The sequence below is a fragment of the Tachyglossus aculeatus genome, unplaced genomic scaffold (assembly GCF_015852505.1).
Source record: "Tachyglossus aculeatus isolate mTacAcu1 unplaced genomic scaffold, mTacAcu1.pri scaffold_1_arrow_ctg1, whole genome shotgun sequence".
In the NCBI taxonomy this organism is placed as follows: Eukaryota; Metazoa; Chordata; class Mammalia; order Monotremata; family Tachyglossidae; genus Tachyglossus; species Tachyglossus aculeatus.
The window spans coordinates 4,486,625-4,558,713 of record NW_024044915.1 but is presented as its reverse complement, the minus strand read 5'-3'; the positions used below and the strand labels follow the sequence as shown (position 1 = coordinate 4,558,713).

General features: G+C 47.2%; 1 protein-coding gene and 1 pseudogene across 1 annotated transcript; one reads left to right on the top strand and one right to left on the bottom strand.

The window, feature by feature from the left end:
* Positions 1–49,947: 49,947 nt before the first annotated feature.
* Positions 49,948–50,877, top strand: LOC119923494 (olfactory receptor 1361-like). The gene has a single exon (XM_038742869.1). The coding sequence runs from the start codon at positions 49,948–49,950 to the stop codon at positions 50,875–50,877; it is 930 nt and encodes a 309-aa protein (XP_038598797.1).
* Positions 50,878–54,012: 3,135 nt separating this feature from the next.
* Positions 54,013–58,734, bottom strand: LOC119923493 (annotated as a pseudogene).
* Between the last annotated feature and the right edge of the window lie 13,355 nt (positions 58,735–72,089).

Sequence of the window (72,089 nt, the reverse complement as noted above, 5' to 3'; positions counted from 1 at the left end):
GAGTAGTACAAGACCCACAGTTCCAGGCACATTGTACACACCAAAAGGTTGTCCTTTGTTGTCTTGTCCAGCTTAATTTTTGTATGTCCCTGTGGCTATTATCTCTTTTGCCTCTTGTTCCTTACAAAGGTTATGCTCTGAGAGAACCACTCCTTTCTTAAAAGCAGTGCTCTATGCTTGTTTATCTTCAGCAACTTAGTTCCAATTTTCAGCCAGGATTGCAGCCTGTCTGAGACTTTAAACCGTCTTTAAATTTAAATTTACAGTGTCTTTAAATAGTTTCCTTTGCCCTCCTTGCTTTCACTGCCCACCACCTAGCAAGGTACAGTGCTCACTGAGAACTGTACATGATATAAAGAGTCAGGGCCCCAGAGTGTTCCTAGCCCTGTTAGAGATAGATTGCTTATACTTTATTCATTTTTCTCTTTTGCTGGACTTTCAGATCAGATGCTTATTATTCTTGCCCACTATTTGGTTACTCAAACCATTAAAAAAAATCACGGGTTGCAAATACAATGTAGAGGGCTTTTGTGTGGTTACTGTTGCTAAGGATACTACTTTTTTGTTTCCGGGTATGGGACATCTGTGTCACTCCGAGGCTGCCTGCAAAGATAACTCCACAGCAGGGAATCGAGGATGAGGAAGGGGAGGGAGAAAGAAGGGAGTTAATGACAGAGAGATGAGTACAGATAGAACTGGATGGTTATAAGATGGCTTCAAGTGCAATTTGATCTTTGACTTCTGCTCTTTTATACTAGGGTCACTGGTACTGTGTGTGTGTGTGTGTGTGTGTGTGTGTGTGTGTGTGCGTGCGCGTACATGTGTGTGAATGAGAGAATCACTGTGCTATTTGTTAAGCACATACCATGTCCAAGGCACTTTTCATTCATTTATGTATTTATTGAGCACTTACTGTGTGCAGAGCACTGTACTAAGCGCTTGGGAAGTGCAAGTCGGCAACATATAGAGACAGTCCCTACCCAACAATGGGCTCACTTCACTTTTCTAAGCACTGGAGAAGCTTAATCGGATTGGATACAGTCCCTGTTCTGCATAGGATTTACAGTCTTAATCCCCATTTTACTGATGAGGGAACTGAAGTAGAGAGGTTAAGTGCCCAAGGTCACACCGCAGACAAGTGGCAGAGCTGGGATTAAAACCCAAGTCCTCCTGACTCCCAGGCCCGTGCTCTTTCCACTAGACCATTCTGCTTCTCCAGATACAGAAAGAGGGATAAATCTCACTGTGGGCAGGGAATGTGCCTGTTTGTTGTTTTATTGTACTCCCCCAAGTGCTTTGTTCAGCGCTTTGCACACAGTAAGTGCTCAATAAATACAATTGAATGAACGAATGAAGAGAGAGAAAGCAAGAAAGAGATCGAAAGAGTGAGTGTTTGGAAATATGTGTACATACACTTGGATCTGTATCCTTTAAGCACTTGATAGTCACTCTGTTCTCAGCCCCTCAGCACTTAGGTACACATTTGTCATTTGTTTATATTGAACTCTGTTATATGGGCAGGGAACATGTCTGATAATTCTGTTGGACAGTACTCTTCCAAGCACTTAGTACAGAACTCTGAACACAGTAAGCACTCAATAGCACTGATGGAATGATTTGCAAGGAGAACCGCATTTCTTTTACACTGAACGAATGAATAGTGATGAACGCTGGTGGCCCCATGGCCAGGGGTATAAGATGTCTCAACGGGCCGAAGCCTCACTCTCAGGTTAGGTGTGTCCATTTTTGTTGACTTGTCCCTCTTCTTTTCCTTCCCCTAAACCCTCCCCCCAAAGCAGATGGCAGAGATCCAGAGCTAGGAGGGAAGGAGACCATGACCAGATCCATGGGCCACAGTGCAAAGAACGTGGCTTTAATCAGAGAAGACAAAACGTTATGGCTTATTTAAGCATTTCCTGTTGTTTACGTTCTCTATCAGTCTCACTAAATGGAAAGCAGTCCTCTAGTTTTTTGGAGTATTGGGCACAGCCTAATGAAAAGAGTAAGAGATGGGGAGTCAGGTGATGTGGATTCTAACCCTGGCTTTAGTGCTGACCTGCTGTGTGACCTTGGACCGATCACTTAATTTCTCTGGGCCTCAGTCTCCACATCTGTAAAATTGGGAAAAGATATCTGCCCTCTCCATCTCTGAGAATTTTGTAGTATGTAGGAAAGGGGCCTGTTTCCAATCTGATTAGCGTTATCTTCTCCAGTGCTTAGCACATAGGAATACAATACAATAATAATGATGATAAAAGTAATGATGACAATAACTTGGAGCTTCTAGTGCAGGCCTAAGCTCTTTCTACAAAGCTCGTGTCTCCTTGACATGGTCCCTGAGGTGGCCTAGTGGAAAGAGCAGGGGCCTGGGCATCAGAGGACCTGGATTCAATTCCTAGCTCCCTCATTCATCTGCTGTGTTGCCTTGGGCAAGTCACTTAACTTCTCTGCACCTCAGTTTCCTCATCTGTAAAATGAGAATAAAATTCTACTCTCTCCCACTTAGACTGTGAGCTCCATATAGGATGGGGACCGTGTCCAACCTGATTATCTTCTATCTGTAGTACAGTTCTTAGCACAAAGTAACCGCTTAATGAATACCATTAAAAAAAAGGCTCAAGGATCTAAGATTCACATTCCCTAGGAATAGCTCAGCTTAGGAAGTGAAGAAATCCCAGTGAGAGCTGTATTGCTATTCCAGATGTTTCTGAAACTCACTTTAATTACCAGCTCTGGTATTGTGGGATGCTTCTTGGTTAAGGGGATAAATCCCAGGACTGGAATTCTCATTTCTGCTTCTGTTATTCGTTCTTCCTATGGAATAAGTCACCATCTCCATAACACATCAGTTTGCTCATCTTTCAATGCCCGTATTCATTCTGAGCTTCTCTAATCAGGAGCTACTGATGAAATCTCTCCTCAGAAATAACAGACAAATTATTACAAATATTTAAATAAATATGCTTCCCATAAAGAACATTACAAATATCATTGTGAAATGCTATTTCTTAGAGCATGGGAAGCATTAGCGTTTTATCCATTTTCTTGCTCGATTCTTGGATTCTATATACGTGTTCTTTAGGGGAACATAAAATCCATTTCAAAGTGCATCAGAGAACTCTAGTTAGCTGGGGTCTCCAGTAAGAGAACTCTACCTCCTCTACTGTTTCTGCTTCATCAGCAAAAGGTTGACTTGGGGAGATCACATTGGCTCTGTCTGAATGGGACTCACACATCCCCTTTAATTAGTTCTATTTCTTGCTGAACAGATGCCTAACATCCATCACCTGTGAGCACAGTATTCTGTGGTGACTATCTTCAATTGAGTGTCTTTCATCTATAATTTCAAAATTGATTGGAAAGAGAGGATGATAGCAATTTCAATAGATACCACAGAGCAAAATGAAAATGCAGCCACACAACAGGAAAAATTTTGCTTCTGAATATTAGTACTGATAATAATTGTGGTGTTAGTTAAACGCTTACTATGTGCCAGGCACTGTACTAAGCACTCGGGGAGATACAAGCTAATCTGGTTGGACACATTCCCTGTCCCACACAGGGCTCAGTCTTAATCCCTATTTTACAGATGAGGAAACTGAGGCCCAGAAAAGTTATGTGACTTGCCCAAAGTCACACACCAGAAAAGTGGTGGAGCTGGGATTAGAAACCGGGTCCTCTGGCCCTCAGGCCCATGTTGGTTCCACTAGGCCATGCTGCTTCTCAATGAATGACGGGAGCTATGTACCCTATACGGAATGGCTATGAAAAGGGAAATGAAGAGAAAGTCACACCTTATCTTAGTTTCTGGGTGTCAAAACTCAATTAGGTCCCCAATCATCTAATTTCCTTTAATTCACCTATAGGATTTTCCCATTGGAAAAAAAATCAACCTGCATTTTGATAGCTATAGCTAGCGTATAGACTCAGGAATGGAAAAACTACCAAAATGTTTGAATTATTGAACAGCCAAAGGAGAAGGAATGACATTGGTGTGAATTTGTTTTACATTTCAATCCCAGAATGCACTGAAGCAAGGGACCCTGCAAGAAGGTATATAACCCAGGGGCAACTTGAAGCATTGTGATGAGCTCTGTACCTTGCTTTCTTGAAAGTTTAAGTCAGAGGCATTCAGTATTTTGTTGAATCAGTAGAACTGGAAGAAAAATATAGAAGTTATATCTTGACAGATAAGGTGCTGGGGAACTGACTGTGCCTTTGAATAGTAACTACAAATAGATTTTAGTAGTGGTACAATGCCTGACTTTTAAATACCCTCCCTAAGGCAGTGGTTTGATAATAAGTGAAATATTTGAAATCTCAGAACTATGCAAGTTTTTCCTCTGAAAGAGTTCACCTCTTAAATATGTCATTCCCCCTAGCCCCCCAAGTTCTTCCCCAGGAAAGAAACACATTCTCAAACACCAGAAAAATAATTACAATCTAAATGTTGTTATGTTAAAGTTGAGGCTTAATGACTTGCGGGGGGGGGAGGGGGAACCCCTAAGGCGGAAGCCACCCCACAATGCCAAGGGCACCAAGGCAACTTCAGCAAGAGCTGTTGATTGATGGTGAGAAGCAGCCATGGCCTAGTGGATAGAGCATGGGCCTGGGAATCTGAGGAATTGGGTTCTAATTCCTCCTCCACCACTCTTCTACTCTGTGACCTCAGATAATAATAATAATAATAATAATAATAATAATAATAATAATAACAATAATAGCATTTATTAAGCGCTCACTATGTGCAAAGCACTGTTCTAAGCTCTGGGGAGGTTACAAGGTAATCAGGTTGTCCCTGTTTGAGGCTCACGGTCTTAATCCCCATTTTACAGATGAGGGAACTGAGGCACAGAGAAGTGAAGTGACTTGCCCAAAGTCACACAGCTAACAATTGGTGGAGCCGGGATTTGAACCCATGACCTCTGACTCCAAAGCCCGGGCTCTTTCACTGAGCCACACTGGACAAGTCACTTCACTTCTCTTTGCCTCTCCCTCATCTGTAAAATAGGGACTATGAGCCCCATGTGGGACATGGACTGTGCCCAACCTGATTTGCCTGTTACCATCCCAGTGCCTGGCACATAGCAAGCACTTAAATACCATTAAAAAACAACAACAACCCCAAAACCTCTAACATTCACCACAGGTGCTGCTTCTCCCAATCCATAAAGTTCCATCTTTCCTAGAGATGGGAACTGGGGAAGGAAGTCTTGATCCTAACTGGGTTGCCAAGTCGCTTGAGAGACTGGTTGCTTGAGAGGGTGTTGGGGAAAAGACCAAGAATTTCTTTGGGTGATTTGTAGGTTTTAAATCTGGGAATATGAAGATACTAAATGTTTACCCCAGAATAGTGATTCATCAACATCGTCATCTTCTTCCCTCTCTTTCTCCTTATCATGTACCTCTTCCTTCTCATCACCTTCATACTCATCACCATCATCAACCACAACAACAATAAACCAACAAAAAGAAAAACTTATTGTCCTCATCGATGGTATTTATTGCACACTTACTGTATGCAGAACACTGTACTAAGTGCTTGGGAGAGTACAGTACAACAGAGTTTCAACACGTTACCTGCTCACAGTGAGCTAACAATCCGGAGGAGCGGGCCTTACACCCAGCCCACTGGAAGGGAGTCTGGGCAGGAAATGTAATAATAATAATAATTATTATAGTACTCATTAAGCACTTACTATGTGCCGAGCACTGTTCTAAACACTGGGGTAGATACAAGTGAATCAGTCTGGACACAATCCCATATGGGTCTCACAGTCTGAATAAGAGGGAATAGGATTGACTCCCCATTGTACATACAGATGAGGTAACTGAGGCATAGAGAATTTAAGTAGCCCAAGGTCACACAGCAGACACATGGTAGAGCCAGGATTAGAACCCAAGTCCTCTGACCTCTAGGTCCATGCTCTATCCAATAGGCCAGGCTGCACCTGTAAACACACTACCATCTGAGGTACCAGTGCTCCTCACTCTTCCCTCCCCTCTCCCCCAACCTCGTGGTGTCTCTGTCCCTTCTAGTTTTTTTGATTTCCTCTCCCACCTCACCCCTATCCACCCACCACCTCGTTTCATGCTGGTGGGTGCTGCAGAAACACTTGATACATTGGAAAAGCTTTTATAGCCCCTGGATCTGGAGAGACCGGAGAGGCCTTGCAAACCAGTGTCAATCCAGATTCCCATTCGCCCTCCATCTCTGATGAAAGGCAGGGAAAGTGATGCCTCAAACACCAGCTAATTAATAATGCGACAGGAATATTGCCCAAGGGACTGAAGCTTGTCTCAGACAGACAGGAGACTGGCTGGCTCAAAACAGGAAAATATGAGATGAACTCTGGCAGACTGGCAGATGAGAGATTGCCACCATGCTGATCTGGCAGAGGGGCACGGTGCCACTCCTGTGTTTTGGCGCATCTCCAAGCCTATGCTTCCAAATCCCACGCTCCCAAATTTGAGACCCAGGTTTGCTCGGCTCTCCTAATGTCCCCCTCCTCTGGAGGTAATCAGAAGCAGAGTCAATCCCCAGGACAGTCTGTCCCCAAATCAATCAATCAATCAATCAATTGTATTTATTGAGCGCTTACTATGTGCAGAGCACTGTACTAAGCGCTTGGGAAGTACAAATTGGCAACATATAGAGACAGTCCCTACCCAACAGTGGGCTCACAGTCTAAAAGGGGGAGACAGAGAACAGAACCAAACATACCAACAAAATAAAATAAATAGGATAGAAATGTACAAGTAAAATAAATAAATAAATAAATAAATAGAGTAACAAATATGTACAACCATATATACATATATACAGGTGCTGTGGGGAAGGGAAGGAGGTAAGATGGGGGGATGGAGAGGGGGACGAGGGGGAGAGGAAGGAAGGGGCTCAGTCTGGGAAGGCCTCCTGGAGGAGGTGAGCTCTCAGCAGGGCCTTGAAGGGAGGAAGAGAGCTAGCTTGGGGGAGGGGCAGAGGGAGGGCATTCCAGGCCCGGGGGATGACGTGGGCCGGGGGTCGATGGTGGGACAGGCGAGAACGAGGTACAGTGAGGAAATTAGCAGTGGAGGAGCGGAGGGTGTGGACTGGGCAGTAGAAGGAGAGAAGGGAGGTGTCCCCAAAAGGGGACAGCCCCGGGACTAGCCCCTCTTGGGGGTTGTACAGAGAAGCAGTGTGGCTCAGTGGAAAGAGCCCAGGCTTTGGAGTCAGAGGTCATGAGTCAAATCCTGGCTCTGCCAATTGTCAGCTGTGTGACTTTGGGCAAGTCACTTAACTTCTCTGTGCCTCAGTTCCCTCATCTGTAAAATGGGGATTATTACTGTGAGCCCCACGTGGAACAACCTGATCACCTTGTATCCTCCTCAGCGCTTAGAACAGTGCTTTGCACATAGTAAGTGCTTAACAAATGCCATCATTATTATTATTATTTGGAGTCAGAGGTCACGAGTTCAAATCCTGGCTCTGCCAATTGTCAGCTGTGTGACTTTGGGCAAGTCACTTAACTTCTCTGTGCCTCAGTTACCTCATCTGTAAAATGGGGATTAAGACTGTGGGCCCCCTGTGGGACAACCTGATTGCCTTGTAACCTCCCCAGCGCTTAGAACAGTGCTCTGCACATAGTAAGCACTTAATAAATGTCATTATTATTATTATTATTATTACAGCTCAGAGCAGGTCCTGGGTCCTGTCCTTAGTGCAGGTGTCATGAGCTCACTGCATGTGTGTGGATGAAGGCTTTTAGAGTGGGGGCAGGTGGTGGGAGAGGGTAGTGAGTACAGGCTTCAAAGGGTGAATGGGTTAAGAAATATGAATTTTGGTCTGTTTCAGTCCAACTCAGAAGCTGCCGGGTTTTGACAAAGAGCTGGGAAAGAGTGACTGAGAGTCCAGCCCAGCCAGTTCTAAGTGTGAGAACAATGCCTTCTGCCCCACTGCCGGAAACCCAGGGGGAAATGATGCCCATTGCTCCTAGAGGGGCTACTTTGGTATCCATGGAAACCAGAACCCTTGTGGGGCAACCAAGGAACCCATAAAGCCTGTCGAGAGGACTCAGGGTAGGATACAAGGGAGATCTAACCTTGTGGATTGGGGTTACCCTATTGGTACTTACGGACTCTCCCACACTGGCTAACAAATCTACTGCCAAGGGATCCCTGAATATGGGAAAACAAAACGTTTGGTGAATTCTGGACATATGTGCCGGAGGAATATGTGGAAAGTCCAGTTGTATAATATTCGTATACCCTGATCCTTTCAGGGTAAGACATAAATCAAAGCGAAGGGTTCATCGACAATTGTAATTAAAGGGTGGGGATTAAGACTGTGAGCCCCATGTGGGACAATGACTGTCGAACCTGATTAACTTGTATCTACCCCAGGGCTTAGAATAGTGCTTGGCACATAATAAGCATTTAACAAATACCACAGTTATTATTAGTAGTAGTAGCAGTAAGCATGTAACAAATGCCATTATTATCATTACTATTATTCTTATTTCTTTTTTGACCTCCTGTGATAACAGAGAAACAGCATGGTTCAGTGGAAAGAGCACAGGCTTGGGAGTCAGAGGTCATGGGTTCTAATCCTGGCTCCGCCAATTGTCAGCTGTGTGACTTTGGGTAAGTCACAACTTCCCTGGGCCTCAGTTACTTCATCTTTAAAATGGGGATGAAGACTGTGAACCCCATGTGGGACAACCTGATCACCTTGTATCCCCCCCCCCCCAGCACTTAGAACAGTGCTTGGCACATAGTAAGCACTTAACAAATACCATAATAATAACAGCAGCTCCCAGAAAGATGAGTAGGAATGTCCTACATGCCCAACCAACACCTCTTCAAATGGGACAAACACAATAAGCCTTCTTCTTCCAACGGGATATGCCAAAAGAAATACAGGTTGAAATTACAAAAACAAACAAAAAACAAAACACTTCTCCCAAAAGGAATAAAATTGCGAAGCAGCATGGTCAAGTGGAAAGAGAACAGTCTGGAAGTCAGAAGAATCTGGGTTCTAATCCTGTCTCCTGCAGTTGTCTGCCATGTGGCATTGGGCAAATCACTTCACTTCTCTATGCCTCAGTTCCCTCATCTGTAAGGTGGAGATTAAGACTGTGAACCCCATGTGGGACAGGGGTTGTGTCCAAACTGATTGGTTTATATCTATCCCAGTGCTTAGTAAAACGCCTGACACATGGTAAGTGCTGAACAAATACCACTAAAGAAAAAAACGTTAGGTTGTTCTATCCTAATGAGGGAGGAAGAGTGCATCTTTATGTTTCTTTAGCAAAGAAGCGACCTCATGCACAGAAGCAGAGATCGCACAGTCAAGCCCAGAGCCACCTCACATGCTAAAAACAATAACATTTATTAAGTGTTTACTATGTGCCAAGCATCATATTAAATGCTGGGGTTGATAAAATACAATCAGATCAAACACAGTCCCTGTCTCACTTGGGGCTCACAGCCTAAGCAGGAGGGAGAACGGGTACTGAATCCTCATTTTACAGATAAGGAAACTGAAGCACAGAGAAATTCAGGGCCTTGCCTGGGATCATACTGCAGGCACATGGTGGAATGGAATTAGAACCTGGTCTTTTGAGTCCTGGGCCTGTGCTCTTTCCACTAGGCAACACTGCTTCATACTATGCACCATTGCAAGGTCCACGGTATATAGGGGGTAGGGTGTCACGACTGTGTGGATAGAGCGTGGACCTGGGAATCTGAAGGACAGGTTCTAATCCCTTCTCCACTATTTTTCTGCTGTGTGACCTTGGGCAAGCCATTTCACTTCTCTGTGCCTTAGTTATGTCATCTGTATAATGGGGATTAAGACTCTTAGCCCTATGTGAGACGGGACTGTGCCCAACCCTTAGTACAGTGCTCTGCACACAGTAAGTGCTCAATAAATACGACTGACTGAATGGACCCTGATCATTTACTGTGTGCAGATCACAGAGAAGTTTAGTGATTTGTCTGAAGTTGTGCAACAGGCAAATATGGCAAAACTGGGAATCTAACTCAGGTCCTCTGGCTCCCAGGCCCATATTCTTTCCACTAGACCATGAGTAAGGACTCTGAGAATTTGCCAACCTAACATCTTGGGAATGTCTGCTTGGTAGCAGCGTGGTTCAACCTCATTTTGGGAATAATCTGTTAATCTCGGGTGAGTCACAAGAGGCCTGAAAGCAGCTGTAACACTGATGCCGCCGTGTGGAAAATGCTTCTATTAAGAGATAGAATGGCTCTTGAGTAGAACTGTAATCTGCTCAGGAAGAATCCATTATGGGACAAGGAAGAGGCCATATGCCACTTCGTACCACCCCCTCCAGATTCTTGTAGCTGTCATCTACCGCCGCCCCCGCCCCCCCGGCCCCACCTCCAACTTCTTTAACGATTTTGACCCCTTCCTCACCTTCCTTCTCCCCTTTTCCATGCCCAATCTGATCCTCGGAGACTTAAACATCCACATGCGTATCCCTGGTGACTCCTCTGCCGCCCGCCTTCTATCTGTCCTTGATGCTGCCAACCTCTTGCTCCACCCCACCTCACCCACTCACCAACTTGGTCATACCCTCGACCTCATCATCTCCTACCACTGCACTGTGTCCACCCTCACCAACTCTGAAATCGCTCTCTCTGATCGTAATCTTCTCACCTGCCTTCTCACTCACACTCCTTTCCCCTGTAAATCCATATTACTCCATCACAGAGATCTCTGCTCTCTTGACCCCATCCATCTTTCTGAACGCCTCACACCCCACCTCGCCGCCCTCTCCTCTCTACCCAATCTTGATGATCAGATTACTGCTCTCAACTCTACCCTATCTACTCAACTAGACTCACTCGCTCCCCTTTCCCTTCACCGCTCTCATACCACTAACCCGCGGCCCTGGATCACTGCCACTGTCCGCTCCTATGCTCTTACGCTCGAGCTGCCGAACACTGCTGGTGAAAGTCTAAACACCATGCCAACCTTGTTCACTTCAAGTTTATCCTTTCCGGCCTTAACTCAGCCCTCTCCTGCCAGACAAAACTATTTCTCCTCCCTTATTGACACCCATGCCCATCATCCCCGTCAGCTCTTCTGTACATTCAACTCCCTTCTCAGGCCCCCGGTTCCTCCCCCTCCTCCTTCCCTCACCCCCAACGATCAGGCCTCCTACTTCATTAATGAAATTAAATCCATCAGGTCCGACCTCCCCAAAGTCACTCCCCGCACTTCTCCAACCCCCCGGCTCTCAACACTCTCTGCTACTCTCCCATCCTTCCCAGCAGTATCCTCAGAGGAGCTCTCCTCCCTCCTCTCAGGTGCTACTCCTGCCACCTGTGCTTCTGACCCCATTCTCTCTCATCTCATGAAATATCTCACTCCATCCCTTCTCCCCTCCTTAACTTCCATCTTCAACCCCTCACTCTCCATTGGTTCCTTCCCCTCTGCCTTCAAACATCCCCATGTCTCTCCCATCCTAAAAAAACCCTCTGTTGACCCCACCTCACCTTCTAGTTATTGCCCCACCTCCCTCCTACCATTCCTTTCCAAACTCCTTGAACGAGTTGTCTACACGTGCTGCCTCGAATTCCTCAACACCAACTCTCTCCTCGACCCCCTCCAGTCTGGCTTCTGTCCCCTACATTCCATGGAAACTGCCCTCTCAAAGGTCACCAATGACCTCCTGCTTGCCAAATCCAAGGGCTCATACTCTATCCTAATCCTCCTCGAACTCTCAGCTGTCTTTGACACTGTGGACCACCCCCTTCTCCTCAACACGCTATCCAACCTTGGCTTCACAGACTCCGTCCTGTTCTGGTTCTCCTCTTATCTCTCTGGCCGTTCATTCTCAGTCTCTTTTGCAGGCTCCTCCTCCCCCTCGCATCCCCTTACTGTGGGGGTTCCCCAAGGTTCAGTTCTCAGTCCCCTTCTGTTCTCGATCCACACTCACTCACTTGGTGACCTCATTCACTCCCGCAGCTTCAACTATCATCTCTACGCTGATGACACCCAGATCTACATCTCTGCCCCTGCTCTCTCCCCCTCCCTCCAGGCTCGCATCTCCTCCTGCCTTCAGGACATCTCTATCTGGATGTCTGCCCACCACCTAAAACTCAACATGTCCAAGACTGAACTCCTTGTCCTCCCTCTCAAACCCTGCCCTCTCCCAGACTTTTCCATCACTGTTGACGGCACTACCATCCTTCCCGTCTCACAAGCCCGCAACCTTGGTGTCATCCTCGACTCCGCTCTCTCATTCACCCTTCACATCTAAGCCATCACCAAAACCTGCCGGTCTCAGCTCCGCAACATTGCCAAGATCTGCCCTTTCCTCTCCATCTAAACCGCTACCCTGTTCGTTCAAGCTCTCATCCTGTCCCGTCTGGACTACTGCATCAGCCTTCTCTCTGATCTCCCATCCTCGTGTCTCTCCCCACTTCAATCCATACTTCATGCCGCTGCCCAGATTGTCTTTGTCCAGAAATGCTCTGGGCATGTTACTCCCCTCCTCAAAAATCTCCAGTGGCTACCAATCAATCTGCGCATCAAGCAGAAACTCCTCACCCTCGGCTTCAAGGCTCTCCATCACCTCGCCCCCTTCTACCTCACCTCCCTTCTCTCCTTCTACAGACCAGCCCGCACCCTCCGCTCTTCTGCTGCTAATCTCCTCAGCGTGCCTCGTTCTCGCCTGTCCCGCCGTCTACCCCTTGCCCACATCATCCCCCTGGCCTGGAATGCCCTCCCTCCCAACATCCGCCAAGCTAGCTCTCTTCCTCCCTTCAAGGCCCTACTGAGAGCTCACCCCCTCCAGGAGGCCTTCCCAGACTGAGCCCCCTCCTTCCTCTCCCCCTCATCCCCTTCTCCATCCCCCCGTCTTACCTCCTTCCCTTGCCCACAGCACCTGTATATATGTATATATGTTTGTACATATTAATTACTCTATTTATTTATTTTACTTGTACATATCTATTCTATTTATTTTATTTTGTTAATATTTTTTGTTTTGTTCTCTGTCTCCCCCTTCTAGACTGTGAGCCCACTGTTAGGTAGGGACTGCCTCTATATGTTGCCAACTTGTACTTCCCAAACGCTTAGTACAGTGCTCTGCACACAGTAAGTGCTCAATAAATACAATTGATTGATTGATTGATTAATTGATTGATACCATTAATAGACCACGACGCTGACTGCTAACCAGTTCATCAACTGTGAGCCCATTGGTGGGTAGGGACTGTCTCTATATGTTGCAATCTTGTTCTTCCCAAGCACTTTGTACAGTGCTCTGCACACAGTAAGCACTCAATAAATACAATTGAATGAATGAATAAGCATTTGACACCATCAATAGACCACGACGCTAACTGCTAACCAGTTCAACAACTGTGAGCCCGTTGGTGGGTAGGGACCGTCTCTATACATTGCCAACTTGTACTTCCAAAGTGCTTAGTACAGTGCTCTGGACACAGTAAATGCTCAATAAATAAGATTGAATGAATGAATGGTGGTAATGGAATCTTTCATTGAGAATCAGTGTTACCTAGTAGAAAGGGCATAAACCTGAGGGTCAGAGAATATGGGTTCTACTCCGGCTGTGCCATTTGCCTGCTGTGTGGCCTTAGGCAAGTCACTTTGCTTCTCTGTGCTTCAGTTACCTCATTTGTAGAATGAGGATTACGGCTGTGAGTCCCACAGAGCATAAAGACTGTGACTGTCAATCGATGGTATTTATTGAGCACTTACTATGTGCCCAGCTCTGTACTAAGTGCTTGCTTGTACCTACCCCGCCACTTGGTACAGTGCCTGGCACATAATAAGCACTTAATGAATAGCATTAAAAAAATAAAAGGAAGAACAGCTTGGGCCTCAGCCCTGAGATTCCAAGATAAGAGCCTGCAGATAGGAATAATGATAGTATTAATGGCTGTTGAGTTCCGCTCACTTGCTCTTGTTCCTGTCTGTTAAGTCCTCACTGGGGCAAGGAATGCAACAGCCAACTAGGCAGGAGGGGGTGCAGTACACTGCACAAAGTGCCCTGTAAATTTCACCCACTGTACCCAGCTCTGGGCAGAAGCAGGACTAGTTCTGATTCATAGACTTCTGCCCCATCTACTGGCTCAACAGCAAGAACTACCCTTAGCTTATTCTATCACCATATGGTTTGTAGGTTCGAGTTGAAAGATACTGGTTTGACCCTATATTCATCACTGCCGGAGTGAAGTAGGTTGTGGGGGAGAACCAGAGCTTCCAAATCTATTCTCTGTCACAGTGCTGGAAGAAGTGGGGAGGGATGGAGAAGCTGGGTTGGGGGTGGGGGAGATTATGCTTCCTATTTAACATGATATGAGGATCAGCACATGTTTTTGGAAAGGTCAAACAGAAGCTGTGAATATTGCGGGGGTGGTGTGTGTGTGTGTGTGTGTGTGTGTGTGTGTGTGTGTGTGTGTGTGTGTAAGAGAGATAGAGAACACATATAAACCCATACACAGAAGGGAATATAAAGGTCATCTACAAGCTGCTGAATATAGGTATGTGTGTGCAAACACACATACACAAGAAGGGAATATCAAGTATCTAATTCAGTGTTTTGCAAACTATAGTCTTTCACTAAATTTTTACTGTAATGATTTTGATGATGATGAAGTGCAGGTAATTAGGAATCAACCATTTATCAGGATCAGTGCAGAGCATTTGTCATGTGTCTCGTTGATCCTCAAAAGTTGATCCTCCCTCCATAACAACTACAAGCTCTTCACCATTGGCTTCAAGGCTCCTACCAGCTCTTTCATTCCTACACAGCTGACCCCACGCACACTCTTTACTCCCTGGGCTATACTCAATATCAACTCTCCTATTTCTGGGAATGACCCCACCCCCTCCGCCCCCGAAATGCCCCAGATGGCAACTGTCCCTATTGGCACAGCCTTCCTGAAAACCCAATTTCCCTAAAACACATTCGCCGGCTAATTTCCACCACTCCTGGTCAACTCAACAGCCACCCATAGCCCTTACATACATATTAATTAATCTAGGTCATTCATTTATTATTCACAATGATTGTGATATTTGTGAAGTGCTTACTCTGTGGCCAGCACTGTATTATGCTGGAAACAGCAGAATGAGAGGAAGAACAAGTATCAAATACTCATTTACAGGTGAGGAAACTGAGGTACAAAGAAGGAAAGTGATTTGCTCAAGGTCACCCAGCCAGGAAGTGGTAGAGCTGGAATTAGAACCCAGGTCCTCTGACTTCCAGGCCCGGGCTCTTTTCACTATGCTATACTGCTTAAAATTGTGTTAATGAGCTTCCTCTTGCTAGGACAGTGAATACAATTTGGGTCTTCTCTTCTCTGTAATTAGATTGTAAGATCCCCAAGGGCAGAGCAAGTGCCATTCATTTTTTTGTACCCTTCCAAAGACCTTGTACAACTGTTGAACTCACAAAAGGCAATCGATTACATATTACTGAATGAAAGAACATAGTCATTCTGCAGAAAGCCAAGGTTGTGTACCATGGTGTACCAAGGATGTGCTCAACAACTTTAAAATTTTAAATGTTAGCAATTAATTCTCTTACCTTATGTGTTCAACAAAGCATGGATAAGAATAGTAGGGAAACTAGCATATAAGAGTCTGAGTGTGGCAACAACAGGACATCAAGTTTCCTACTACACTGAAAGTGTTCACATCTATTCAGCCATCCAAACTTCGATCTGGTTATTAGACCTGGACCTGCCTCAAAAGATTCATATGGTATCTCAGAAAGTTCACCCACATTATCAACATTAACAACAACAGAGAAGCAGCGTGGCCTAAATGAAAGAGCATGGGCCCAGGAGTCAGAAAGAAGGTCATGGGTTCCAATCCCAGCTCCGCCACTTGTCTGCTGTGTGACCTTGGGCAAATCACTTGACTGTTCTGTGCCGCAGTTACCTTGTTTGTAAAGTGGGGATTAAGACGGTTAGTCCCACATGGGACATGGACTGTATCCAACCTGATTATCTTGTACCTGACCCGCTTCACTAGAGAAGATGGCTGTGGCATCACAGTGAAAAGGACAGATGGGAATTCGAGATTTTTCATGAATGATCACTTCACCTGAAGAAACAATAAGTAAAGTGGCTAAGGAAGAGAAGGAGAGGGAGGGAGAAATTGTAATTTCCAAGCGCTGGGGTAGGTACAAGTTAATCAGGTTGGACACAGTCCCTGTCTTACATTGGGCTCACATTTTTAATCCCAGTTTTACAGATGAGGTAACTGAGGCACAGAGGAGTTAAATGGCTTGCCCATGGTCACCAGCATACAAGTGACAGAGATGGAATTAGGACTCCGGTGCTTCTGACTCCCAGGGCCGTTCTCTATCTACTGAGCCACACCTCTTTCCCCTTTGGAAAAGGGACTATGTCTAATCTGATTAATTTGAATCTAATATCATTATTAATAATAATTGCATTTGTCAAGCACTTACTATGTGCCAGGTACTATACTAAGAGCTGGGGTGGATACAAGCAAATTGGTTTGGACACAGTCCCTGTCCATGCTGGGCTCACAGTCTTAACCCTCATTTTACAGATGAGGTTACTGAGGCACAGAGAAGTTTGATGACTCACCCAAGGTCCCACAGTAGACAAATTGTGGAGCTGGGATTACGACCCAGGTCCTCGGACTCCCAGGCCCGTGCTCTTTCCACAAGGCCAAGATGCTTCTCTAAGGAGGCGTAGACGTTCATGGAAATTTGCTGATTTAGTTGCCGGGGTGAACAGATGACAGTTGAAACGAACCCCGCGAGAGGGGCGAGAAGCATATGGGGAGAAAACGGGGGCAAAGTACACGGGGAACATCCTGGAAGGAAACAAGGTCACACAGAAGCGTCCTCCATGGCCTGGAAAAATGTGCCTTTTCTGCCACCTGGTGGTCATATGGAAAATTACCTGACCCATCTCCACAAGTATCTTCTCTTTGTCAAGGAGATTTTAGAAAAATGTATTTGTTAAATACTTACTATGTGCCAAGCACTGTACTGAATTCTGGGGTAGATAATAATTGTGATATTTGTTAAGTGCTTATTATGTGTCAAGTACTGCACTGAGTGCTGCTCCCTTGGCTTGATCCCTTTATGCTACCCCCCCCCCCACCCCCTACCTCCCAGCACTTTTGTATCTAGGTACAAAAAGTATAATTCTATTTATTTATATTAATACGTGTTTACTTGTTCTGATGTCCGTCTCCCCCTTCTAGACTGTAAGCCCGTTGTGGGCAGGGATTGTCTCTCCTTATTGCTGAATTGTACTTTCCAAGTGCCCACAGTAAGTACTCAATATGAAAAACAAACAAACAGTAAGCACTCAATAAACACGACTGAATGAATGAGTGTTAGATCCTAAATGCAGCTCATAGTCTAAATAAGAGGGAGAACATGTATGAATTCCCATTCTGTAGATGAGAGAACTGAAGTCCTGTTCTGTCTTCCTAGTCTCTTTCTTCCCATGTTTTCTGAACTTCCAGAGGCCATCCGTGGACACAGTGGGTATCCTCAGACACTGATGGGATCAGTCAGTCAATTCATGGAATTTGTTGAACACTGACTATATGCAGAGCACTGGACTAAGCACATGGGAGAGTACAATGGGTGGGTGGTGGGGGTGGAGGGAGTGGAGGGGAGTTTTACTCAGAAGGAGGAGGCTGGAGGATGCAGCAGATATTTCAAGGAAAACCCCGTAATCCCAGTAGCCATGTGGCTGAGTGGAAAGAGCACAGTCCTGGGAGTAAGAGGCCCTGGATTCTAATTTCAGCTCCACCACATACCTGCTGTGTGAATCTTGGGCAATTCACTTAACTTCTCTGTGCCTCCATTTCCTCATCTGTAAAATGGGGATTCAATACCTGTTCTCCTTCCTACAGGGAAGGTCAGCTCAATATAGGGCAGGGACTGTGTCTAACCTGATTATTGACCCTAATCCTTAATGCTGTTTTTGGCACAGATTAAGCACTTAACATATACCACTATTATTAGCAATCAGAAATTTAGTCTCCCAGGTGAAGTCAGACATGGAATACTGGGGCAGGCCCCACAGCCAACTCTGCTCCTGAGAGTTGGGGGAAATCACTGGGGATATTGTTAATAGAGTGGCTGAGGTTGGGGACAGAATGTGTGGGGATTGGACAGCTTAGTGTATGGGCCTTCTGGGATAATGCTTGTGTCAATGTCTAACTGTCCAAGAACTAGAAATTATCAGTGATCAGTGAGATTACCTATGCCACAACTAGAAAAAAACATGAGGGGATGTTGGAGTGATATCCTTGTAATGTTCAGGGGAAGCAAAATAAAAGATGAACAGGAAGGATTCGGGGGAGAGCTCCTGTCAGCAGCGAGGGAAGAAGAGGAGATTAGCTTCTGGGAAAAATAGAGTGTGAACCAAAGAAAGGCAGGGCAATCTAAACTGTCTCCAAGAAATTGAACTGGATCTCAGTCACAAAGGAGTCAGTGAGGAGCGACCTTTAAACAACGGAGATAAGTGACAGTAGTGACAGTGAAGAAACTGAAGGACAGGGAAATCCCTGACCCCATCCTGGTTGCTGAAGTAATAAGAGTCCCTGAGCACATGACAGCTGAACGAATGGCAAACTTCGGGAAGAACAGTGTACAATTTACCTGGATGGGGGCAGGTCAAGATGAATGAATGAATGATGAATAAATATAGAGGGGGTGGATATGAGGTCACATCCCCACCCCTTCTATATTCATTCATATATGAGAAGAAGCGTGACTCAGTGGAGAGAGGCTTTGGTGTCATTGGTCAGGGGTTCAAATCCTGGCTCCGCCAATTGTCAGCTGTGTGACTTTGGGCAAGTCAGTTCACTTCTCTGTGCCTCAGTTCCCTCATCTGTAAAATGTGGATTAAGACTGTGAGCCCCCATGGGACAACCTGATCACCTTTCATTCATTCAATTCAATCGTATTTATTGAGTGCTTACTGTGTGCAGAGCACTGTACTAAGCGCTTGGAAAGTACAATTCAGCAATAAGGAGACACAATCCCTGCCCACAATGGACTTGCAGTCTAGAAGGGGGAGACAGACATCAGAACAAGTAAACACGTATTAATATAAATAAATAGAATTGTATTTTTTGTACCTAGATACGCAAGTGCTGGGAGGTAGGTGGTGAGGAGGTAGCACAAAGGGAGCAAGCTAAGGGAGCAGCACTCAATGCAGTGCTTGACACATAATAAGCACTTAACAAATATCACAATTATTATCTACCCCAGAGTTCAGTACAGTGCTTGGCACATAATAAATATTTAACAAATACATTTTTAAAAAGTCTTGACAAAGAGAAGGTACTGGTGGGGATGGGTCAGGTAATTTTTCATATGACCACCAGGGGGCAGAAAAGACACATTTATCCAGGCCCTGGCGGAGGCTTCTGTGTGACCTTGTTTCCTTCCTGGATGTTCCCAGTGTCCTTTGCCCCCGTTTTCTCCCCATATGCTTCTCGCCCCTCTCGCGGGGTTCGTTTCAACTGTCATCTGTTCACCCCGGCAACTAAATCAGCAAACTTTCCGTTAACGTCTACACCTCCTTAGAGAAGCATCTTGGCCTTGTGGAAAGAGCGCGGGCCTGGGAGTCTGAGGACCTGGGTCGTAATCCCAGCTCCGCAACTTGTCTACTGTGGGACTTTGGGTGAGTCATCAAACTTTTCTGTGCCTCAGTAACCTCATCTGTAAAATGAGGGTTAAGACTGTGAGCCCAGCATGGACAGGGACTGTGTCCAAACCAATTTGCTTGTATCCACCCCAGCTCTTAGTATAGTACCTGGCACATAGTAAGCACTTAACAAATGCAATTATTATCATTATTATTAATAATGATATTAGATTCAAATTAATCAGATTGGACATACAACTTGTAACCTCCCCAGCGCTTAGAACAGTGCTTTACAAATAGTAAGTGCTTAATAAATGCCATTATTATTCTTATTCTTATTCATTCATTCATGCATTCATTCATATTTACTGAGTGCTTACTGCACGTAGAGCACTGTACTCTGAAGAAGCACTGTACACTTAGGGAAGTAGCATGGCTCAATGACTAGAGCACGGGCCCGGGAGTACTAATCCTGGCTCAAACACATGTCTGCTGTGTGACCTTGGGCAGTCACTTCACTTCTCTGGGCCTCAGTTGCCTCATCTGTAAACTGTGGATTAAAGTGTGAGCCCTGTGTGAGACAGGACAGTGTCCAACCTGAGCACCTTGTGTCTATCAGGCAAAAACTCCTCACCCTCGGCTTCAAGGCTCTCCATCACTTCGCCCCCTCCTACCTCACCTACCTTCTCTCCTTCTACAACCCAGCCTGCACCCTCCACTACTCTGCCGCTAATCTCCTCACTGTGCCTCGTTCTCGCCTGTCCCGCCATCGACCCCTGGCCCATGTCATCCCCCTGGCCTGGAATGCACATCTGCCAAGCTAGCTCTCTTCCTCCCTTCAAAGCCCTACTGAGAGCTCACCTCCTCCAGGAGGTCTTCCCATACTGAGCCCTCTCCTTCCTCTCCCCCTCCCCATCCCCCCCGCCTTACCTCCTTCCCCTCCCCACAGCACCTGTATATATGTATATATGTTTGTACATATTTATTACTCTATTTATTTATTTTATTTGTACATATTTATTCTATTTATTTTATTTTGTTAATATGTTTCGTTTTGTTGTCTGTCTCCCCCTTCTAGACTCTGAGCCCGCTGTTGGGTAGGGACCATCTCTACATGTTGCCAACTTGTACTTCTGAAGTGCTTAGTACAGTGCTCCGTACACAGTAAGTGTTCAATAAATACGATCAAATGAATGAATGAATATCCCAGGTCCATAGTAAGCTCTTTAACAAGCACCAAAATTATCACTTACTATTATTATTACTAAGCTCTTGGGAAAGCACAATATAACAACAAACAGAAAACTTTCCTGCCACAATGAGTTTACAGTCTAGAAGGGGAGGCAGACACTAATAGAAAGAAATAAATTGCAGATTTGTACCTAAGTGCTGTAGGGCTGGGAGGGGGATGAAGAAAGGGAGCAAGTCAGGGAGACACAGAAGGGAGTGGGAGAAGAGGAAAAGAGAGCTTAGTCAGGGAAGTCCTCTCAGAGGGGCTGGGCCTTCAATATGGCTTTGAAGTAGGGGAGAAATTGTCCGTCGGGTTTGACAGACAACTATATGTCACCCTTTGGCCAGGAGCAACGCAAATCATTCAGACCTACTACAGGATTTGACAGAAATGCCCTGGACACTCCAGAAAATGATGTTGGAGGCAAGGAGCCCCACCTTCAAGGATGGAACAGGGGAGGGGTGTGGGACATTGGTGAGGATAGAAGGGGGACTTGGGTGACAGTGCTGGATCGCTGACCTCCCTCCTCTCCCCAGGTTGAGGGTTCACTGGCCACAGCCCAGTGCACAATATTCATGGTTTAGACCTGTCTCTGATGAATGGCTGTTTGCTGATGTGTTGCCTTGCTCTTTGGGTAACTATGGTGGGATGCTGGGACAGCGGAGTCATGGTTGTTTTGGGCGGGAGTTCTGTTACTAGAACTTCTAGACTGTGAGCCCACTGTTGGGTAGGGACCGTCTCTATATGTTGCCAACTTGTGATTACCAAGCGCTTAGTACAGTGCTCTGCATACAGTAAGTGCTCAGTAAATACGATTGAATGAATGAATGAATGAATTACTAGGATTCTGATATGTTCTGGTTGGAGGGTGGCTGTCACCAACACTCCCCAACACACTGTCTTCATTTTTGCTGCCAAACTTCTAGATGTACCTCACTCTCAACTCTCCCACCTCCACCCCCTCACTTACTCTACTTTCTACAGTATTTGTTAAGCATTTAGTATGTGTGAGGCACTGTACTAAGTTATGGGTGGATGCAAGGTAATTGGGTTGGACACAGCCCCTGTCCCTCATAGGGCTCACTGTCTTAAGTTCCATTTTACAGATCAGGTAACCGAGGCACAAAGAAGTTAAATGACTCACCTAAGGTCACCCAGCAGAAATGTGCAAAGCTGGGATTAGAACCCAGGTCCTCTGATTCCTAGGCCCGTGATCCCTCCACTAGGCCATGCTGTTTCTAATATTCTTCTAATCTATTCCTCTGCTTCAGAAATTCTTCCACCCCAAATCCAACAGACCACAGTCCTCTCTATATTCAAGGCCCTCCTGAAAATCCACCTGCTCCAACACCCCTTCCTCAATTAATTCCCAGCATCCCAAGGCATATAAATCCACCAGCCACCTCTAGACCTTATGTCCAATCAATCAATCAATCAATCAATGGTATTTGTTGAGCCCTTACTGTGTGCAGAGCACCATACTAAACACTCAGGAGAGTACAATACAATAGAGTTGGTAGATATGTCCCTGCCCACAAAGAGCTTACAGACTAGAGGGAGAGACATTAAAATAAATTAAAAATGAATGAGTACATGAGTGTTATGGGGTGGGTGAAGATCAAAATGTTTCATTCATTCACTCAGTCATATTTATTGAGCAGTTACTATGTGCAGAGCACTGTACTAAGTGCTTGCAAAGTACAGTTCAGCGACCAATAGAGACAATCCCTGCCCACAATGGGCTCACAGTATAGAAAGGGGGAGACAGACATCAAAACAAGTAAACAGGCAGGGTTAAAGGGTTAAAACCCAAAGTGCATTGGTGATGCAGAAGGTAGGGACAACTGGCATAGTCAGGGAAGGCTTCTTAGAGGAGATGTGATTTTAGTAGGATTTGAAGGTGGAGAGAGTGGTGGTCTGTCAAACATGAAGGGGAAGGGAGTTTCAGGACAGAGGGAGAAAGTGAGTAAGTGGGCATCCAGAAAGATTTAATTATTCATTCATTCATTCATTCATTCAGTTCATTCATTCATATTTATTGAGAGCTTACTGTGTGCAGATCACTGTACTAAGCACTTGGGAAGTACAAATCAACAACATTTATAGATTGCCCCTACCAAACAATGGGTTCACAGTCCGGAAAGGGGAGACAGACAAAAAAAAAAAACAAAAAAAAATCAAGTAGACAGGTGTCAATACCATCAGAATAAATAGAATTATAGCTATATACACATCATTAGTACAATAGAGTATCAAATATACACAAATAAAATAAATAGAGTAATAAATATGTACAAATATATAGAAGTGCTGTGGGGAGGGGAAGGAGGTAGGGTAAAGAGAGGGAGGGGGCGATGGATAAGGGAGGAGGAGGAGGAGAGGCAAAAAAGGGGGCTCAGTCTGGGAAGGCCTCCTGGAGGAGGTGACCTCTCAGTAGGGCTTTGAAGGGAGGAAGAGAGGTAGTTTGGCCGATATGTGGAGGGAGGGCATTCCAGGCCAGAGGTAGGTTGTGGGCCAGGGGTCGACAGGGGGACAGGTGAGAACGGGGCACAGTGAGGAGGTTAGTGGCAGAGGAGTGGAGTGTGCAGGCTGGTCTGTAGGAGAGAAGGGTGGTGAGATAGGAGGGGGAGAGGTGATGGAGAGCCTTGAAGCCAAGAGTGAGGAGTTTTTCCTTGATTCAAAGGTTGACACGCAACCACTGGAGATTTTTGAGGAGGGGAGTGATATGCCCAGATCGTTTCTGTACAAAGATAGGCCAGGCAGCAAAGTGAAGTATAGACTGAAGTGGGGAAATACAGGAGGATGGGAGATCATAAAGGAGGGAGATACAGTAATCCAGTCAGGATAGTATGAGAGATTGAACCAGCAAGGAAGCGGTTTGGATGGAGGGGAAAGGGCGGACCTTGTCTGTGTCTCTCCTCGGTGCCTGCTAGGTGCAAAATGCCATACTGGATGCCTACTGAATGCAGAGACTTCTATGCATGGAACCTTGTACAAGTCACCTACTGTGTGCAGGATGCTGAATCGAGCAGCTACTGGGTAGAGTTAGTTAGTTACAGTATTTATTAAATGCTTATCATGTTGCAAAGACTGAGCTGAACTCAGGGGTAGATACAGTAGAAGATTATTAGATTGGGCAAGGCTTGGGCAAGGTTCAGAGGTCATAACTGGAGGCTGAGAAGATGAGGGACTAGAAACAATGGTGGATCCTCCCCTATGGAAAGAGGGCAGCTGACTGGAGGCCATTTCCCTGGGCGTTGAGGGCCAGGTTGGAAGTTCTTGCTTCATCTGGAGGAGAAAAGGAAGCCAGGCAATGGATTAGGCCTTTGGGTGCAAGGCTAGGGGGCTGGAGAGAAGTTGGTGGTGTAAGTCAATTAGTACAGTGCTCTGCACACAGGAAGCTCTTAATAAATACAATTGAATGAATGACTGATATAATTGCGGTATCTGTTAAACATTTACTCTGTGCCGAGCTCTTTGCTAAGCCCTGGATCAATCAACTGCTCCAGAATGACAGAAATGAGGCAGTTTGCAGCTGGGGCTGGAGTTGCATTTGTTTGTTTTATGTTACTTGGTAGGTGGTTGCTAAGTATCATAACTGCTCTAAGTGCTGGGGTAGGTACAAGTCAATTAGTTCAGCTGGAGTTGCATCTTCTCCCTCCATTTGCACTCTCTCAATAATAATAATAATAATAATTCTGGTATTTATTAAGTGCTTACTATGTAGAAGACGTGCTTCTCTTTCCTGAGAAGCAGCGTGGCTCAGTGGAAAGAGAACTGGCTTTGGAGTCAAAGGTCAAGGGTTCAAATTCCGGCTCCGCCAATTGTCAACTGCGTGACTTTGGGCAAGTCACCTAACTTCTCTGGGCCTCAGTTACCTTATCAGTAAAATGGGGATTAAGACTGTGAGCCCCCCGTGGGACAACCCAATCACCTTGTAACCTCCCCAGCAATTAGAACAGCACTTTGCAAATAGTAAGCACTTAGTAAATGCCATCATTGTTATTATTAAGGCACTGTCCTAAATGCCGGAGTGGATACAAGCAAATTGGGTTGGACACAGTTCCTGTCCCATGAGGAACTCACATTCTTCATCCCCATTTTACAGTTGAGGGAACTGAGGCTCAGAGAAGGGAAGTGAGTTGCCCAAACTCACACAGCAGACACGTGATGAACCTGGGATTAGAACCCAGCTCTACCCACTAGGCTGTGCTGCTTCTCTCCAGGGTCCAGCCTAGCTATCTTTTCACTAGACACCGTGTAGAGGGCTCTGCACTCAGTAGATGCCCAGTACAGTGCTCTCCAAACAGGAGGCACCTGGTTCAGTGGTCATGACACTGTAGGTGCCCAGTATAGAAATTTACTTGAAGAAAAGACAGTTTTATGAAGGAGTTTTTGTCTGGTCATGGTGAGTGAGAGGGGCCTGGAGCCAGGACTTGCAACTAGGAATTCCAGACCACTTCCAACAGCTTCCTCTAGACCGTAAGCTTGTTGCGGGCACGGAATAGTTCTGTTTATTGTTATAATGTACTCTCCCAATTGCTAGGACAGTGCTCTGTACGCAATAAGCACTCAGTAAATATGACTGAATGAATGAAAATTTTCTTGCTAGTCTGGAGAAGGCCTGGGCCAATTTACCGGAGTCTGGACAGACATAGACTGAGAGGTGGGGGGAGCATTGAAGTTTTCAGAGCTAGGGAGGATGTGGACAGGTCAAAGATGGAATTGCTGTTTCTTGAATCCCGCCCCACTGAGGCAAGGGGTCCCCACTGGAGCTGGAGGGGTGAGGATTCAGTACAAATAGCAAGAAACCTTTCTTCCCCCAGCAGGAAATATGCACTGCGAATCCATTCCCCTAGGAAGTTGTATGTCCAGAAATACCTCTGCAAGTCCCACGGGGACCTGGATAGTTCCATGGTCTATGATGGATCACTTGGAGGGGCATAGGAGGGAGGAGAGAATCAGGGAGCAAAGGGGCATTGGATGGTGTGTGCAGGTCCAGGAGGGTAGATTGGGAGATGGAGACAGAATGTTGGATGGTTTATACTGGGGAATTGAAGGGAGACTCAGGGTTGGAGATGGGAGAGATAGATATGTTATAAGGTCCCTGCTCGGTTACAGGGAGGAGAATTGGGAATAGAAGGGGAAGAGTTGGTGGTATTGAATGATCTATTCCTAACCCTGAAGGTGGTACCCAGCAGAACACCTAGCCCACGGTTACTCCCAGGATCCTGTAGGCCCTCAGTCAATCAATTGCGTTTATCGATTACTTACTTTGTGCAGAGCCCCGTAATAATAATAATCATGATAATTATGGTATTTGTTAAGCACTTACTATGTGCCAGGCACTGTACTAAGTGCTGGGGTAGATACAAGTAAATCGGGGTGGACACAGTCCCTATCCCACATGGGGCTCACAGTCTTAACCCCCATTTTGCAGATGAGGGAACTGAGGCCCAGAGAAGTGAAGTGACCTGCCCAAGGTCACATAGCAGACAAATGACCAAGTGCTTGGAAAAGTACAGTATAACAGACACATTCCCTGCCCTGTTGAAAGCTTAATCTTGTGCTGCACAGGCCAAGGAGCTGAGCCAGGTGAGTATTGTTCAGAAGCTGATGTTGAGGAGCAGTGTGGCCCTAGTGGAAAGAGCACAAGCCTGGGAGTCAGAGGACCTGAGTTGTAATCCTGGCTGTCACTTGTCTGCTGAATGACCATGGGCAAATCACTTCACTTTTCTGTGCCATAGATTACTTCTTTGTAAAAATATGGGGATTAAAGTCTCCTGATTGTACTGTGATACCCATGAGGGACATAGACTGTGTCCAATCTGATTACCAAATATCTACCCAGTGCTTCTCACAGTACTTATCACATAGTAAGCACTTAATAAATACCACTAAAAATCAGAAGGGTAGAGGTTGGAATAGCATCTGTCTTTTTCTGGCATAGAAATAGTTCTACAGCCCTCATTATCCCTACTTTCCCTCCCTTCTGGTCACATATACATGTGGATCTGTAACTTTAAGCAGTTAAGCCCCACCCTCAGCTCCCCAGCATTTATGTACATATCCCTAATTTGTTTAAATATTGGTCGATCATTCAGTCAATCAATCAATAGTATTTATTGAGCATTTACTATGTGCAGCTAACTATAGTAATCACTTGGGAGAGTACGGTACAACAGAATTGGTAGACATGTTTCCTGCCCAAAAGGAGCTTCCAATCTAGTCAGCCAGTCTATCATAATTATTTAGTTCTTGCTGTGTGCAGAGCACTGTATTAAGCACTTGGGAAAGTACAATGTGTCAATAAACAAGCACATATCATGCCCACAGAGAGCTTACAGTCTAGGGGAAGGGAAGACATTAATATAAATAAATAAATTATAAATATGCACATAAGTGCTGTGGGACTGGGAGCGGGGGTGAATACTGGGAGCAAATCAGGGCAATGCAGAAGGGAGTAGGAGAAGAGGAAAGGAGGAGATGTGCCTTCTATAAGGCTTTGAAGCAGGGGCAGAGTTATTGTCTGTCAGATATGAAACAGGAGGGCACTCCAGGCCAGAGGCAGGATGTGGGCGAGAGGTCGGTGGTGTGATAGATGAGATTGAGATATGGTGAGAACATTAGCATTAGACGAGTGAATTGTGTTCTAATAGGAGAGTAGCTGGGCAAAGGCAGAAGTGGGCAAGGTGATTTGGTGCTTTAAAGCCAATGATGATTCTTTGTTTGATGTGGAGGTGGTTGGGCAACCACTGGAGTTTCCAGAGGAGTGGAGAAACCTGGCCTGAATGTTTAGCTAAAGGGGAATTAAAAATGAAAAAGTAATGCCTAGACTCTAAGTTCCTTATGGGAAGCAGGTGTGTTTACCAGCTATGTTGCACTCTTCCAAGTGATTGCTATAGTGCTCAATAAATACCATTGATCTGACTGATTGACTGAGGCCCAAGAGAGATGGCAGGGTGCATCTCTCCTGGTGGAGAGTGGAAAGGCCAGGAATGGACTGGCCTAGCTGGAAATCAAGGTGCTGGGTGTCCCACAAACCTTCAGGGCCCCATTCCAGTGTAGCCAGTCTTTGACCAGCACCCAGATGTTTCAGGTGAGTGGACTGTCAGATTGCTAAGTGGATGATCTGCTTCTCCACAGTGAAATTCAGGACTGATTTTTTTGGTTTTCATTCATTCATTCATTCATTCATTCATTCATTCATTCATTCGTTCATCGTATTTACTAAGCACTTACTGTGTTCCGATCCCTATACTAAGTGCTTGGAAAGTAGAAGTCAGCAACAAAGAAAGACAATCCCTGACCACAACAGGCTTACAGTCTAGAAGTGGGGAGACCAACATCAGAACAAGCAAACAGGCATCAATAGCATCAATATAAATAAATAGAATTACAGATGCATACACATCAAAATGAGTCAACAGGCATTAATATAAGCAAATAGAATTATAGATATGTACATATATACACACGTTCTGTGGGGCTTGGGGATAGAGAAAAGGGAGTGAGTTGGGACAATGGGGAGGGGAGGGGGAGTTGAGGAAAAGGGGACTTAGTTTGGGAAGGCCTCCTGGAAGAGGTGAGCCTTCAAATATGACCATTTATGAGTACCTGTACACGGGTGGCGTGGGGTCCAGCTGGGCTCACAACATCATCTTCTTCATTATTGTTCCATCAGCAGGAGGTCCCAAGAAGCCGAGTGGCACAGACTGTCGAACTTGGTGCTTGGGAGACATACTGGAAAATACAGATTTAGCCCAGCTCTCAGGGAGCTTAGTTCACTGGAGGCAACAGTTGGCATAAAGATATGTGCCTAAGGCAGAATAGGGGGCCAGGGAAGAGTGGGAAGGAGGGAGGTGTGACCACTTTGTATAGCCATGTTTGCCCTGGAGTGGCAGCCTCTACCATTTGTGTTTTAACTGCACTGAGCAGAAACTCCTGACTATCGACTTCTAGTCTCTCTTCATCTGCCGGGTCTGTGATGGAGGTGCAGTTTGCACAAGCAAGTTTGTCCGGGTGATCTATTGATTCTACCAATCCTGAGACAAAGGGGGTTGAACTGCGATCTAACATGGCACCGCCTCCCCCTGCCAGTCATATGATGTTATCTGATACCAGCTAAGTGCCTATCCACCTCATCTGACCATGCTGCCAGGCAGTAGCTGTAGCTCCCCAGTCTGGGCTCACCTGTGCCTCAGACTGCTACTGGCCCAGGGGGATTTACTTTTTGTTAGTTTTTTAAATAAAAAGAAATCAAACATAAGGCTCCTCATTTCATCTCTTCTGTCTGGCCCGGGGCCAGGGTCAGAAGGTCCAGGGTCTGAAGAGGAAGCCCAGAAGTGAATGGGGAGATGGATCTCAGGCAGCATGTCTCCTCCTGGGGAATTGCTTTAGTTTGCTCCACTTTCCTGCTTTGAGCAGAGGGAAGAGGACTTCTCCCCTCCAGATTCCAGGCAGACATTCGTTCATTCAATCGTATTTATTTTGCACTTACTGTGTGCAGAGCACTGTACTAAGCGCTTGGGAAGTACAAGTTGGTAACATATAGAGACGGTCTCTATGCAGCAGTGGGCTCAAGGTCTAGAAGACATCTCAAGGGCCAGGCCACCACCCTGCTCCTGTTGGAGCAGCCTTTCTATCTTTGGATCCATCAGGGGAAACCAAGTGAGACTGCGTCCGCTTCACCCTTAGCCTGATGGTGGTGGTTGTAGCAGCCTCAGGAAGGGCACGGGAATCCCCCATGCCCTGCCACAGAGATCAGCGCGGGGTTCATCCACGCATGCTTTGGTTTCGGAGGAAACTCTGCACTCCTGTCCCCAGTCTGTTCCTGTCCCCAGTCTATTCCCTATGCTAGTTGTTTCCTCCTCTGGAACTTCATGGAAAGTTCTTTCTCCATTTTCCCCAGAGCCTCCTCCTCCTTGGACTCTTGGGAAACTAGGTAGGAGATGGGGCTGGTGCCAGTAGGGAGAGAGGTTCCAATGGATTGACAAGAATCTCAGGTGTTCTGGGGTCTCTCAGGTGGCTGAGGAGACCTGGCAACTGTCCTCTGTGGTGGCCTGGGCTAGCTCTTGGCACCGCACCACATGTTTGTACAGATTTATTACTCTATTTATTTTCCTTGTACATATTTACTATTCTATTCATTTTGTTAATGATGTACATTTAGCTTTAATTCTATTAGTTCTGATGACTTGACACCTGTCCACATGTTTTGTTTTGTTGTCTGTCTCCCCCTTCTAGACTGTAAGCCCATTGTTGGGAAGGGACCGTCTCTATATGTTGCCAACTTTTACTTCCCAAGCCCTTGGTACAGTGCTCTACACACAGTAAGTGCTCAATAAATACGATTGAATGAATGAATTAATGAATGTTCCCTGCCCACAAGGAGCTTACAGTCTGTAGGGGGAGACAGTTATTGATATGAGTAATTAAAGTATGGATATACTGAGGGTAAGGGGAGTAAAGGATGTAAGTCTACATGCAAGGATGATGCAGAAGGAAGTGGGAGAAGAGGAAATGAGGCCTTAGTTGGGGAAGACCTCTTGGAGGAGATGTGCTTTTAATAAGGGTTTGAATGTGGAAAAGTCATCATCTGTCAGATGTGAAGTAAAAGGGAGTTCCAGGACAGAGACAGGACACAGACAAGGGGTTGGTGGTGAGATAGATGAGATTCAACTTCAGTCCCTAGGTTGACATTAGGGGTTGGCAGGGGCAGAGATGTAGATCATCATCATCAATCGTATTTATTGAGCGCTTACTATGTGCAGAGCACTGTACTAAGCACTTGGGAAGTACAAATTGGCAACATATAGAGACAGTCCCTACCCAACAGTGGGCTCACAGTCTAAAAGGGGGAGACAGAGAACAAAACCAAACATACTAACAAAATAAAATAAATAGAATAGATATGTACAAATAAAATAAATAAATAAATAAATAAATAGAGTAATAAATATGTACAAACATATATACATATATACAGGTGCTGTGGGGAAAGGAAGGAGGTAAGATGGGGGGATGGAGAGGGGGATGAGGGGGAGAGGAAGGAAAGGGCTCAGTCTGGGAAGGCCTCCTGGAGGAGGTGAGCTCTCAGCAGGGCCTTGAAGGGAGGAAGAGAGCTAGCTTGGCGGATGGGCAGAGGGAGGGCATTCCAGGCCCGGGGGATGACGTGGGCCGGGGGTCGATGGCGGGACAGGCGAGAGTGAGGTACGGTGAGAAGATCAGCAGTAGAGGAGCGGAGGGTGCAGACTGGGCTGTAGAAGGAGAGAAGTGAGGTGAGGTAGGAGGGGGCGAGGTGATGGATAGCCTTGAAGCCCAGGGTGAGGAGTTTCTGCCTGATGCGCAGATTGATTGGTAGCCACTGGAGATTTTTGAGGAGTGAGGAGATTTTTGAGGAGATTTTTGAGGAGGGGAGTGATATGCCCAGAGCGTTTCTGGACAAAGATAATCCGGGCAGCAGCATGAAGTATGGATTGAAGTGGAGAGAGACACGAGGATGGGAGATCAGAGAGAAGGCTGATGCAGTAGTCCAGACGGGATACGATGAGAGCTTGAATGAGCAGGGTAGCGGTATGGATGGATAGGAAAGGGCGGATCTTGGCAATGTTGTGGAGCTGAGACCGGCAGGTTTTGGGCACGGCTTGGATGTGAGGGGTGAATGAGAGAGCGGAGTCGAGGATGACACCAAGGTTGCGGGCCTGTGAGACGGGAAGGATGGTAGTGCCGTCAACAGAGATGGGAAAGTCAGGGAGAGGGCAAGGTTTGGGAGGGAAGACAAGGAGTTCAGTCTTCGACATGTTGAGCTTTAGGTGGCGGGCAGACATCCAAATGGAGAGGTCCTGAAGTCAGGAGGAGATGCGAGCCTGGAGAGAGGGGGAGAGAGCAGGGACAGAGATGTAGATCTGGGTGTCATCAGCGTGGAGATGATAGTTGAAGCCATGGGAGCGAATGAGGTCACCAAGGGAGTGCGTGTAGATCGAGAACAGAAGGGGACCAATCACTGAACCTTGGGGAACCCCCACAGTGAGAGAATGGGAGGGGGAGGAGGAGCCTGCAAAAGAGGCTGAGAAAGAACGACCGGAGAGGTAAGAGGAGAACCAGGAGAGGACGGAGTCTGTGAAGCCAAGGTCAGATAGCGTGTTGAGAAGAAGGGGGTGGTCCACAGTGTCAAAGGCAGCTGAGAGGTCGAGGAGGATTAGGACAGAGTAGGAGCCGTTGGATTTGGCAAGCAGGAGGTCATTGGTGACCTTTGAGAGGGCAGTTCCTGTGGAATGTAGGGGACGGAAGCCAGACTGGAGGGGGTCGAGGACAGAGTTGTTGTTGAGGAATTCTAGGCAGCGAGTGTAGACAACTCGTTCAAGGAGTTTGGAAAGGAATGGTAGGAGGGATATGGGACGATAACTAGAAGGTGAGGTGGGGTCAAGAGAGGGTTTTTTTAGGATGGGAGAGACATGGGCATGTTTGAAGGCAGCGGGGAAGGAACCAGTGGAGAGTGAGCGGTTGAAGATGGAAATTAAGGAGGGGAGAAGGGATGGAGCTAGAGATTTCATGAGATGAGAGGGAATGGGGTCAGAAGCACAGGTGGCCGGAGTAGAACTTAAGAGGAGGGAGGAGAGCTCCTCTGAGGACACTGCTGGGAAGGATGGGAGAGTAGCAGAGAGTGTTGAGAGCCGGGGGGATGGAGAAAGGGCGGAAGAGACTTTGGGGAGGTCGGACCTGATGGATTTAATTTTGTTAATGAAGTAGGAGGCCAGATCGTTGGGGGTGAGGGAAAGAGGAGGGGGAGGAACCGGGAGCCTGAGAAGGGAGTTGAGTGTACGGAAGAGCTGGCGGGGGTGATGGGCATGGGTGTCAATAAGGGAGGAGAAATAGTTTTGTCTTGCAGAGGAGAGGGCTGAGTTAAGGCCGGAAAGGATAAGCTTGAAGTGAACGAGGTTGGCATGGTGTTTAGACTTTCGCCAGCAGCGTTCGGCAGCTCGAGCATAAGAGCGAAGGAGGCAGACAGTGGCAGTGATCCAGGGCTGTGGGTTAGTGGTGCGAAAGCGGCGAAGGGAAAGGGGAGCGAGTGAGTCTAGCTGAGTAGAAAGGGTAGAGTTGAGAGCAGTAATCTGATCATCAAGACTGGGTAGAGAGGAGAGGGCGGCGAGGTGGGGTGTGAGGCGCTCCAAAAGATGGGTGTCTGAAAGATTTGGGTGTCATCGGCATAGAGTGGAAGCCGTGGGAGCGAATGAGTTCCCCAAGGGAGTGAGTGTAGATAGAGAACAGAAGGGGACCAAGAACTGACCTTTGAGGAACCCCTACAGTAAGGGAACGAGGGGGAGGAGGAGCCCGCAAAGGAGACTGAGAATGAACGGCCAGAATGATAAGAGGAAAACCAGGAAATTTCGGAGTCTGTGAAGCCAAGGTTGGATAGCATGTTGAGGAGAAGGGGGTGATCCATAGTGTCAAAGGCAGCTGAGAGGTCGAGGAGGATTAGAACAGAGTAGGAGCCATTAGATCTGGCAAGAAGGAGGTCATTAGTGACCTTTGTGAGGGCAGTTTCAGTGGAGTGTAGGGGACGGAAGCCAGATTGGAAGGGGTCAAGGAGAGAGTTGGCATTGAGGAATTCGAGGCAGCTGGTGTAGATGACTCGTTCTAGGAGTTTGGAAAGGAAGGGTAGGAGGAAGATAGGGCGATAACTAGAAAGGGAGGTGGGGTCAAAAGAGGGTTTTTTTAGAATGGGGGAGACATGGACATGTTTGAAGGCATAGGGGAAGGAACCAGTGGAGAGTGAGCGGTTGAAGATGGAAGTTAAGGAGGGGAGGAGTGAAGGGGCGAGAGATTTCGTTAGATGACAGGGAATGGGGTCTGAAGCACAGGTGGATGGAGTAGCACTTGAGAGGATGGAAGAGATCCCTTCTGAAGATACTGCTGGAAAGGATGGGAGAGTAGCAGAGAAGGTTGAGAGCTGGAGGGTTGGCGAAGGGGGAGAGATGACCTTGGGGAGCTCAGACCTGATGGAGTTAATTTTGCGAATGAAGTAGGAGGCCAGATCTTTGGAGGTGAGGGATGGAGGAGGGGAAGGAACAGGGGGCCTGAGAAGGGAGTTAAATCTATGGAACAGCTGATGGGGATGATAGGCATGGTTGTCAATAAGGAAGGAGAAATAGTTTTGCCTGGCAGAGGAGAGGGCAGAGTTAAGGCAGGGAAGGATAAATTTGAAGTGAACGAGGTTGACCTGGTGTTTAGACTTTCGCCAGCAGCGCTCAGCCGGTCGAGCAGAAGAGCGAAGGAGATGGACAGTGGGAGTGACCCACGGCTGTGAGCTAGTGGTACGAGAGCAATGAAGGGAAAAGGGGAGTGGGAGAGTTGAGTTGAGTGGAGAGAGTGGAGTTGAGAGCAGTAATCAGGTCATCAAGATTGGGTAGAGAGGATAGGGAGGCAAGGTGGGGTGTGATGTGCTGAGAAAGATCAATCAATCAATCGTATTTATTGAGCGCTTACTGTGAGCAGAGCACTGTACTAAGCACTTGGATGGGGTCCAGAGAGCGGAGGTCTCTGTGGGGTAGTAATATAGATTTACAGGGGAGAGGAATGTGGGTGAGGAGGCAGGTGAGAACGTTATGATCAGAGAGAGAGATTTCAGAGTTGATTGGTGAGGGTGGAGATAGTGCAGTGGTAGGAGATGATAAGGTCGAGGGTTTGACAAAATAGATGAGTGGGCAAGGTGGGGCAGAGCAGGAGGTTGGCAGCATCATGGAGAGATAAAATGCAGGCAGCAGAGGAGTCACCAGAGACATCCATGTGGATGTTGCAGTCTTCGAGGATCAGAGTAGGCATGGAAAAGGAGAAAAGGAAGGTGAGAAAGGGGTCAAAATCATTAAAAAAACAGTTGGAGGTGGGGCCTGGGTGGTGGTGGTAGATAATGGCTACAAGAATCTGGAGAGCGTGGTAGAGGCAAATAATATGGGCTTCAAAGGAAGGGAAGGAAAGGGAAGGGGGAAGAGGTGCTCACCTTTTCACTGTGCCTTGATCTCGTCGGTCTCACTCCAACCCCTGGTCCATGTCCTCTAGCCTGGAATGTCCTCTCTTCTCAAATCCGATAGACAATTAGTCTCCCCCCATTCATTCTTCTAGACTGTGAGCCCGCTGTTGGGTAGGGACCGTCGCTATACGTTGCAAATTTGTACTTCCCAAGTGCTTAGTACAGTGCTCTGCACACAGTAAGCACTCAATAAATACGAATGAATGAATGAATTCTATCATTCAGGAATGAATGAATGAATGAATTTTATATGAGTGCCTTTAAAACCAGTGCCCCCACCACCTCCTCTCCCTTCTTTTCAGGTAGCCTGCCCAGGGGGTTGCGGAACGTGGGAACACTGAGTGGAAGCCACACAAAAGGGAAAGAAGAGGGGGCTTGGTGGAGTGGACCTATGGGAAGCTGAAATCTCCATTGTGAGGTTTCAGAGTCTCTGAGATTGACCTGGTCCCAGAACTTAGAACCTGGTCTCAGGTGCACGAACTGATTTGGAGCATCCCGACCCCTAGCTCTGGCCGTGCTTTGCATCTGGGAAGCAGAACCCTGGAGGCCCAGCCATCTCCGTGTTGTAAGTCCACTCAGACGGGCAGAGAGTGGAGATGGAAGAGCCATTGGATGTGGTGACTGTTAGAGATCACCATACCAATGGACTAGATCAGTAATGCTGGAGAGGCAGATGGGTAAGTCTTGCTCACACAATGCACAATAACATATACAGACACACACCTAGGGACATGTACACACACATGTACACACGCAACCTCACACACTCTCCCAGATCAGCCCCAGGGCCATGTAGACAGCATCTACCAAGAGACCTGCCCCAAACCCTCCTGGAAGTGACAAGGACCCAGTGACAGTGTTATAGACCAGAGGGGTAGAATCCAGGGATTTCAGATTTGCCCAACCAGCATAGCCTCTAGGGGTCCTGTTTAGCATGGGGTCCCTCCCCCATGTAGACCCACCCCTGTTGTTTCCTCCAAGGGAGAAGGGATGAACAGGTCCTGGGTTCGTGGACAAGAGTGCCCAGGGCCAGGCCCAGCTACAGGAAGGATGGTGGAAGTCAGGTACCTGCTCTGTGAAATTTAGAGAAGGACTGGATCCCTCCCCTTGTGGGCTTCCAGCCTAATGGGGACTAGGCCAGGCAGAGAGACAGAGAGAACTATCTGAGCCCCTTGACCACTTTGGACAGCTGAAACCCCAGCATCACAGCACAGCTGAGAGTTAACCCCCAAAAGAAGGTCCCTCATTTAGAAGTGAGGTTGATGGAGATGGACCAGTTTGGTCGAAAGAGTGATGGAGAACCATGGATATGGCATTCAGACCTTGGCCTTCCACCCTAGCCCTTATCCAGACATCGAGATGTGCCTCTGGACCTGCTGGTCGAACGCTGAGAAATGGCAATCACTAAGAAGTAGTTTATGCTTTCCTGTGTTCTATATAACTAGGGGTTTGAGGTTGTCTCCCAAATCCCCCAGGTCCAAGCAACGTAGATATACAGCCTCATGTCAGAGTTCAGTCTCCTGTAATGTAACAGACAGCCTAATCTGCCCAGCATCAATTTTCCTGTTTTTCCTTCCCTCAAATCCAGCTCTCTCAGGCAAAGGGCAGCAGTCGCTCCTTTATGTGCTGTTCCTGGGTCTGTAGCTGGTTGCTGTCAGAGGGCAGGGGGAACCTGCTATCAAACTGTGTCCAACCTGATTACCTCATACTTACCTCAGTACTTAGAACAGTGCTTGGCACATAATAAGCATTTAACAAGTACCATAATAATTACTATTATCAGTGCAGCACAGGTGTTCTATACCTCAGGCCTTTCTCTGATGCTCTGAGCACTTTTGCTCCTGAGTAGTGGATCTGGATGTGGTCAGCCCTCCCCACTCTTTGCCTCCCTGCAGGCATCCTTCAGGAGGGAAGGGTGCCCCCCTGGCAGCGTAACCCGGCCTGGGCCATGCCTACATGAGGCAAGGACAGGGCCGGGGGAGGAGGTGAAAATTGGGGGCCAATGGACTCCAAGTCAGGGTCAACTGGAGTCCTAGACCCACTCAGCCCATGTGTCTTACAGAGAACAGCACTGAATCAGCTAATCAATCAGCGCTGAAAACACCCAAAGTAGGGATTTCTGGTTGGTTAATTCTGTCCCTCCCTGTCCCCCACTAGAATCCTTGCCTCCTTTTAGGACCAGCACTTGTATGTAGTCATACACATTAATGTGGATGCTCCCCTTGGGAGCACGGCTCCTTATCGGCTCAGGTCCCAGTCCAGGAGCTGGAGAGCCAGGGAGGCAGGGAGGTGAGAAGGGGTTTTGTGGAAGAAAGATCCTGAGCTGCTCCTGTCCTTCCCCGGGGTCCGGGCCTTGGAGGACCGTGACTCAGGGTGTACCCCGGGGAGGGTGGAGGGCACTCCTAGCTGCATATCCCAGTGGCCCTGCACCATTGTAAATAATCCCAGTGATTGAACCCCGCTCTCAGTCTTCCCGCTATCCAGGCTGGTGGAGCTCAGGGAAGACAGTAGATTCTAGCCTGCAGTGGCAGCTGTGGTGATTGCTGGTCCGACTGGACAGGTTAGTAATGCTGGGAAGGCAGGTGGAAGAGACTCACTCAGACACTTGGGCACATACATCTCCTCTCCCCAAATCCCACACATAGACAAAACACACACATACATGCACGCTGGCACACTGAGGCTGTGACTATGGTCTGCTGCTTACCAAATACCAACATTATTATTATTATTATTATTATTAATAACAAATACCATTATTACTACTATTTTTATCATCCACACGGAGACGGTGACTGTGTTCTGCCGCCCCCTGGCGGCTACCTCTAAATTCACACAGGGTCGGTGATTGTTTTGATGTCTGTCTCCCCTTCTTTAGCCCTTGAGCCCGTGGTGGGCAGGGATTGTCTCTCTTTATTGCTGAATTGTACTTTCCAAGTGCTTGGTACAGTGCTGTGCACCCAATAAGCACTCAATAAATTTGATTGAAGGACTAAATTCAGAAGAAGAAGCATGGCTCAGTGGAAAAAGCACGGGCTTTGGAGTCAGAGGTCATGAGTTCAAACCCCAGCTCCACCAATTGTCAGCTGTGTGACTTTGGGCAAGTCACTTAATTTCTCTGTGCCTCAGTTACCTCATCTGTAAAATGGAGATTAAGACTGTAAGCCTCATGTTGGACAACCTGGTCACCTTGTAACCTCCCCAGCGCTTAGAACAGTGCTTTGCACATAGTAAGCACTTACTAAATGGCATTATTATTATTATTATTATTATTATTATTATTATTATTATTATTATATATGCGTGTACACACATGCATCCAACCATGGTTTGGGGGCAATGGGTAGAATGGATCTTTCCATTATGAACCCTACCGAAAAGCACCTCTGCATACTTACACTGGGTCACATGAGTCAGTCGATAGTGGTATTTGTGAATTCTAATTCGGTGCCAGGTATTATGCTAAGTGCTGTGGTGAGTGACAAGTGGCTCACTTCACCATGGCCTCTGCCCCAACGGGATTCACCCCCTATGTAGGGAATCAAAAACCAACGGGACAGTAAGAGAAAATTTGAACAACAAGGAGATACAACAGCAAGAACAAATTTGAAAATCAAGAAAGGTTACTGTAGTGATGAGCTTAGCAAACCTTACAGAGGATGCTACTCTGGTTCTTGCCCACTCCAAGCAAATGTCCTAAAACCACGCAGGATCCCAGGAGCATCCAGGCACCAGGTGTGGGTGGAAGAACATAGCCAGGCCGCCAGAGGTGGTGGAGCTGGTCCAGAGACCCGATGAGCCTTGGTCCATCCAGTTCAGTTAAAAATAACAATGGCATTTGTTAAGCGATTGCTATGTGTCAGGCACTGTACTAAGTGCTGGGGTAGACACAAGCTAATCAGGTTGGACACAGTCCCTGTCCCACATGAGGCTCACAGTCTTAATCCTCATTTTACAGATGAGGTACATGAGGCACAGAGAAGTTAAGTGACTTGCCCAAGATCATACAACAGATAAGTAGCAGAACTGGGTTTAGAGCCCAGCCACTTCTGACTCCCAGGCCCATGCTCTATCCTCTAGGGAATGCTGCTTCTCATAAGCAGTAGGTGGCAGAGCCTAGGAGCATAGAGGTGTGTTTTTGGGAGCCTTATGTCTCTTTCTTCCTCTTCCTTCACTCAGCCTCAGTTTCCCCACATGAGAAACTCTAGACTCCAGGGATCTGGAGTTTGGAGGAAGAAACTTTTATTCATTGATTCAATGCATTCATTCAATCATATTTCAAAGCACTGTACTAAGCCCTTGGGAGAGTACAATACAATGAAAAATAGACATATTCCCTGCCCACAATGATCTCGCAGTCTAGAGGGTGCGACAGACATTAATATGCATAAAGATATGAATAAATACATAAATTATAGATATATACGTATGTGCTCTGGGACTTGGAGGTAGGATGAATGAAGAGAGCAAGTCAGGGCGATGCAGAAGGAAGTGGGAGAGGAGGGCTTAGTTAGGGAAGGCTTCTTGGAGGAGGTGTGCCTTCAATAAGATTTTTAAGTGGGGAAAAGCAGTTATCCATCTGATTTGAGGAGGGATGCCAATCCAGGCCGGAGCAGGATGTATGTGAGAGGTAAGCAGTGAGATAAATATGATTGTGATAGAGTGAGAAGGCTAGCATTAGAGGAGCCAAGTGTACAGATTGGGTTGTAGTAGGAAAGTAGTGAGGTGAGGTAGAAGGGGCAAGGTGACTGAATGCTTTAAAGCCAATGGTGAGGAGGTTTTGTTTAATGTGGAGGTGGAAGGGCAAACACTGGAGTTTTTTGAGGAGCAGGGTGACATGTCCTGAACGTTTTTGTAGAAAAATCATCTGGGTTGCAGAGTGGAGTATGGGCTGGAGTGGGGAGAGACAGAAGGAAGGGAGGTCAGCAAGGAGACTGATACAGTAATCAAGGAAGCATAAGTGCTTGTATTACCACCTCTATGCAGACGATAACCAAATCTACATCTCCATACCTAATCTCTATCCCTCTCTCCAGTCTCACATCTCCTCCTGCCTTCAAAACATCTCTACTTGGATGTCCTCCCATCACCTCAGGTTTAACATGTTCAAAACAGAGAACTTGATCTTCCCACCCAAACTCTGTCCTCCCCCTGACTTTCCCATCACTGTAGACTGTACCTCCATCCTTCCTATCTCACAATTGCATAATCGTGGTGTTATCGTTGATTCCTCTCTCATTCAAACCACATATTCAATCCATTACTAAATCCTGTCAGTCCCACCTTCATAACATAGCTAAAATCTGCCCTTTCCTCTCCATCCAAACTACTACCATGTTAATACAATCACTCATCCCATCCCTCCTGGATTACTGTATCAGCCTCCTTGCTGCCCTCTTGCCTCCCCACTCCAGTCCATATTTCACTCTGCTACCCGGATCATTTTTCTACAAAAACATTCTGTGTTCTGAGGTAACCCTGCACCTTAAAAACTCCAGTGGTGGCCCATCTACTTCAACATCAAATAAAGATTTCTCACCATTGGCTTTTAAACACTATACGACCTTGTTCCATCTTACCTCACTTCACTTCCCTGCTTCTAAACTCAGCCCACACACTTTACTCCTCTAGTGCTAACCTTCTCACTGTGCCTAGATCAATCAATCAATAGTATTTATTGAGCATTTACTGTGTGCAGAGCACTGTACAAATCGTTTGGGAAGTACAAGTTGGCAACATATAGAGACAGTCCCTACCCAACAGTGGGCTCACAGTCTAGAAGGGGGAGACAGAGATCAAAACCAAACATCTTAACCAAATAAAATAAATAGAATAGATATGTACAAGTAAATTAAATAAATAGAGTAATAAATATGTACAAACTTATATACATATATATATATAAAAGTGCTGTGGGGAAGGGAAGGAGATAAGACCGGGGGATGGAGAGGGGGAAGAGGGGGAGAGGAAGGAGGGGGCTCAGTCTGGGAAGGCCTCCTGGAGGAGGTGAGCTCTCAGTAGGGCCTTGAAGGGAGGAAGAGAGCTAGCTTGGCAGATGGGCAGAGGGAGGGCATTCCAGGCCAGGGGAATGACGTGGGCCGGAGGCCGATGGCGGGACAGGTGAGAAAGAGGCACGGTGAGGAGATAAGATCTCTCCTATCTCGCTGCCAACCTCTAGCCTACATCCTGTCTCTGGCCTGGAATGCCGTACCCCCTCAGATCCAACAAACAATTGCTCTCCCCCTGCTTCAAAGTGTTAATGAAGGCACATCTCCTCCAAGAGACCTTTCCAGCCTAAGCCCCGCCTTTTCCCATCTCCCACTCCCTTCTGCATCACCCTGAACTGCTCCCTTTACTGTTGCCACCTCCCAGCCCCACTTGTCAGCTGTGTGACTTTGGGCAAGTCACTTCTCTTCTCTGTGCCTCAGTTCCCTCATCTGTAAAATGGGGATGAAGACTGTGAGCCCCCTGTAGAACAACCTGATTGCCTTGTAACCTCCCCAGCGCTTAGAACAGTGCTTTGCACATAGTAAGCGCTTAATAAATGCCACCACCATCATCATCATCATTATCATCATCATCATATCTGTTTTTTTATTTATTTGTATTCATGCCTGGCTCACTCCCAAGACTTTAAACACGTTGTGGGCAGGGAATGTGTCTGTTTATTGTTGTATTGTACTCTCCCAGGTGCTTAGTACAGTGTTCTGCACGGAGAAAGTGTTCAAAACAACTGAATGAACGGGTGAATGAATAATGTCATAGTAGTTTAGGTGGAGAGAAAGGGGCGGATTTTAGAGATGTAAAGGTAGAACTGACAGGATTTAGTGATGGATTGAATATGTAAGCTGAATGACAGAGAGAAGTCAAGGATAATGCCAAGGTTCTCATCATCATCATCATCATCATCATCAATCGTATTTATTGAGTGCTTACTGTGTGCAGAGCACTGTACTAAGTGCTTGGGAAGTACAAGTTGGCAACATATAGAGACAGTCCCTACCCAACAGTGGGCTCACAGTCTAAAAGGGGGAGACAGAGAACAAAACCAAACATACTAACAAAATACAATAAATAGAATAGATATGTACAAGTAAAATAAATAAATAAATACACAGAGTAACAAATATGTGCAAACATATATACATATATACAGGTGCTGTGGGGAAGGGAAGGAGTTAAGATGGGGGGTGGAGAGCAGGACGAGGGGGAGAGAAAGGAAGGGGCTCAGTCTGGGAAGGCCTCCTGGAGGAGGTGAGCTCTCAGTAGGGCCTTGAAGGGAGGAAGAGAGCTAGCTTGGCAGATGGGCAGAGGGAGGGCATTCCAGGCCCTTGGGATGACGTGGGCCGGGGGTCGATGGCGGGACAGGCGAGAACGAGGTTCGGTGAGGAGATTAGCGGCAGAGGAGCGGAGAGTGCAGGGTGGGCTGTAGAAGGAGAGAAGGGAGGTGAGGTAGGAGGGGGCGAGGTGATGGAAAGCCTTGAAGCCCAGGGTGAGGAGTTTCTGCCTGATGCGCAGATTGATTTGTAGCCACTGGAGATTTTTGAGGAGGGGAGTAACATGCCCAAAGCATTTCTGGACAAAGATAATCCGGGCAGCAGCATGAAGTATGGATTGAAGTGGGGAGAGACACGAGGATGGGAGATCAGAGAGACGGCTGATGCAGTAGTCCAGACGGGATAGGATAAGAGCTTGAACGAGAAGGGTAGCAGTGTGGATGGAGACGAAAGGGCGGATCTTGACAATGTTGTGGAGCTGAGACCGGCAGGTTTTGGTGACGGCTCGGATGTGAGGGGTGAATGAGAGAGCGGAGTCGAGGATGACACCAAGGTTGTGGGCTTGTGAGATGGGAAGGATGGTAGTGCCGTCAACAGAGATGGGAAAGTCAGGGAGAAGGCAGGGTTTGGGAGGGAAGACAAGGAGTTCAGTCTTGGACATGTTGAGTTTTAGGTGGCGGGCAGTCATCCAGATGGAGATGTCATCATCATCATCATCAATCGTATTTATTGAGTGCTTACTACGTGCAGAGCACTGTACTAATCGCTTGGGAAGTACAGATTGGCAACATATAGAGACAGTCCCTACCCAACAGTGGGCTCACAGTCTAAAAGGGGGGAGACAGAGAACAAAACCAAACATAGTAACAAAATAAAATAAATAGAATAGATATGTACAAGTAAAACAAATAAATAAATAAATAGAGTAATAAATATGTACAAACATATATACATATATACAGGTGCTGTGGGGAAGGGAAGGCAGTAAGATGAGGGGGATGGAGAGGGGGACGAGGGGAGAGGAAGGAAGGGGCTCAGTTTGGGAAGGCCTCCTGGAGGAGGTGAGCTCTCAATAGGGCCTTGAAGGGAGGAAGAGAGCTAGCTTGGCAGATGGGCAGAGGGAGGGCATTCCAGGCCCGGGGGATGACGTGGGCTGGGGGTCGATGGCGGGATAGGCGAGAATGAGGTACGGTGAGGAGATTAGTGGCGGAGGAGCGGAGGGTGCGGGCTGGGCTGTAGAAGGACAGAAGGGAGGTGAGGTAGGAGGGGGCGAGGTGTTGAAGAGCCTTGAATCCCAGGGTGAGGAGTTTCTGCCTGATGCGCAGATTGATTGGTAGCCACTGGAGATTTTTGAGGAGGGGAGTAATATGCCCAGAGCGTTTCTGGACAAAGATAATCCGGGCAGCAGCATGAAGTATGGATTGCAGTGGAGAGAGACACGAGGATGGGATATCAGAGAGGAGGCTGATGCAGTAGTCCAGACGGGATAGGATGAGAGCTTGAATGAGCAAGGTAGCGGTATGGATGGAGAGGAAAGGGTGGATCTTGGCAATGTTGCGGAGCTGAGGCCGGCAGGTTTTGGTGACGGCTTGGATGTGAGGGGTGAATGAGAGAGCGGAGTCGAGGATGACACCAAGGTTGCGGGCTTGTGAGACGGGAAGGATGGTAGTGCTGTCAACAGAGATGGGAAAGTCAGGGAGAGGACAAGGTTTGGGACGGAAGACAAGGAGTTCAGTCTTCGACATGTTGAGCTTTAGATGGTGGGCAGACATCCAGATGGAGATGTCCTGAAGGCAGGAGGAGATGCGAGCCTGGAGAGAGGGGGAGAGAGCAGGGGCAGAGATGTAGATCTGGGTGTCATCAGCGTGGAGATGATAGTTGAAGCCATTGGAGCGAATGAGCTCACCAAGGGAGTGCGTGTAGATCGAGAACAGAAGGGGATCAAGCACTGAACCTTGGGGAACCCCCACAGTAAGGGGATGGGAGAGGGAGGAGAAGCCTGCAAAAGAGACTGAGAATGAACGACCGGAGAGGTAAGAGGAGAACCAGGAGAGGACGGAGTCTGTGAAGTCAAGGTCAGATAGCGTGTTGAGGAGAAGGGGGTGGTCCACAGTGTCGAAGGCAGTTGAGAGTTCGAGGAGGATTAGGATAGAGTATGAGCCCTTGGATTTGGCAAGCAGGAGGTCATTGGTGACCTTTGAGAGGGCAGTTTCCGTGGAATGTAGGGGACGGGAGCCAGACTGGAGGGGGTCAAGGAGAGTGTTGTTGTTGAGAAATTCGAGGCAGCGCGTGTAGACAACTCGTTCAAGGAGTTTGGAAAGGAATGGTAGGAGGGATATGGGGCGATAACTAGAAGATGAGGTGGGGTCAAGAGAGGGTTTTTTTAGGATGGGAGAGACATGGGGATGTTTGAAGGAAGAGGGGAAGGAACCAGTGGAGAGTGAGTGGTTGAAGATGGTAGTTAAGGAGGGGAGAAGGGATGGAGCGAGAGATTTCATGAGACAAGAGGGAATGGGGTCAGAAGCACAGGTGGCCGGAGTAGCACTTGAGAGGAGGGATGAGAGCTCCTCTGAGGATACTGCTGGGAAGGATGGGAGAGTAGCAGAGAGTGTTGAGAGCCGGGGGGTTGGAGAAGTGGGGGGAGTGACTTTGGGGAGGTCGGACCTGATGGATTTAATTTTGTCAATGAAGTAGGAGACCAGATCGTTGGGGGGTGAGGGAAGGAGAAGGGGGAGGAACCGGGGGCCTGAGAAGGGAGTTGAATGTACAGAAGAGCCGGCGGGGGCGATGGGCATGGGTGTCAATAAGGGAGGAGAAATAGTTTTGTCTGGCAGAGGAGAGGGCTGAGTTAAGGCAGGAAAGGATAAACTTGAAGTGAACAGGGTTGGCACGGTTATGGGCTTGTGAGACGGGAGGGGTGGTATCGCCAAAGGTGATGACAAAGTGAGCGGGAGAACATGGTTTGGTGGACAAGGTAAGAAGTTCAGAAGGCAGGACATTCCAGTAGAGATGTCTTAAAGGCAAGAGGAAATGCAAGACTGCAGAGAGGGAGATAGATCAGGACTGATTTCGGCTTCAAGGCTTTCCATCACCTCGCCCCCTCCTACCTCACCTCCCTTCTTTCCTTCTACAGCCCAGCCCGCACCCTCCGCTCCTCTGCTGCTAATCTTTTTGCCGTCCCTCGTTCTCGCCTGTCCCGCCATCGACCCCGGCCCACATCATCCCGCTGGCCTGGAATGCCCTCCCTCTGCCCATCTGCCATGCTAACTCTCTTCCTCCCTTCAAGGCCCTACTGAGAACTCACTTCCTCCAGGAGGCCTTCCCAGACTGAGCCCCCTCCTTCCTCTCCCCCTCTTCCCCCCTCCATCCCCCCTGTCTTACCTCCGTCCCTTCCCCACAGCACCTATATATATGTATATATGTTTGTACATATTTATTACTCTGTTTATTTATTTATTTATTTTACTTGTACATATCTATTCAATTTATTTTATTTGGTTAATATGTTTGGTTTTGTTCTCTGTCTCCCCCTACCAGACTGTGAGACCACTGTTGGGTAAGGACTGTCTCTATATGTTGCCAGCTTATACTTCCCAAGCGCTTAGTACAGTGCTCTGCACACAGTAAGCACTCAATAAATATGATTGATTGATTGATTGACTGGAGGTGTAGATTAGGGTATCACCTATATAGCGATGGTAGTTGAAGCTGTGTGAACAAATGAGTTCTCCAAGGGAAATTATAAGAAACACAAGGACTTCTTTCTACACCTCTTCTCCAAGCCATTAACAGTCTTTCTCTGCTTCCCTGATTTCCAGAGACAAAGTTTATCCTCATTCATTCATTCATTCAATTGTATTTATTCAATCAATCAATCAATCATATTTATTGAGCGCTTACTGTGTTCAGAGCACTGTACTAAGCGCTTGGGAAGTACAAGTTGGCAACATATACAGTCCCTACCCAACAGTGGGCTCACAGTCTAGAAAGTGGGCTCACAGTCTAGAATAATGGCATTTGTTAAGCACTTACTATGTGCAAAGCACTGTTCTAAGCGCTGGGGAGGTTACAAGGTGATCAGGTTGTCCTACAGGGGGCTCACAGTCTTCATCCCCATTTTACAGATGAGGGAACTGAGGCACAGAGAAGTTAAGTGACTTGCCCAAAGTCACACAGCTGACAGTTGGCAGAGTCAGGATTTGAACCCATGAACTCTAACTCCATAGCCCGTGCTCTTTCCACTGATCCATGCTGCTTGTGCTTACTGTGTACAGACCACTGTACTAAGCGCTTGGGAAGAACAAGTCGGCAACATATAGAGAGGGTCCCTACCCAACAACGGGCTCACAGTCTAGAAGGGGGAGACAAAACATGTAGACAGTGTCAAAATAGAATAAATAGAATTATGGCTATATGCACATCATGAGCAAAACAAATAGAATAGTAAATATGTACAAGTAAAATAAATAGAGTGATAAATCTGTTCAAATATATGCAAGTGCTGTGGGGAGGGAAAGGAGGTAGGGTGTGGTGGGATGGGGAGGAGGAGAGGAGAAAGGGGGCTTAATCTGGAAAGGCCTCCTGGTGGAGGAGAGCTCTTAGTAGGGCTTTGAAAGGAGGAAGAGAGCTAGCTTGGCGGTTGTGTGGAGGGAGGGCATTCCAGGCCAGGGGAAGGACGTTGGCCGTGAGTCGACGGTGGGACAGGCAAGAACAAGGCACAGTGTGGAGGTTAGCGGCAGAGGAGCAGAGGGTGCGGGCTGGGCTGTCGAAGGAGAGAAGGGATTTGAGGTAGGAGGGGACAAGGTGATGGAGAGCCTTGAAGCCGAGAGTGAGGACTTTTTGCTTGATTCGTAGGTTGACAGGCAGCCACTGGAGATTTCTGAGGAGGTAACATGCCCAGAGCATTTCTATACAGAGATAATCCGGGCAACAGAGTGAAGTATAGACTGAATCAGGGAGAGACAGGAGGATAGGAGATCAGAGAGGACGCTGATGCAGTAATCCAGTCGGGATAGGATGAGAGATTGAATCAGCAAGGTAGCAGTTCGGATGGAGAGGAAACGGCGGATCTTGGCGATGTTTTGAAGGTGAGACCGGCAGGTTTTGGTGATGGATTGGTTATGTGGGGTGAACGAGAGAGCAGAGTCGAGGATGACACCAAGGTTGCAGGCTTGTGAGATGGGAAGGATGGTAGTGGCATCTACAGTGACGGGAAAGTCAGGAAGAGGGCAGGGTTTAGGAAGGAAGATAAGGAGTTCAGTCTTGGACATATTGAGTTTTAGATGGTGGGGCAGACATCCCGATGGAGACGTCCTGAAGTCAGGAGGAGATACAAGCCTGGAGGGAGGGAGGGAGGGAGAGCAGGGGCAGTGATGTAGATTTGGGTGTCATGAGCATAGAGATGATATCTGAAGCCGTGGGAGTGAATGAGTTCCCCAAGGGAGTGAGTGTAGATAGAGAATAGAAGGGGACCAAGAACTGACCCTTGAGCAACCCGTACAGTACGGTGATGGGAACGGGAGGAGGAGCCCGCAAAGGAGATGGAGAATGAAAGGCCAGAGATAAGAGGAGAACCAGGAGAGGACGGAATCTGTGAAGCCAATGTTGAGGAGAAGGGGGTTATCCACAGTGTCGAAGGCAGCTGAGAGGTCGAGGGGGATTAGGATAGAGTAGGAGCCGCAGGCTTTGGCAAGAAGTAGGTCATTGATGAACTTTGAGAGGGCAGTTTCGGTGGACTGTAGTATATGGAAGCCAGATTGAAGGGGGTCAAGGAGAGAGTTGGCATTGAGGAATTCGAGGCAGCGAGTGTAGATGCCTCGTTCCAGCAGTTTGGAAAGGAAGGGGAGGAGTGAGATAGGACAATAACTAGAAGGATAGGTGGGGTCAAGAGAGGGTTTTTTTAGGATGCGGGAGACATGGGCATGTTGTAGGCAGAGGGGAAGGAACCAGTAAGGAGTGAGCAGTTGAAGATGGAAGTTAAGGAGGGGAGGAGGGAAGTATCAAAGGAACGAGTATCAAAGTACTCATTCTGGAAGCATCTAGCTTACCCCAGCTTGGGTGAGTGAGGAGATTGGGAAGCCTTGGAGGGATCTGAGGAGAGATGGGAGATATGGGAAGACTGAAGATTAGGAGCACCTGGGAAACTATGGGACTATGGAGACCTGGGTAAATTGGGGAAAATGGGAGATATTGGGGAGCTTTGGGACGACTGAGGAAATCGTCACTGCGGAGTGGAACAGAGAATGTGATAGAAGATGGGCTGAGGTGGGGGCCAAATTCGCTGTTGTCCATGTCATGTGGTTATTCTGGGAGCTCAGTCCTCATCTCTGGTGGACATGGTTGGGCTGGAAATGCCTCGGGGCTGAGGACAGATGGCACTGCCCAATGTCTGGAACCACTTAGACCAGCCACCCTTCAAGGGGCGCCAGGGGCAGCTGGGAGGGAAGAATTGCTGCCCCATGAATGGGCAGAACATTTGCAGTTGCCCATCCCCTTGGCCCCAGGTCCTGGTTTGAAGGCGGGATGCCTGTGCCCAAGTGCTGCCTTGCTCTACTGGCTGCTGGGGAAAATCTGATTAGGAGGGTTATGGGGAGCAGAAGGAGCAGGGGATGAGACATGAGGCCTACAAATCCCTGGTTCCCCTCCAGGAAACCCAAATCCTCACTGAAGGCTCCATCAACTCCCAATCAGTAAACAATCAGTCAATCTTTCAATGTTATTTATTGAACAGTTACTCCATACAGAGCAGTGTACTGATGACTTGGGAGACTACAACAGAGTTGGTGGACATGTTCCCTGCCCACAATGAACTTTTCATCTATAGAAGGAGACAAACATTATAATAAATTACAGATAGGGGAAATAGTAAAATATAAGCATATGTACATAAGTGCTGTGGGACTAGGGTGAGAAGGAAAGTGCCTACTGTGTCACCCAGAAGGGAGGGCAGATAGGAGAAATGAGGGCTTGGTTAGGGAAGACCTTTTGGAGAAGATGTGATTTTAGGAAGGTTTTGAAAATGGAGAGAATGGTGGACTGCCTGATATAAAGTGGCTACCTGTCAACCTACAAATCAAGCAAAAACTCGTAACTCTCGGCTTCAAGGGTCTCAATCACCTTGTCCCCTCCTACCTCACCTCCCTTCTCTCCTTCTACAGCCCAGCCTGCACCCTCTGCTCCTCTGCCGCTAACCTAATCACTGTACCTCCTTCTTCCCTGTCCCGCCGTGGACCCCTGGCCCACGTACTCCCCCTGGCCTGGAATGTCCTCCCTCCGCACATCCACCAAGCTAGCTCTCTTCCTCCCTTCAAAGCCCTACTGAAAGCTCACCTCCTCCAAGAGGCCTTCCCAGACTGAGCGCCCTTTTTCTTCTCCTCCTCCCCATTCCCCCCGCCCTATCTCCTTCCCCTTCCCACAGCACCTGTATATATGTTTGTACAGATTTGTTACTCTATTTATTTTGCTTGCATATATTTACTATTCTATTTATTTTGTCAATGATGAGCATCTAGCTTTAATTCTATTTGTTCTGACGACTTAACACCTGTCCACATGTTTTGTTTTGTTGTCTGTCTCCCTCTTCTAGACTGTGAGCCCGTTGTTGGGTAGGGACCATCACTATATGTTGCCAAGTTGTACTTCCCAAGCGCTTAGTGCGGTGCTCTGCACACAGTAAGCCCTCAATAAAAACGACTGAATGAATTAATGAATGTGACCATGCCTTTCCAGATCTGCTTCTCGTACTCCTTGCTCTCCAGCTCTATCATTTCCCCATGGGGACAAGAAACCAGACCAGTGGCTCTACATTCACACTCCAAAGCATCGCTAATGCTGGGCAACAGCGGGTCCTCTTTGTGCTCTTCCTGGGTCTGTACCTGGTCACCGTAGCGGGGAACCTGCTCATTGTCCTGGCCATCCGGACAGACTTCCGCCTCCACTCCCCCATGTATTTCTTCCTTGCCAACCTGTCTCTGGTGGACATTGGCTTCTCTTCTACCACTGTGCCCAGCCTGCTGGGAACGCTCTTCATTGGACACCAGGATGTTTTGTACAGTGGCTGCCTGGCCCAGATGTATTTCTTCATTGCCTTTGGGGCCACCGAGAACTTCCTCCTGGCTGCGATGGCCTATGATCGCTACTTGGCCATCTGCAATCCGCTGCGTTACTCAGTGGTCATGAGCCCTCAGTGTTGTGTCCTGCTGGTGGTTGCCTGCTGGCTGGTCTCTCACCTCCACTCCCTGCTGCACACCCTCCTTATGACCCAAATGACCTTCTGTTCCTCCCGTGAAATTCCTCTCTACTTCTGTGACGTCTTTCCCCTGCTGAAGATCTCCTGCTCCGATCCCTACATCAACTTTCTTGTAGTGTACACAGAAGGGGCCGCCATAGTCAACAGTGCCCTTCTGATGGTCCTGGTCTCCTACGCCCACATTATCCCCGCTGTTCTGCGGGTGCCCTCGGCCCATGGGAAGCACAAGGCCTTCTCTACCTGCAGCTCCCACCTGGCTGCAGTCGGGCTCTTCTATGGCTCCGTCATTTGGGTCTACTTCCAGCCGTCATCCAGCTTCTCCTCTGAGCGGGTCACCATGGCCACAGTCATTTACACAACCATCACCCCGCTCCTGAACCCCTTTATCTATAGCCTGCGTAACAGAGACCTACACCAGGCCTTGCGCTCCTGGCCTTGTGCCCTCAGACCCTAAATCCCTAATCTGGGTCTCCAGGTTCCTGAGACCCCAGCCCTATGCCCCCGGACATGGTGACCTGGGCCCTGTGCCTCCAAACCAATCCTTCACCCCCAGCCAGAGCTGGGACTCTCGCTATTTCATTAACCTAGTGTTTACCCAGTATTTACCCCAGCACCTAGCACAATGCTTCACATGTAATAAGCGTTAAGTAAAGACCGTTGACACAGATCTTGTCCCCAAGATGCTGCTGAACACCTTCTGCTCAGTAAGCAGCGTGGCTTAGTGGAACAAGCATGGACTTGGGAGTCAGAGGACATGGGTTCTAATCCCGGCTCCACCACTTATCAGCTGTGTGACTTTCGGCAAGTAACTTAACTTGTCTGGGCCTCAGTTACCTCATCTGTAAAATGGTGATTAAGACGGCGAACATCACTTGGGATAACCTGATTACCTTGTATCTACCCCAGCGCTTAGAACAGTGCTTAGCACATAGTAGCCGCTTAATAAATACCATAATTATCAATTATTATTGAAACCAACTCTTATTCTGACTACCTGTTCCTCAGCTACTGAGGATAATGTCTCCCAGACCAGGACGGTATGCCATGGTATGGATATCTATCGCCCTCTCCATTATGCTCCATCCTAGGCACCGACTTCATTCTCCTGCATCTATTGTCCAAAATCTGTCCCATCCCTCAGCATCCACCCCCATCCCCTGCATCCAGCCCCATACCTCAGCATCCATCCCACTTTCCCTGCATCCATCCTCATACCTCAGCATCCATCCCTATCCCCCTGCATCTGTCCCTATCCCTCAACATCCATCCTGATCTCTCACCATCTATCCCAATCCTCAGCATCCATCTCAATATCCCAGCATCTGTCCCCACCCCTCAACATCCATCCCAATCTCAAGGCATCTGTCCTCATCCTTCGACATCTATCTCCCTCCCCCTGCATCCATCCCCCTACCTCAGGATCCATCCCACTGGTTCTCCAACATTCATCCCTCTCTTCCTGCACTCGTCCCTATTCCTCAGTATTCCAACCAATCTCCAAGCATTCTTCCCCATCCCTCAACTTCCATCCCAGTCTCCCAGCATTGACCCCAATTTTCTAGCATCCGCTCTCATCTTCTGGTGTCTGCCCCAACCCTCAACATCTGTCCCTATCCCTTGGCATTTTATCTGTCCTCCAACGTGTCGTATGGTCCCCTGTCCCTATGTAGTAGTAGTAGTATTAGCATTTATAGAATGCCCTTTGAGTACAGTGCACTGTACTAGGCTCTTGGAAAGTACAAACCAAGCAAGTGGCATGCTCCTTGCCCACAAGGAGCTTACACTCTATTTGTGGAGGCAGGCACACAATGATTTACAAACAGTAACCAAAATTGGTCACTGAATGTACAGTTGAATCAGTGTATATACACAAGAGCTGAGGCTAGGTATAAATAGTTACATAGGTACTACTGATGGTTGATAAGTTTAAATGTCTTAGGACTCTGGAAATTCATTGGGGATAACATTTTGGAAGACAAAGCATTTCAGGATGCTTTGAATGTTGGAGAGCTGTGGTCTGTAGGATTCAGGGAGAGTTTCCAGTCAAGGGAACAGCGTGAACAATAGGATAGAACAGGGAGAATAGAGAGTGAAGTAGAATTAGAAGGTAAATTTAAGAGGAACGAATAGAGTGGATTAGGGAGTGACAGAAGAAGAGAATAAATAGATGAATGGGGTGAGATGGCACATAGCCTTGAACACAGTTGTGAATAATTTTTGCTTGATGTGGAGGGTCATGGGCAGACAGAGGAGGGTTTCAAGAAGTGAAGAAGTGAGCCCTGGAGGAAATGTCAAGAAGATAATAGTGATGGCTTTTGTTAAACACTTAATATGAGGTATTTGCAATATTTGTTAAGTGCTTACTATGTGCCAGGCACTGTATTAAGCACTGGAGGGGAATCCACAGACTCTGTCCCATATGGGGTTCACAGTCTTAATACCCATTTTACAGATGAGGTAGTGAGGTACAGAGAAGTAAAGTAACATGCCCGAGGTCAACCAACAGATAAGTGGTGGAGCTGGTATTGGAACCTATAGACCTTCTGACTCCCGGGCCTGTGCTCTATCCACTAGGCCTTGCCACTTTTCATAGCCCATGCTGTTTCAAGCACTATTCTAAGTCCTGGGGAAGATACAAGTTGAACAGATCAGACACATTCCCTATGTCCCATAGAAATCAAAATCTAAAGAGGAGGATCTAAGCAGCAGTGTACAGAATAGATTGGAGTGGAGAGGGGCTGGTGGCTGGGGGACCAGTGAGGAGACTAATACAATAATTGATCCATGGTTCATTCATTCATTCTTTCAATCATATTTATTACATGCTTACTGTGTGCAGACCACTGTACTAAGTGCTTGGGAAATATAATGCAGAAATAAAGAGTGGCAATCCCTGCCCAAAATGAGCTCATAGTCTAGAGGCAGGGAAACATACATCAGTGCAAATGAACAGACATCAATATAAATAAACAAAATTACAGCTATGTACACAAGTTCTGTGGGGCAGAGAGATGGGGAAAGAGTAAAGGGAGCAAGTCAGGGTGATACAGAAGGGAGTGGGAGATGAGGAAAAGTGGGGCTTAGTCTAGGAAGGCCTCTTGGAAGAGATGTGCCTTTAGTAAGGCTTTGAATGTGGGGAGAGTAATTGTCTGGCAGATTTGAGGAGGGAAGGTGATCCAGGTCAGAGGTAGGACATGGGTCAGGAGTCGGCAGTGAGACAGGTGAGATCGAGGCACAGTGAGAAGGTTAGCAGCAGAAGAGCGAAGTCTGTGGGCAGGTTTGTAGAAGGAGAGAAACGAGGTTAGGTAGGAGGGGGGCAAGGTGATGGAGTGCTCTCTTATAAGGGTAGATTTGGGAATTATCCTCATAGAGGTGGTACCTGAAGCCTTGTGAGTGAATGAGCTCCCTGAGAGGGTAAGTTTTGAGCAAGAAGAGCAGAGAACCTAAAACAGTTAAAGATTGTGGGGCAGAAAACCAACCAACAAATTAAACTGAGGAGGGGTAAGAAAAGTAGGAGGAGAACTAGGTTAGTACCATGTCCACAAAAGCACGACCTGAAAGAGTTTCGAGGTGGAGAGTGTGGTGTTACTTAGGGAAACATGATCTCGTGAATAAGAGGGGTGACCATAGTTGCTGGATCCTGCCTGGCCCAAATAGGACTATAGAATGTAAGGTAGAAGGCCAAATTGAAAAACAGACATAAGATGAAAATCAGGGAACACAGATAATAATAATAATAATAATAATAATAATAATAATAATAATAATTATAATAATAATAACATTTAATAACCACTTACTATGTGCAAAGCACTGTTCTAAGCTCGGGGAGCGGGGGTTGCAAGGTGATCAGGGTGTCCCACGGGGGGCTCAAGTCTTAATTCCCATTTTATAGATGAGGTACCTGAGGCACAGAGAAGTTAAGTGACTTGCCCAAACTCACACAGCTAACAATTGGCAAAGCCTCCTGGCTTTGAACTCCTGACCTCTGACTCCAAAGCCTGTGCTCTTTCTACTGAGCCAAGCTACTTCCATGAAAGATAAGATGTATGGCAGAAGGTCAGATGCAGAACCGAGGGTGCAGACAAATTGTAATGGCTGTGTGCAAGAAGAAATGTCAGACTTGCAATATAGGTGAACGGCCAGCTTCTGTGAAAAGATACAGACCACAAAGAGACAAGGATCAATGAAGCGGAGAAACTCAACTACCTTTGAAACTGCCTGACTCTTCATGTCCTGTTTCTTTGGGAAGAAGGGGAAACCTATCAGAAAACCATGACACACCACCCTTCCATGGAGCCAAGGGCTAGGAGTACATAAAAAAAGCGTTCACCCTGTATCAAATTTTTTTTGCTTGCTGTAGGTTATGTTGAGAGGTTCCCTTCGAAGTCTGCCCAAAATAAAAGGGCAGGGGGACGAAGCATCAAAACAGCTTACCGTTGAGTTAACCGGTTGGGTGACTCCCTTCACTGGGCTCTCTAAGTAAGATTGGAGATTGTAGCAATAAAGGATATTCTTGAACCAACCATGGGGCTCATGGGGATTTGGGGCTATGGAAGAGACGGCTGTGGGAGCTCTTGGCCACCAAAAATAGGCTTCCCATAGCAGGTGGTTCACTGGATCAGAGGCTGTCAAAACGTCAAGGAGGGTTAGAATATAATAGAGTAGAGACGTTTAGGCCTAGGAGAGGCCTTGGAGAGCTAAGTGGTCCCAAATCCTTGGAATGAATGAAGACGAAGGTTGGTGAAGAGGAAGTGGAAACATTGAGTGTCAAGAACTTTGCATTCTCCACCGCCTCCCCCATACTATTGTCCTGTGTCTGTGCCTGTCCCCATCTGCCACGTCTACTACCTCTCAACCAAACTCAAGGTCTCTCCATCCATGGCTCTCAACTAGTTGTGACTCTCCTGTTCCCCGAGATACACAACGTGGGTCTCTTTCTGACTCTTCTATAGCTACTCAGCCACCAGTGGATCCCCTGTGCCAAAAGTGAAGCCAATCCCTGTGTCAGTCCCCTAGCATGAGCATTGCCAACCTTGTGCTGACCCCTTGGGACAGAAGATGTTTAGAGAGTAATAGCAATAGTAGTTATTAGTTAGTAGTTGTTTATTGACCTCACACTGGGTGTGATGCCCTATACTTAGCACTTGGGAAAGTACAAGAGAAACAATAAGCACGTTTCAAAGTAGTTCTTATTCTAACTGGAGAGACAAACATAAAAATATCTACAAATGTGGTCATCAGATGTGGGGGTCAAAAAAAAGCCCAAAACCTGAGCCCCATCGTTGGTTCAAGAATATCCTTTATTGCTACAATCCCCAATCTTGCTGTGTTCACAAGTGATAAGGGAGAGTATAAATAAATAAATATGAATGAACTATAGATGGCTGATGGGGTGGTGTGACTTGGGTTTGAGGGCTAATGAAGAAAGAGTTGTTGGAGAGTTTAACCCTGGTTCGATGGGTGAAGTGATCCCAATTTCCACCCAGTGAGGAACAAACCACTTTGAAGTTTGTTCCTATTGCTGTGATGTTTCACCTCAGTATGACCTTATTGAGTGAGTTTGGAGTCCCATAAAGGCCCACCCCACCCACCCATGGTGCAACAGAACAGTGTCTGAGGGCTGAATTGGGCTGGAGGTTCTTCCTGGCCAAAACAGAAGTAATCCAGGTTCACATCCGGTAGTGCTACTAGGAAGATACAGTTTCCCAAGGGACTGTTGAGCAATGTAGGTCCAGCAGCTCAGGAGACCCTCACCCACCTTGGCACTCAAAGAAGCAGTTATGGCTGGGTGAACCTCCGGGTCACAATCTTCAACTCTTCTGGGCCAGGGCTCCCTCAGCTCCCAACGGAGTCTAGTCCACCTCCAACACCCATTATGTTCCCATGGCAGGTGTGGACGGTTTTCGTAGCAGGAAGGGAAACAGCCAAGAGCCCAGAAAGGGGCACTAAAATGATACTTGCAGGGCAGAGCAAACCATGCAGTTCACAGCCCCTTTTACTTGAAGACCACCAGTACTGAACACAGAGTAAACAGGAGTAAATGTAGTCATGAGCTTTTGGTGACCTTCAGGAAGAATAGCCACAAGAGCCCTATCCCCAGGGGTAATAACAGAAATCTTGTGCATGCCCTGCCTGCGAATCACATGCCAGGACACATCTTTGGACACGCACCAGGCTAGTCTTCCTCCTGCCATGAGCCAGGCCTTATCTTTGGAAGGCCTCTGCATAGCCTAGAGGCCAGAAGAAGGGGTGCATAATCCAGGAGAGCAGAACATAGGAAGCAGAGCTCTCATTTCCTAAGAGGTTATGCTAAGGGGCCCCTGCCTGGACCACAAGAAGGGGCCTGGGATAGCTAAGGACCAGTTTGAGTAGGCTCTGAGGTAGAGCAGAGTTGCAACTGTACTCCTAGCAGATAAAGCTACTAGAAGTCTCAATTGAACAATTATTATTTCTGCGATTATTTTGGGTATTGGACTGAGCCCTTGCAAAAGGGGCTTATGTCCCTTGTTCCAACTTTCCTGACTCCATCCTCCTGGCTCACACCTTTTTACCCTGCCTGAAACTTCCCCTGGCTCCTGGGAAACCCACCAAACCACCTGTGTTCCCACCAGAAATCCCTGAAATCCCACTTCCTGCAGGGGGATTTCCCAGCTAATTCCCACCTCCCCTGTTTGTGCCCCCTCAGCCATAGGATCTGATTGTGTGTGTGTGTGTGTGTGTGTGTGTATTCGTGCACATTGTTGTAGGACTGTGGGTTTCATTTTTTATACTTGTTAACTGCTATGTGCCAGACACTGTACTAAACTCTGGGGTAGATACAAGATGATCAGGTCCATGTGGGACAGTCCATTTCCCATATAGGACTCACAGTCTTAATTCCCATTTTACAGATAAGGTAACTGAGGCACAGAGAAATAAAGTGACTTGCTTAAGGTCACACAGCAGACAAGTGGTGGAGCTGGGATTAGAACCCATAGTGGACTTTGCAGTCCCATGAACATCCAAGGGTGAATTTCACCATTAATGGTGTCTTCTTTGAGAAACAGCTTTGTTTCTTCTACTTATGCATTATCCATTCATTCATTCTTCACTATTGCTATTTCGATTTACATCTGTGTGTTTGCTCTTGTTCCCACCATACAAGCACAATGGCTGTGTACCTGACTTCTTCATTAGATTTCCTGTCCAAATCAGTGGGTGAACAACCTGCCCCTCTGCAAGAAATAGATAACTAACTAGTAACTAATTTCTCCTCTTCCCTGCAGCTACCACATAGCCCGGGCCTGAGTGTCCAGCCAAGCTTTCCAACTTTCCGCTTGAACGTTAGTTATCAAGGGGCAATGTCCCCGGGCTGCAAAATTACCAGTGAGTTTTCCCTCGGCAGAACATGCGCAGGGGCCGGCACAGTGCCTGGAGCAGCTCACGGTTGTGCAGGCTGTAGAGGAAGGGGTTGAGCAATGGGGTTACTACCGTGTACAGCACAGCCACCACAGAGCCCTGCTCCACTGAACGGCTAGGGGAGGGGCACAGGTAAAGGCTGATGACGGTCCCATAGAAAAGTGACACCACGGCCAGGTGGGAGCCACAGGTAGAAATGGCTCGACGCAGCCCCCGGACAGATGGCACCCTCAGGACTGCGTAGAAGATGTGGGTGTAGGAGACGAGGATGCCCAAGAATGGTCCCACCAGGAACGCTCCCCCAAAAGTGATGATGACCAGTTTATTGGCAGAGGTGTCAGAGCAGGAGAGATGCAGCAGAGTGGATAGGTCACAGAAGAAGTGGGGAACCACCCTCTCTGTGCAGAAGGACAACCGAGCCATCAGGAGGGTGTGGACCAGTGCATGGACAGCAGTGAGGACCCAGCAGGTGACCACCATCAGTGCAGAACGCCTGGGGTTCATGGTTGTAACATAACTCAGGGGCTGGCAGATGGCAACATAGCGGTCATATGCCATTACAGCCAAGATGAAATTGTCCAGGTCTCCAAATAACAGGAAAAAGTAAATCTGGCTCAGGCATCCAGTGTAGGAGATGACTGGGTTGTGTGTCTGCATGTTGGCCAGCATCTTGGGGACGGTGGTGGAGGAGAAGCAGACGTCAGCACAGGATAGGTTGGCAAGAAAGAAGTACATGGGGGGAGTGGAGGTGTGAGTCGGTGCCGGTGGCTAGGACAATGAGCAGGTTCCCCGTTATGGTGACCAGGTACAGAGCCAGGAACAGCATGTAGTACAGCTCCTGTTGCCCTGGCGGGGTGGGTAGCCCCAGCAGGATGAACTCAGTGATGTGGCTCTGGTTCTCCATCTCCATGCTCTGTTGGACCAGCAGTGGGAGGGAAATGCAGTCATCATGATTGAGGACAATAGTGGAAGCGGGGATGCCCCTGAGCCTGGGGTCAGGCGTGGGGGAGAAACTAGAAGCAGCAGATTGAGTTGAGTGCAGAAGGGAGAGCCAAGGAATCAGGGAATGCTAGGCGCCCCTGCCACTGGAGACAGGGATCTGGGTCAGGCTGCCCACGAGATGGGATGGGGCCTTCCTTCCATCCCACTCACCACCACCATGGAGAAGCCCGGGGACCAGGATTAGTAAATACCTTAGTGAATGTAGGACTGTACAGATTGGGAAATGGCATTCTCTGTAACCACTGTTAGATTACTGAGAATGGAAGGGCACAATCCCTTATGAAAATTGTTAGAACCTGGAGATTGGAAACTGGAGAATGTAATTAAGTGGGGAATGGATGAATGGAATTCCCTGTACCAACTGTAAGACTGTGCACAAATGGAGGCAGCATCCTGTGTAATGACAGTTAAAATGTTGGGAATGCTTTTGATTGTGTGTGTTGGGGGGGCGGGGGGCGGGGGGAGAGGGGCTTTGAATCTCCTATGTCGACCCTCCCTGTCTTGCAAACCCATAACTTTGGCACTATTCGTGACTGCTTTCTCTCATTCAACCCACATATTCAATCCATCACTAAATCCTGTCAGTCCCACTTATACAGCATAGCTAATATCCACCTCTTCCTCTACATACAAACTGCCACCATGTTAATATAATCACTCATTCTATCCCACCTGAATTACTGCATCAGCCTCCTTGCTAACCTCCCAGCATTCTGTCTCTTCCCACTCCAGGTCTTACTTCATTCTGCTGCCCAGTTAACTTTTCTGCAAAAACATTCAGGACATGTCACCCCACTCCTCAAAAAACTCCGGTAGTTCCCTACCCCCCACCACATCAAAAAACTCTTCACTATTGGCTTTAAAGCACTCCACCACCTTGCTCCCTCCAACCTCACCTTACTACTCTCCTTTTACAACCTATCTAGCACACTTCACTCCTCTAATGCTAGCCTTCTCACTATGCCTCAGTCTTGCCTATCTCACCACCCACCCCTAGCCTATGTCCGATCTCTGGCCTGGAATGTGCTCCTTCCTCAAATCCAACAGCAAATTTCTCTTCTCTGATTCAAAGACTTACTGAAGGCACATCTCCTCCAAGAGGCCTTCCCAGAATAATCTCCCCCTTTCCTCTTCTCCCACTCCCTTCTGCATCACCCTGGCATGCTTCCTTCACTCTTTCTTCCTCCCAGCCCCACAGGAGTTATGTACATAGCTCTCATTTATTTATTTGTATTGACTCTAGACTTTAAACTCATTGTGGGCATGGAATGTGTCTGCTTATTGTTGAATTGCATTCTCCCAAGCGCTTAGTACAGTGCTCTGCACACAGTAAGCATTCAGTAAATATGATTGAATGGATGAATGAATGAATTGGGAATAGACAGGGGCCTGACTTTCCTGTAACGTGGGATTTGGAGGGGGTAGGACCTCCTCTGATGACTGTTAGGACATTAGGAAGGTTCTGACTGTTTCCATCAGGAGTTGTTCTGCCTGGAATCGAATGGGGCCCAAGGAGTGTTCCCCCTGTAGCGATGGAACCTCTTCTCTTGTTGTTCGTTCTGTTGTTGAATCGCTGTTGCTTTATGAATTCGACCCTTATAATCTTTCCCTGTGTGTCTGTCTTCCCACCTCTTAGACTTTGAGCCTCCTGTGGTCCAGGATTCATGTCATTAAGCCCAAGATTCCTTCCTCATCCAGCCCACCCAGTCCTTGGCCTTTCAGATCCCATCTAGTTCAGGAAGACTTCCCTGGAGATCAGAAAGAGAAGTTGTTGAAGTCCCTGGGTTTACCCTTCATTGTCCCCTTTTCCCACTGCCCTACAGAAAATTGAACATCTTGGCCAACTTCAAGTCTCCTTTGAATTATTTCTAATCTCTGTTTTGCCTACTCTGGACTCTCCTACCGCTGCATCTGAGTTTCCTTTTCAACCTCCCCTTATACCTCTCATCTCCTCTTGGTGATTGTCCCTCAAGGCTCTGTCCTGAGCCTACTTCTTGTCTTCACTTGTACAGCTTCAGGTACCCCCTCTCAATTAATGTTTCCCAAATCTATTTCCAGCCCTGACTTCTCCCCAGCTACTTAATTTTTCATCTCCTCTTGCCTCCAAGACATCTCCACATGGCAAGCATAACACTTCTAACTCAATATGCCCCAAACAGAACTTTCCCACGTTTCCTCTGAAGCCCTCCTTTCCTCCCAATTTTCCCTTCTCTACTAAATACAGGAAAGAAGCATGACCTAGTGGAAAGAACATGCGCCTGAAAGGCAGAGGATCTGGGTCTTAATCCCAAGTCCTTCACTTGTCTGCTGGGTAAGTAATTCAACTTACCTTGAGTAAGTCATTTAACAATGAAGTAACAATTAACTTACCTTGGGTAAGTCTTTTAACTTCTTTGTGACTCAGTTATTTCATCTACAAAATGGAGATTAAATCACCCTCCCTCCAATTTAGATAGTGAGCTCCATGTGGGGCAGAGATTGTGTCCAACCTTATTATCTTATAGACATACCTCAGTGTTTAGTACCGTACCTGGCACATAGTGAGCACTTAACAAGAACCATGAAAAAGATATCACTATCCTCTCTGTACCTGAAGCCTGCAACTTGGTGTCATCCTGGACTCTTCATTGCCATTCTGCTCTTCTACCCAATCTACTTCTAAACTCTCCTGACTTTTCTTCAGAAAAATGGTCCAGATCCATGGTCTTCCCCATCCATACTGTCACCATTTGGGTTTTAGAACTCATCATGTCATGATTAAACTATCATTCAATCTCCTCACTAGTCTCCCCATCTCCAGTCTTTCACATTCTTCGATCCACATGGACCTGCTGGCCAGATCATCTTCCTGAAACATCTCTCAACATGCTTCTCTCTACTCCCCAAACTTCTCCAGTGGTTGTCCTCTCCCTCTGCATCAAACAGTCCTTTTTATCATCAGCTTTACATTTCTCCTCTGGCTTGCCCCACTCTTAAATTTCAGGTCTTTCTACCCACTAATCCCCAGCCGTCACTCTTTACTCTGCCCAGGTTCACATTCCAATTGTTCCCTTCTCTTATCTCCCCCACTCCAACCTCTTGCTCAGGCTGCTTCCCTGCCATGGGACTCCCACCCCCAACAAACGATCCACCTCACCTCAGCTCTCCCTACCTTCAAAGCCGTCCTAAAATCCCACTTCATCCAACAAACTTTCCCCAATCAACTCCCAACACCAGGAGGAGTATCAGCTAAACAGTTTTCTCTAGCACTTATGTATTTATTTATGTCCCTCCTTGGCCCTCCTGAATAAAGGCTCAATTAATTGAACCTATGATTATTTATTCTATAATTGCTCTATTTGTAAATATGTTTATGTCTGTTTCTCCCTCTAGGCTGAAATCTCCTTGAGGGCAGAGAACATATCTCATGCTTCACTGGAACTTTCTCAAGTGCTTAGTACTGTAATCCACAACCAGAAGGCACTCAGTAACTACCCATCACTGTGATAATAGTAATAATAATAATGTCATTTATTAAGCACTTACTATGTGCAAAGCACTGTTCTAAGCGCTGGAGAGTTACAAGGTTATCAGGTTGCCCCACAGGGGGCTCACAATTTTAATTCCCATTTTGCCGATGAGGTAACTGAGGCACAGAGAAGTTAAGTGACTTTCCCAAAGTCACACAGCTGACAATTAGCAGAGCCAGGATTTGAACCCATGACCTCTGACTCCAAAGCCATGACCTCTTTCCACTGATCCACGTTACTACTGCCTCTATATTTGCCTCCAAGGCAGAGCAGCCCAGCCCATGTCTGGAGGCTCGGGGAGGGAGTCCTCCTCTGGGTTCAGAAGGTGGCAATGCAGCAGAGATGTGTGCCAGCAAGGGAAGCTACCCAGAGGAACAACGACCCCCAGATACTGTGAAATGGAGAAGAGAGAAGAGAGAAGGCTGTAGCTTAGTGGATAGAACATGGAGCTGAGAGTCCATAAGACCTGGATTCTAATTATGGTTCTGTCATTTGTCTGCTTTGTGACCCTGGGCACGTCACTTTACTTATCTATGCCTCAGGAACCTCATCTGTAAAATGGTGAATAACGCTGTGAGCCCCATGTGTGACATGGATATAGTACAACTTCACTAGCTGGTATCTACCCCAATATTTAGAACAGTGCCTGGCACATAGTAAGCGCTTAACAAATACCATGAAAAAAACTGTCATTTTCTTTTGGGGTTGGGGAAGGGTTTGATTTCAAGAAGGAAGAGTAGTGTCCTTAGGCCAGGGCCCAGGGCCAGAATAGAATCAGGCAGTTGAAAACAGCTACGATTTGCCCTCCTTAATCCTTCAGTAGGAATTGGACTCAGGTGGGGAAGACAACCCCTTTCTCCAACCACCACCATCACTGCCCCACACCTCACACTCCAAAGGATCTGGGAGAGCCCCTCGCCATTCCCCAGATTCCTGTGAGGGGACAGAAATGTGAGGGCAAATGGCCTTCCTGCACCCTCCACAACCTCAGTGGCTGGTTGCTTGGCTAAGAGCTGGAAGCTGTTTCAATGGGACTGACCCATCCCTTCTTCTTCTCTGCCCAGTGGGCCTGTGAAGCAAGACTGAGCCTGAGGCACCTCTGAAGTGGGCAGTCAAGATGGGTATCAAGAAATGTTCACTCAGGACTAAACTATGGCAGAGTCCAACAGTGATTGAGCGCTACCTTCCTGTGACTGACTGACTTACAGTTCACTGGCCTGTCTGCCTGTAACTGACTGATCCAGAATCCCTGCCTGTCTGCCTCAGATTGTCTTCCTGACTTTTTATTTTGGATCTTTCCGTTTCTCCATCTGCATAGGACAAAGAATGAAATTGGCTTCTAGATTCATCCAAGGAGTGTTTTATTATTGGGGGAGAGGAAGGCAGGGAGTCTAAGCTTAGTGTCCAGAAAAGGCTCAGGCTTTGCCAGTGCGTTGACCCCATTTTCCACCTCAGAGTCCACGCATGGGGAGCTGCTACTGGTGGATGGTTTTGGTTTCTGGTCGGGGGCCGTCTGTCTGCTAACATAGTCCAGGACCAGGCTAAGGGTGGGGGAGGCGCTCAGACTTGCAGCTCTGTCCTCTTCAGCTCTAGCTGGAGAAGGGGATAAGGGTCTGAATGACCTGAACAAGATTAAAGGTAACTGTGGGGTGGGAGCTGAGACCGAGCAGCTGAGAGGGAGGAGCTGGAGCAGAGCAGTTGTGGAGTAAGGGCATGGAGAGGAGCAGCTGTTAGGTGGCGGCCCCAAAGCACTTATGTCCATATCTGTAATATATATGTATATATATATATATATATATATATATATATATATATATATATATATATATATTGTATGTATTAAATGTCTGTCTCCCCAAAATAGACTGTAAGTTCTTTGTGCATAGGGAATGTGTCTGTTTGTGCTCTCCCAAGCGCTTAGTACAGTGCTCTGCACACAGTAAATGCTCAATAAATACCACTGATTAATTGATTGGGAAGCCTTCTATGAAGGCACACCTCCTTCAAGAGGCCATCCCTGACTAAGCCCTCTTTTCCTTTTCTTCCACTCATTTCTGTGTTGCTTTGACTTGCTCCCTTTATTCATCTCCCCTCTCAGCCCCACAACACTTATGCATATATCTGTCATTTATTTATTTATATTAATGTCTATTTCCCCCTCTAGACTGTAACCTCAGTGTGGGGCAGCAATGTGTCTGTTTATTGTTTATTCTCTCCCAAGGGCTTAACACAGTGTTTTGCACACAGAAAGTACTCAATAAATACAACTGTCTGACTGACAGGACAGCTGTGGTGTGAGAGCTGGGATAGAACAGCTTTTTGGGAAGGGGCTGGAACAGAGCAGCTGTGGATGAGGTCTGAGATGGAGCAGCTGTGGGATCAGGGTTGGGAAAAAAAGAGCTGTGGGGTAGGGTCTGGACAAAGCAGTTGCAGCAATGAGAGCTTGGGAAAGAGCAGCTGCAAGGGAGGTGGAGGCAGAGCTGAAGGTGTTGGTGATCTGGACCAGCTCTAGACTCCCTGCCCCAAACTGGCAGGACAGAGCTCCCTGGCAGAGTCCCAAAAACACTTACCAGGCTGGAGAGGAAGCAGCTGGTTTTTCACTTCTAAGCCTTTGCTCCCACCCCTAGGGTCCAGTGAAGCCTCTAGATCCTGGCAGATAGGAATGGGCTGGCTGAAATGTTTGTGCTGTCCCTGGCTTCATGGCTCCCCCACAACTATTTACAGGGCTGGGGGACTCCAGGGACCCAACCCCCACAGCTTCTATTTTAAACGTTGTTAATTATCCCACTTCTCCTGGGGCTCCCCTCGTATCTGGGCAAGACGTGGGGAGTGGGGGCTGAGGGCACTGACAGTCCATCTATGGGGTGCATTGTGTGGGGAAAGGATTTCCAGCCTGCCTCCAGCCTTGGGGAGTCCCCCACCCCAGTTTGGGGATAAAAGCAAAGCAGTCTTGGTGTCGAGGCTGAGAAAGCTGGGGACCTCTGCTCTCTGCCACCCCAGAGATCAGAACACTTTCCTTACCAAACTGTCCAATTCTTTAATAATAATTATGGTATTTGTTAATAATAACAATAGTGATGATGGTATTTGTTCAGCATTTACTATGTGCAAAGCACTGTTCTAAGCACTGGGGGGATAAAAGGTGAGCAGGTTGTCCCACGTGGAGCTCACAGTCTTAATCCCCATTTTACAGATGAGGGAACTGAGGCACAGAGAAGTTGTCAGTTACCCAAAGTCACGCAGCTGACAAGTGGCAGAGCCAGGATTAGAACCCATGACTTCTGACTCCCAAACCCGTGGTCTTTCCACTAAGCCATGAGCACGGATTTGTTAAACACCTAGTCAAGTGCAGTACCAGAATCTCCTTCTTCTTGTCACAAAGACCCAAACTCTGTCCAAGCATCTCCAAGCTCATTGGCTTCCACCAGTCCTCCACTCTCTATACTGAGGCCCTGGGGGGACTCTGCTCCCTGCTCACCCGTTATTGGGTAGAATGCAGTGAGGCAGAGAGGAAAGAGCACAGTATTTATCCTGATTTTAAGCACCTTTGTCCATATCTTTATACTCTACTATATTTCCCCTATCTATAATTTATTTTAATGTCTCTCTTCCGCTGAAGACTGTAAGCTCCTTCTGGGTAGGGTTCAGGTCTATTAACTCTATTTTTTATGGCATTGCCAGGCACTGTGCTTAGAGGTTAATCAGGTTGAATACAGTTCATGTCCCACATGGGCTCAGAGTCTTAATCCCCATTTTACATATGAGGGTAACTGAGGCTCAGAGAACTGAAGTGACTTGTCCAAAGTCACACAGCAGACAAGTGGCAGAGGCAGAATTATAACCCAGATCCTTCTGACTCCCAGGCCCCATACTTTATCCATTAGGCCATGCTACTGATGTGGTCCTTTTCTCAAGTGCTTAGAATAATGTGCAAACAGGTAGTGCTCATTAAGTACCATTGATTGACTAGAAGACAGGAGGGCCTGGGTTCTAAATCCAGCTCTGCCACTTGCCTGATATGAGACCATGGGTGAGTCGCTCAACTTCTCTGTGCCTCCATTTCCTCATATGTACAATGGGAATTAAATACCTGTTCTCTCTAACCCTTAGACTGTTAGCCCCATGTGTCCAGAATATCTTGTAATTATACAACAGTTTAGAAGATTGCTTGGTACAGATGAAGCAGTTAATAAATATCACAATTATTGTTATTCGTCTCAGTATAGAGTTGAGGTGAGTGAGGCTGGCAGGAGTCACTGCCTCTATGAAAGATAATACTAATAATAACAATAATAATAATAATAATAACGTTTATTATGTGCTTACTACATGCTGGGGACTGCTGATAAGCACTGAGGTAGATACAAGGTAATTGGGTTGGACACAGTTCTGTCCCACAAAGGGCACACAGTCTTTATCCCCCATTTTACAGATGGGGTAACTGAGGCACTGAGGAGTTAAGTGACTTGCCCAAGGTCACACAGAAGACAAGAGGCAGAGCCAGGATAAGAACCCACATCCTTCTGTCTCCCAGGCCTATGCTCTAGGCCCAAGCAGGACTGAGTACTCTGTCCCCATTCCTTGCAGTGGGAGAACCCAGGATAACCCTGGTCCTAACAGACCCCTGGGGTATAGGAGCAGCTTCTGACACATTCCCTGGACATAACTCACTCCCTCTCACCCAATTAACATTAGCAAAGCAGGAGGTTCTGCAAATCACCAACTTGGGTGTTGGGGCCGAGTTCATTAGGATCTGGTAGACCAGATAGCCTCAGATGCTCTACCTTCAATCGACCAAGTAAATAGTATTTATTGAGTACTTACTGTTTGAAGAACACTGTACTAAGTGCTAGGACTATAGAATTAAAATTGGTAGGCACAATCCGAGCCCTTGAGGAACTTACAATCTAGAGGGGGGAGACTGAAATTACAGAGTGGTAGAAGCAACAGGGTATGTTTTGTATTGTCATGCCTTCGAGTTGTTTCTGACCCATAGCAACACCATGGGACACATCTCTCTGAGAATGCCTCGCTCTCCATCTGCAATCGTTCTGGGTAGTGTATCCATAGAGTTTTCTTGGTTAAAAATGAGGAAGTGGTTTACCATTGCTGCCTTCAGCATAGTAAACTCGAGTCTTTGCTCTGGACTCTCTCCCAGTTCACTGCTGCCCAGCATGGGTGAATTTTGACTTGTAGCAGATTGCCTTCCACTAGCTAGCCACTGTCCAATGGGTATGACTCTGCTTGACTCTCCCTCCCATAGCTGAGACTGGTTAGAGTACTAGACACTCTCTGGTGCGACCCTGAGAGGGAAATCAGGATATGTACATAAGTATATTTATAATAATGTCAACTAATATTCACTTCTATTGATATATTATTTATTTATATTGTTATATTTATTTATATTAATATATTGAATAATTATTTACATTAATACATGTCTCCCCCTTCAGACTGTAAGCTCGGAATGTGAGCCTATTGTTGGGTAGGAATTCATTCATTCATTCATTCATTCAATCATTTATTGAGCACTTACTGTGTGCAGAGTACTGTACTAAGCGCTTAGAGAAGTACAAGTTGGCAAAATACAGAGACGGTTCCTACCCAACAGTGGGCTCACAGTCTAGAAGGGGGAGACAGAACAAAACAAAACATATTAACAAAATAAAATACGTAGAATAAATATGTACAAATAAATATAGAGTAATAAATGCGTACAAACATATATACATATATACAGGTGCTGTGGGGAGGGGAAGGAGGTAAGGCAGGGGGGATGAGGGGAAGGGGAGGAGGGGGACAGGAAGGAGGGGGGCTCAGTCTGGGAAGGCCTCCTGGAGGAGGTGAGCTCTCAGTAGAGCTTTGAAGGGAGGAAGAGAGCTAGCTTGGCGGATGTGCGAGGGAGGACCATTCCAGGCCAGGGGGATGACGTGGGCTGGGGATCGATGGTAGGACAGGTGAGAACGAGGCAAGGTGAGGGGATTAGCGGCAGAGGAGTGGAGGGTGCGGGCTGGGCTGTAGAAAGAGAGAAGGGAGGTGAGGTAGGAGGGGGCGAGGTGATGGGAGAGCCTTGAAGCCGAGGGTGAGGAGTTTTTGCCTGAATTATCTCTATTTGTTGCTGAATTAAACTTTCCAAGTACTTAGTATAGTTCTCTGCACACAGTAAGTGCTTAATAAATACAATTGAAAGAATGGGCAGGAAATGTGTCCTGTTTCTTGTTGTATTGTACTCTCCCAAGCGCTTGGTACAGTGGCTCTATACCCAGTAAACACTCAATAAATACAATTGAATGACTGACTGACCTGGCCGACTGACTGACTAAGTGCTTTAGGGTTCGGGTTGGTGAGTGCAAAGTGTCTAATCAATGTGTGTTCCCCAAAAGGCCAGAGGGGGCTCTGTGTCCAGCCTCTACTGAAAACATAGATTCCAACTCCTCATTGTGAGTATAGAGGTGGAAGTGGGCAGGCATTTGTTATGAGGATGAAAAACTAGGAGAGTGGTAGGCTTCAAAGAGCAAACAGCAGACCATCATTTGGGTCTTTTTCAGCCTTGATTGGAAAGTTTGTCTCGTCAGAAATCTCTGTTGAGTGACATTGGTATTCCAGTTCAGGGATCACCCTAAATCTATCTTGTGTGCCCTGAAAATTCTGAGACTCTTGTAGCCTTGAGACTGGTAGGCCAATTTCACTTTTCCTCCTGTCTCCAGGACACCTCTACACAGATATTCCACTGATGGGTCAAACACAACATGTTCAAGGACTGAATTCCTCAACTTCCTTCCAAAATCTTCTTTTCCAACTAACTTTCCCTTCATAATGGACAGCATCACTATTCTCCCTGTCTCATGTTTACAACCTTGAGGGTCATCCTCATCCTTGACTCCTCTCTCTTCTTCCACCCTCATATTCAGTCTGTTGCCAAATACTGTTGATTTTCATCCATAACATTTGTAAGAAACACCCTTCCTCAATGCCAAACTGCCACTATGCTGGGTCCAGGAACTTCTTACTTTCTGGCTTGGCTATTACATCACTGATCTCCCTGCCTTCTGTCTTTCCCCTCCCTGTTTCATAATTCATTCTGGCATCCTGGACCATTAGCTTTAAAACACTCATTCAGCTCTCTCTCTCTCCTATTTATTCCACTTTATTCTCCCAGTCCACCCTAGCTTGCACTCTTCATTCCTCTAAAATTAACATAAGTCGCTGTGCCACGTTCTAATTTCTACCACTACTGACTTCCTGTTCATGCCATTCCTCCCTCCCCTGCCTCCCTCCTTCCCTTCCTTCCTTCCTACCTCCCTCCCTCCCTTCCTTCCTTCCATCCTTCCTTCCTTCCTTCCTTCCTTCCTTCCTTCCTTCCTCCCTTCCTTCCTTCCTTCTTCCTTCCTCCCTTCCCCCTTCCTCCCGTCCTTCCTTGCTTCCTCCTTCTCTGTTCGATTTATAATACCCCTACCCCCCCATTCTCCCACACGTAAACAGGTATCCACAATCCCCACATGCAGCACTTATTTCTATATGTTTTTGTTCTATTGCTTCCTCCTTCCTCAATGTATTTTTGGGTCTGTCTTCTCCACTAGACTGAAGGTTCTTTGAGGGATAGGGATTATGTCTCCCAACTGTGTTTCTAAGTGCTCTGTAAAAAGGAGATTCTCAGTAAATGCCCAGATTCTCACCCAGATTGACTGGGGTGAGCACAAATGACCGGGGTTGCCATTATAGTGGTTTGCATATTGCAGGACTACCGACTTGGGGCCAAGTAGGGGTGAGGTGGGTAAATCTTCCCCTCTTCAGACCTCTTCCCTCTGCCCAGCTCCCCCTTTTCTGAAGCGGGAGTGTTACCTATCCCATTGGAAGGTCCTGATCATTGATTTCTAAGGGTCCTCTTCTCCCTCCTTCTGCTCAGTTAGCTCTCTTGTCCCTTTACAACTCCTTGAATGTGTCATTTGTGTGCTTTGTGCTTCCCAATTTCTTATCACAGTGCACTGCAGCCAGTGGGCACTCAATAAATATTATTACTACTACTGTAACCCAGGTTGTATTCTTCCTTCCTCCCAAACTCAACTCCTGAGCCCCAACCACAAGACCCATAATATTGAGCTCCTCGGGGAGTTCCACACTCAGGGACCCTGCCGACCATACCACCGGGATCCCTGATGGAGGGGTAGAAAGGGGATAACCAGTGAAGGAACTCACAAGGTTAAGGGGTTTGGGGTAGAGGGATGTCCCGGAGGAGTCTGTCCAGAAGGGTGGTGCCCTATGACTTTCCCCCAGCTTCTCCCCCTCCTGAAGCCTCTTGAGCTTCTCTTCTCTCCCCTGGTTTCTGGGTGAAGGAGCCAGAAAAGACCAGGAAGCAACCCCTTCCCAACGCTGGATGTGTCTTCCCTCCCCTTCCTCCCCCGCATCTTCCTGTTTGCTCCACCCCCCTCCCCTACTGCTCTCCTTCTGTCCCTGATCCATCACCTCTCCACACACAAATAAACTTCGAGCAGCAAGGGAAGAGAGGAATTGGCAGCCTACCCTTCTCTCTACCTGGCACCAGGGGAATAGGGGCCAGGGTGGGAAGGGGGTCAGTCCATCCCTGACTTTAGACCAACTGAATCGTTTCTATCTCATCTCCCGCATCCCAAATCCAGCTCCACCTGAGCCATCACAGCCTGATAGACCCCCCAAGAGGAGGGATGACCAAGCATACAGGTATCCAGTGCCCCCGCCAGCCCCTGCTTCTGATTGGGCAGGATGAATACAAATGTGTGTCTCCCCATTGTACTACAGGGCTGGAGGGAAGGGGCTCTCTGTGCATACCCTGCCCTGTGGCATTTTGCCTGGTGGTGCCTTGCCTCACAATGTTCCACTTTATGGTTTCTTGCCCTGTGTAGCTCTGCCATGTGACACCATGCTTCACTGCTCCCCTTTCTGGGGGGCTATCTTCTCAATGAGTCCTTGCCCAATGATGCCCTCAGGGCTCTGAAGCATTGATTCCCAGCTTGCAGCAGCTTGCACTGTGGTGCTGCACAGCCCCACAGGAATAGGGGAGACAATGCAGACTGCCTGAGAGTTGCAGAGCTGGGTGGAGAGGAGCCTGGGACCTACCTGGTTCATAGTTTGGGAAGAAATACTGTTAGCAGTTGGGGGGAATATGTTTGTTATATTGTTGTGTTGTACACTCCCTGGTACGAATCTGGGTATCTGAGAGTTCAGGACGAAGAACCTGCACAGAGAAATCAATCCTAAGTCTGATAGCTTGAAAAGTGTCACTTGTGCTATCTCATCCCCTCCAGTCACTCTAGCCTGTAAGTTCATAATGGGCTGGAAATGTGTCAGATTATTCTTTTATTGTACTCTTCCAAGGGCTTAGGTCATTACTCTGCACCCAGTAATCACTCAGTAAATATGATTATTGTTTGGGAGAAATAAACTAGATGATGAGAGTTTAATCAGTGGCGACCTCCTGGAGGAGATGTAATTTTAGGAAGGCTTTCAAGAAGTGCTGTGGCCTGCTTTATGTGAATGGGGTGGGAGGTATGGGGCAGGGTGTGACCAAGAAATGTGTAGTGGGATAGAAGAGATTTTCTTGGGGAAGAATGAAGTGTGTAAACTAGGGTGTGATGAGTAGAGACTGGTTTAAGTAAATTATAGAGTTACTGGGTATTAATCAGAGAAAGTGAGCTCCCTTCACTTGGAAACCAAGGCAGCCAAGGGATAATGAATCGAGCCTTCACAGGGATTACTCCAAGAGGTTTGAGTACCA

Coding starts and splice junctions, on each gene's coding strand:
- LOC119923494 (XM_038742869.1), top strand. CDS start 49,948: ATGGGGACAAGAAACCAGACCAGTGGCTCTACATTCACACTCCAAAGC.